Genomic DNA, 71,887 nt, shown 5'->3' with positions numbered 1-71,887 from the left:
AATGTGGATAAGTTTGAGGTTATCCACTTTGGTGGAAAGAACAGGAAGGCAGATTACTATTTGAATGGTGTCAAGTTAGGAAAAGGGGAAGTACAACGAGATCTAGGTGTCCTTGTTCATCAGTCACTGAAAGTAAGCATGTAGGTACAGCAGGCAGTGAAGAAAGCTAATGGCATGTTGGCCTTCATAACAAGGGGAGTTGAGTATAGGAGCAACGAGGTCCTTCTGCAGTTGTACAGGGCCCTGGTGAAACCACACCTGGAGTATTGTGTACAGTTCTGTTCTCCAAATATGAGGAGGGACATTCTTGCTATTGAGGGAGTGCAGCATAGGTTCACGAGGTTAATTCCCGGGATGGCGGACTGTCATATGTTGTAAGATTGGAGCAACTGGACTTGTATACACTGGAATTCAGAAGGATGAGAGAGAATCTGACTGAAACATATAAGATTATTAAGGGATAGTACACGTTAGAGGCAGAAAACATGTTCCTGATGTTGCGGGAGTCCAGAACCAGAGGCCAGAATTTGAGAATAAGGGGTAGGCCATTTAGAGCGGAGTTGAGGAAAAACTTTTTCACCCAGAGATTTGTGGATCTGTGGAACGCTCTGCCTCAGAAGGCAGTGGAGGCCAATTCTCTGGATGCTTTCAAGAAAGAGTTAGATAGAGCTCTTAATGATAGCGGAGTCAAGGGATATGAGGAGAAGGCAGGAACGGGGTACTGATTGTGGATGATCAGCCATGATCACAGTGAATGGCGGTGCTGGATCGAAGAGCCGAATGGCCTACTCCTGCACCTACTGTTTATTGCCTATTGTCTATTGACATAACGTCCTGACTCAGAGAGGGGAATGTCAGAGAGGATGTGAAGACCTGGCAAGGATGAGAGCTGGTATCAGAGACGGGAAGAAGGTTGGTCTTGTCTGAAGGCAGGGGAGGTTTGGGGTGTTCAGGGACGGTCGGGTGAGAGGAAGATGTATTTCTGAGGACCCAAGAGAAGGCAGTGGTAGCTGAGAGGCACAGGACTACAGAGTGGTGGGGGAAGAGTAGACTGGGGTTCCAGAGGCAGCACGCAAAGACCCAGCCTGCAGGTGCCATCGGTCAAGATCCAGGCAGGGGTCGATGTTAGAGGATGTGCAGTCAGCACTTTGGTATCCGGGGTCGTTGGAACCTGCATTAATGGCGGTGGAGTCCTGGTTCTGAATCAACTCGGGATTGTTATAACCGTTGAGGTTGGCAGCAGGGATCGCTGTCTGGGGACATCCGTGGCTGCGGCGTTGGAGATTGCAGGTTCTGTAGTCTGCAGACAGATCATCTTCCGATCCACCGAGCACCAGAAAAAGCGGGATCTCTCGATGATCACCTATTTCAATTCAACTTCCCATTCCAATTCCGACAAATCAGTCTACTACCGCGATGAGGCCAGACTCAGATTGGAGGAGCAACGCCTTAAATTATGTCTGGGTAGCCTCCAAACTGATAGAATAGACATCGATTTCTTGAACTACGGACAATGCCCCCCTTCCACATTCCCATTTCCCTCTCTCACGTTATCTGCCTACCTGCCCATCACCTCCCTTTGGTGCTCCCCCACCCCCACTTCTTTTTCTTCCATGGCCTTCTTTCCTCTCCTATCAGATTTCCTGCTTATCCAGCCTCTTATCTCTTTCACCAATCAACTTTTAAGCTCCTTACTTCACCTCTCCCCCTCACCCGATTTAACCAATCACCTTGGACTTCCTCCTCCCCTCCTCCCACTTTCTTACTCTGACTTCTAATCTTTTTTTCCTCCAGCCCTGATGAAGGTCTTGGCCCGAAACGTCAGCTGCATACTCTTTTTCATAAATGCTGCCTGGCTTGCTGAGTTCCTCCAGCATCTTATCTGTATTGCTTGGAGTTCCAGCGTCTGCAGACGTTCTCTTGTTATAAATTTAGCTGAAGTTACCTTGTTGTGTTTATATGATGATTACTAAAGCTCCTGGACACTCAGATTGTCTGGGTCTGGTCAACGTAGCCCATTACAGCTGTTGACATATCAGAAATCTGTCCTGCGACCAGTGCATAAGCACAAAGAAATTTGCTCAGAGTTAGCATGTCACCAAAAATATTGACACACCTCTGTAGATGTGCAGAGTTGAGTAGCATCACGGCATGGTATGTAATCAGCAATGCCCAGGAATGCAGCGAAAATCTATAGGAGTTGATTGATACAGCCCAGTCCATCACAGACAAATTTACATCATGTGCTGCTATAAGAAAGCAGTATCCATCTGCAAAGATCTCCCCTGAACTTTTATCATAGAACAGGAGGCAAAAGTGCCTTAGGTCCCACACTATTAGGTTCAGGAAAATATATTACCCTACAGCAATCAGACTCCTGATACAGAAAGTAAAAATGTTGAAATCAATTTACCTCCTAGTGTTTTTGAGGAAATTGGAAATCTATGCTTTTTACTTCTGGAAACAAATAATTTAGATTGTATCTGGAGGCAACGGCGAAGGGAGGGTTTGATAGGAAGCTGCTCCCAGTGGAGGTTGGTTGTAGGGGATTCATAGCCCGTTCCTTAGTTAGAGCCTTCAGCATTTTGGGCATCGAGGGAGAGAAGAAGAGGAGAGCCTTCTGCAGTTCCACCGATGCGGCAGAGAGGGCCTCAAGATGGCAGTGGCTCAAAAGAGGGGAGCCATGGAGTCATAAGTAGCTAGCCATCTGGACACAAGCTGGGGTCTGATCAGCCCCGGCTGGGTCACCTGGAGGAGGTTGTATGATGTTGAAGGACCTGAAGCACCCGATGATTCCAGGAACATCACTGAAGATGTGTCCAGAAACATCAATGGATATATGTACACAGCTGCAATTTTTGTTTTGCAACTGGATAAAACACCTCAGGCGTAAGTGCCACTATCAAATATATCGTATAGTAACTAGGGCCATAGAATATAAAAAAGAATATTACTTATAACAAGTTATCACATAGTATTTTTGAGGAAAGTGGCAATATATGTACAATACATTCATTTAGTTTACAGAATGAGCAGTTTTGTTATACAACTGGATGGAATTGCCAAGATTTAAGATGCACATTCAAATAACTGATTCTAAAACACTCTACAGCATGTGATACATAAATTAAAACTAATTAAAGCAAATTACCACTTCATGTTTTGAGGACATTGGAAATATATGCTTATTTGCTTTGAACACAATATATTAGATTCTGTGCACTTTTTGTTATGCAACTACATATACCTTCTCAGAAGTGAGTGCCACTATCTAATATATAGCTGTGGAATAATCAAAACCATGGAATACACAAAATTGTTTATAATAAGATCTTTGAGAAAAGTGGCAATATACAGCATCTGTTTTGCTCTGGAAACACTAAATGTGAAATTGTGTGATACCATGAGACCATATGGAGCAGAATTAAGCCATTCAGCCCATCAAGTCTTCTCCGCCATTCCAGCAAGGCTAATCCTCGATCTCACTCAACTCCATACACCTGCCTTCTCGCCATATCCTTTGTTGCACTGACCAATCAACTTCCACTTTAAATATACCCACGGGCTTGGCTTTCACCGCAGTCTGTGGCAGAACATTCCACAGGTTCACTACTCTCTGACTAAAAGTATTCCTCCTTACTTTTTTTCTAAAAGGTTATCCCTCAATGTTGAGGCAGTGCCCTCTAGATCTGGATACCCCCACCATTGAAAACATCCTCTCTACATCCACCAGATCTAGTCCTTTCAACATTGGGTAGGCTTTAGTGAGATCTCCATGCATTCTTCTAAATTCCAGTGAGTATAGGCCCAAATGTGCCAAATGCTTCTCATACATTAACACTTCCATTCCCAGAATCATCCTCGTGGACCTCCTCTGGAACCTCTCCAAAGCCAACACATCCTTTCTGAGACATGGGGCCTAAAACTGTCAACAATACTTCAAGAGCAGCCTGACTACAGTCCTAGAAAGGCTCAGCATTATCTCCTTGCATTTATATTTTATTCCCCTTGAAATAAATCCCAACATTGCAGTTGCCTTCTTTACCACAGACTCAACCGGCAAATTAACCTTCTGGGAGTCTTGCATAAGGACTCCAAAGTCTCTCTGCTCCTTTGATGTACAAACCTTCTCCCCATTTACATAATAGTCCACACTACTGTTCCATTTACCAAAACGCAATATCGTACATTTCCCAACACTGTATTTCATCTGCCACTTTTTTGCCCATTCTTCAAACTTGTCTAAGTCCTGCAACAATTGCATTGGTTCCTCAGCACTTGCTACCCCTCTGCCTATTTTTGTATCATCCACAAACTTTGCCACAGAGCCATGAATCCAATGATCCAAATCATTCACAAACTATGTGAATAGTAGCTGTCCCAATACTGACCCCCGAGGAACACCACGATTCACTGGCAGCCAACCAGAAATGGCCCTTTTTATTTCCACTCACAGACTGCTGCCTGTCAGCTGTTCCAAGTAAATGACATCCTCTGCATTTCCCTGGTCCCCCCTGCTTGTTACTTCCTCGAAGAACTCTAACAGATATGCAGGCCAGCTTTCCCCTGACAGAAACCATGCTGACTTTGACTTACTCTATCATTAGTCTCCAGTTATCGAGGCACGACTGCGAAAGCGCGTGGACCTCAGCAAGTTTGATTAGCAAGAAGAGGCTAAAAAGAAACATGCGTCAGAGTAGAAGTAGACAGAGTAGGAGGGCTTTTCCTCAACATGGCTTCGGCAGTAGCGGATCGAGGCGAAGTAGATCGCCTGTGTAGAATAGAGACAGGAGTTATGTGTGTGAGGTCGGTGTTCTGTGCTGCGAGTCAGATGTTGGAAGTCCTGGATACTCCCAGCCTCCCGGACGGCCACATCTGCGCCAGGTGAGTTGAGCTGCAGCTCCTTAGGGACCACGTTAGGGAACTGGAGATGTAGTTTGATGACTTTGGTATGGTCAGGAAGAGTGAGGAGGTGAGAGATAGGAGCTATAGGCAAGTAGTCACATCGGGGCCTCGGGAGACAGGTAAGTGGGTAACAGTCAGGAGAGGGAGAGGGAAGGGCAAGAGTCAGATACTAGAGAATACACCAGTGGCTATCCCCCTTAACAATAAGTACTCCTGTTTGAGTACTGTTGGGGCCGACAGTCTACCTGAGGGAAGAAACAGTGTCTGCGCCTCTGACACAGAGTCTGGCCCTGTGGCTCAGAAGGGTAGAGAGAGGAAGAGGATGACAGCAGTGATATGCGACTCTATAGTTAGAGGGTGAGATAGGCGATTCTGTGGACACTGGAAAGACACACAGATGGTAGTTTGGCTCCCAGGTGACAGGGTCCAGGATGTTTCTGATCGCGTCCATAATACCCTGAAGTGGGAAGGAGAACAGCCAGAGGTCGTGGAACATATTGGTCCCAACGACATAGGTAGGAGAAAGGAGGAGGTCCTGAAAACAGTCTACAAAGAGTTAGGGAGGAAGTTGAGAAGCAGAACCTCAACTGCCTGTGCCACGTGACACTGAGTATAGGAATAGAATGAGGTGGGAGATAAATGTGTGGCTGAGGGATTGGAGCAAGGGGCTGAGATTCAGTTTTCTGGATCATTGGGAACTCTTTTGGGGCAGGCGTGACCTGTACAAAAAGGACGGGTTGCACGTGGATCCAAGGGGGACCAATACCTGGCAGGAAAGTTTGCTAAGGCTATTCGGGAGAGTTTCAACTAGAATGGTTGGGAGGTGGGAAATGAACTGAAGAGACGGAGGAAGGGGCAGTTGGATCACAAATAGAGAAAGCTTGTAGACAGCATGAAAGAGAGAATAGGCAGATGATAGAGAATGGATGCACTCAGACCAATGGTTTGAGATGTGTCTATTTTAATGCATGGAGTATTGTGAACAAAACGGATGAGCTTAGAGCATGGATCAGTACTTTTAGAGCTGTGATGTTGTGGCCATTACAGAGACTTGGATGGTCCAAGGCAGGAGTGGTTACTTAGAATGCTAGGCTTTAGATGTTTCAGGAAGGACAGGGAGGGAGGTAAAAGAGCTGGGGGCGTGGCACTTCTGACCAGAGATAGTGTCACAGCTGCAGAAAAGGAGGAAGTCATGCAGGGATGTCTACGGAATCTCTGTGGGTGGAAGATAGGAAGAGGAAGGGGTCAATAATTGTGCTGGGTGTCTTTAATAGAGCACCCAACAGTAACAGGAACATAGTGGAGCAGATAGGGAGACAGATTCAGGAAAGGTGTAATAATAACAGGGTTGTCGTGGTGGGAGATTTTAATTTCCCAAATATCGATTGGCATCTCTGTAGAGCAAGGAGTTTAGATGGGTTGGAGTTTGTTAGGTGTGTTCAGGAAGGTTTCCTGACACAATATGTAGATAAACGTAGAACAGGGGAGGCTGTACTTGATCTGGTATTGGGAGATGAAGCTGGTCAGGTATCCAATCTCTTAGTGGGAGACCCTTTTAGAGGTAATACTAACAATTCTATCTCCTTTACCATAGCCTTGGGGAGGGATAGGAACAGACAAGTTAGGAAAGCATTTACTTGGATTAAGGGGAAATCTGAGGCTATCAAGCAGGAAATTGGAAGCATAAATTGGGAACAGATTTTCTCAGGGAAATGTACGGCAGAAATGTGGCAAATGTTCAGGGGATATTTGCAAGGAGTTCTGCATAGGTAGGTTCCAATGAGACAGGGAAAGGATGGTAGGGTAGAGGAACCATGGCGTACAAAGGCTGCTGTAAAGCTAGTCAAGAAGAAAAGACTATCATACGAAAGCTTCAAAAACTAGGTAATGACAGAGATCTGGAAGATTATAAGGCTAGCAGGAAGGAGTTTAAGAATAAAATTAGGAAAGCCAGAAGGGGCCATGAGAAGGCCTTGGCAGAGAGGAATAAGGAAAACCACAAGTCATTCCACAAGTATGTGAAGAGCAAGAAGATAAGATGTGAGAGAATAGGACCAATCAAGTGTGACAGTGGAAACGTGTGTATGGAACTGGAGGAGATAACAGAGGTACTTAATGAATACCTTGTTTCAGTATTTACAACGGAAAAGGATCTTGGCAATTGTAGGGATGACTTGCAGCACACTGAAAAGCTTGAGCATATAGATATTAAGAAAGAGGATGTGCTGGAGCTTTTGGAAAGTTGTATAAGTCACCGGGACTGGACAAGATGTACCCCAGGCTACTGTGGGAGGTGAAGGAGGAGAGTGCTGAAACTCTGGTGATTATCTTTGCATCTTCAATGGGGACAGAAGAATTTCCAGAGGATTGGAGGGTTGAGGATGTTGTTCCCTTATTCAAGAAAGTGAGTAGAGATAGCCCAGGAAATTATAGACCACTGAGTCTTACTTCAGTGGTTGGTAAGTTATGGAGAACATCTTGAGAGGCAGGATTTATGAAAATTTGGAGAGGCATAATATGATTAGGAATAGTCAGCATGGCTTTGTCAAAGGCACGTTGTGCCTTACGAGCCTGATTGAATTTTTTGAGCATGTGACTAAACACATTGATGAAGATAGAGTCGTAGATGTGGTGTATATGGATTTGAGTAAGGCATTTGATAAGGTACCCCATGCCAGGCTTATTGAAAAAATAAGGATGTCTGGGATCCAAGGGTACATTGCTTTGTGGATCCAGAATTGACTTGCCCACAGAAGGCAAAGTGTGGTTGGTGACGGGTCATATTCTGCATGGAGGTTGGTAACCAGTGGTGTGCCTCAGGGATTGTTCTGGGACCCCTTCCTTTTGTGATTTTATAAATGACCTGAATGAGGAAGTGGAGGGATGGGTTAGCAAATTTGCTCAAAGGTTGGGAGTGTTGTGGATAGTGTGGAGGGCTGTCAGAGGTTACAACGGGACATTGGTAGGATGCAAAACTGGGCTGAGAAGTGGCAGATGGAGTTCAACCCAGATAAGTATGAGGTGGCTCATTTTGGTCGGTCAAATATGATGGCAGAATATAGTATTAATGGTAAGACTCTTGGCAGTGCAGAGGATCAGGTGTCTGAGTCCATAGGACGCTCAAAGCTGCTATGCAGGTTGACTCTGTGGTTAAGGCATATGATGCACTGGCCTTCATAAACTGTGGAATTGAGTTTAGGAGCTGAGAGGTAATGTTACAGCTATACAGGACCCTGGTTAGACCCCACTTGGAGTACTATGCCTACTTCTGGTTGCCTCACTACAGAAAGGATGTGGAAACCATAGAAAGGGTGCAGAAGAGCGTTATGAGAATAGGGTGACTGAACTCGGCCTTTTTGCCTTGGCGCGACAAAGGTTGAGAGGTGACCTGATAGAGGTGTATATGATGATGAGAGGCTTGATCATGTGAATAGTCAGAGGCTTTTTCCCAGGGCTGAAGTGGCTACCACGAGAGGGCACAGTTCTAAGACGCTTGGAAGTAGGTACAGAGAAGATGTCAGGGGTAAGTTTTTTTTTATGCAGAGAGTGGTCAGTACGTAGAATGGGCTCCCAGCATCTCTGGCAGAGGCGGATACGATAGGGTCTTTTAAAAGTCTCCTGGATAGGTACATGGAGATTAGAAAAATAGGGGGCTATGTGGAACCCTGGGTAATTCCTAAAGGAAGGACATGTTTGTCACAACTTTGTAGGCCGAAGGGCCTGTATTGTGCTGTAGGCTTTCTATGTTCGATGTTCTATATTGGATCGAGCAGGCCTCTCCTTAGAAGTGTGTCTGAATATGAAGCCCATTGTATGTTTTTGCTGAATGAATTTCTTCTATACCCACTAGCCACGACTTCAGTGTCTCTTGAGCAACTGTTCACACTACAGCCTTTGGAGGCTATTCAGGATACGTCCGTAACCCATCTTGTGGCCAGCAATTTCAGCAGTCTAAGTGAGTGAGTATTTTTAAAGTTCGCACTAACTGGGATCTGTTTGAGTCGGTCACCAGGGTGTCACAAAGTATCACAAACATGGCAGAGAATTGAGCTGGTTCTCATTGTAGTGTGAGTGTTTGTTGGTCAAATATCTGGAACAATCTCTGCTTAGAGTTTTCTAGGTAGCCATTAGGGATGATAGTGAAGATGTTGATCCGGAATAGGGAAATGATAGGGAAAGGGTTCCAAAGCACAGGGCAATTCTGCTGCGCAATTTGATTAGACCCTCCTTAAGGTTTGGCCTTTCCTGGAACAAATTTCTTAGAAGGGAATGTAAGAACCTTTTCTCGAGAATTGTCCTACTATTATCTTTGATCTTTAGTATATAAAAACTTTATGCATTATTGGATCAAGCAGTCCTCTTCTTCCAAGAGTGTTTTCATAAACATCCCCGAACCCACTCCAATGTCAGCACATTTTTTTTAAACAAGGGCCCCAAAACTGCACACAATATTTCAAGTCAGGCCTCACCAATGCCTTGTACAGCCTCAGCATTACTTCTTTGCTTTTATATTTCAGTCTCCTTAAAATGAATGCTAACTTTAAATTCCTCACCAGCATATCAATCTGTAAATTAACGTTTAGGGGATCTTAACCTATGGACCCATCCCATTTGTCTCCATATCTATTCAAACATAAAAACTGATTGAGTAAAGGTCCCCATCGCAAAATGTTCCCAAATGACACTTCAGTTACTTGTCCCATCTCATTCCCTAAGAGGGGTCCAGTGTTGCACCCTCTCTGCAAATTGTTTAAAATTTCTGAGATATGTTTCACATACTCCACCCCGTCCAAGCTCGTTGCACTTTGAGTGCTCTATTCCATGTGACGCCTGCCCTCTTAATTCTTTCTGATACAAACCTCACTTTTTTTTAATGAATCATTCAACGCCTGCCTGTCTTTCCCCAAACATCTAATGCACTTGGAATTGAAAAATCCATCAGTCTCAACATTAGAAAAGTTCACCTGGGTCTCAGAGCTCTGGAAGGGGTAACATATGAGGAGTTTTTGTTGCCTTTGAGCCTGCACTCAATGGGAGAGTGGAGGCTTGAGAGCGGTGGGGTCTCAGTAAAACATACAAGATACTGAAAGGCTGGACACCAAGAGGTTTTTTTTCTTCAGCAGGAGTGTTTAGGATCTGAGAATTTAAAGGAACTTCCTCTTAGATCTGAGATTAGGAGGAATCTGATATCAAAGATGGCCATGGAGGTCAAATTATTGGGTGTATTTTTCAGTGGTCCCCAACCACCAGGCCGCAAGGCGAGCGCTACCGGGCGCAAGGAAACGATATGATTTGGCGATATGAGTCAGCTGCACCTTTCCTCATTCCCTGTCACGCCCACTGTTGAGTTTGAACGCAGGCGAGGTCATTACCTGCGCGTCATCCATGTCAGCGCGGGAAGGAGATCAACTCCTTGAGCTTGCAAATGACGGCGGGCTGAAAAGCATGTTTGACGTAACATCTCTGCCGGCATTCCGGATCAAAGTCAAGGCTGACTATCTTGAGATAGCCACGAAAGCACTGAAAACGTTGCTTCCATTTCCAACATATCTCTGCAATGAATGCAACGAAAACTAAATTGTGGAAAAGACTGGGCATAAGGAACCCCCTTCGAGTATCGCTGTCTCCCATCACCCCTCGATAGGACCGTCTTGTTGCGGGAAACAAGCCCAGGGCTCCCACTGATTCAGCGATATTGGTGTGTTGCGATGATTTTATATGTTCACACGGGGAAAATATGTGCTGTGTGTTTAATATCCAAACGTTACTTAAAATGTTATGATGCTATTGACTTATATAACCATATAACAATTACAGCACGGAGACAGGCGATCTCGGCCCTTCTAGTCCGTGCCGAATGTTACACTCACCTAGTCCCACCGACCTGCACTCAGCCCATAACCCACCATTCCTTTCCTGTCCATATACCTGTCCAATTTTTCATTAAATGATAATATCGAACCTGCCTCTACCACTTCTACTGGAAGTTCGGTCAACACTTACTTCAAGCTCCCCTCTCCTCCCCTGATAATTGACTTATCGCTATATTCATGCGAGAAAAAATATGCGCTGTGTGTTCAGTATTAAATTCGGTAGATAAACCCTTTGAGAAACGACATTGAGTGTATTGGTCACTTATCACCTATATTGCGGTCGTGATTAACACCACCCCCACCCCCGAACGGAATCGCCAAAAACAATCTGCAGAAAAGAAATCGGCACGAACCCGGATGCGCAAATCACGCATGCGTACTGATGCCCGCGCAAGGCTTCATGGTCATTGTAGTCTTTCACGGGGTAACCCCAACTTTTTGACTGCTACTCTTGTTCGTTGGCAACCCTACCCCCCACCCCCCATTCCCCCCCCCCCGGTCGGCCGGTCCGCAAGAATATTGTCAATATGAAACCAGTCCGCAGTGTAAAATAGGTTGGTGACCCCTGATTTAATGCATTAATTTATAGGTCATTGATTGGTTAAGGGCTGCAGAGAGTAGCAGAAGAATTGGGATGCGACAAAAAATCAGCCATAGTAGAATGGTGGAGAAGACATGATGTCCTCTGCCTGTTTCTATTGTCATGGTCCGGTCTGTGAAGTCCGCGTTCCGTTGCACTGTCTGGTCCGTGGACTCCAGACTCTGGGCCTTCTGGCTGTCCCTTGTTTCATCTGGGCTTAATCATAGGCACCTGATGCTCGTCTTGGGGCTGGGAATATAAGTGGCCCTGGGTTCGGGTGTAGTTGCTGGTTCATCTCGTCAGTATCCCGTCCTTGCATCCGTGGGGTAAGTTAGGCCATCTTTGCCATTACCCTGAGGCTGGACTGTTCCCTTCCCTTCCCCTTTCTGCTGGAGCCTTGCCCTGCAACCTCGTCAAGTTCTACCACTGGAGCGAGACTGGAGCCTTGCTGTGTCAAGATAAATAACTGTCTATTGCTGAGTTGGAACAGTCTCTGTGTCCACGCCTGCGCTAGGTAGGTCCGGCCATTTGCCACTCCCAAGACCACGTCATGTCTTCGCCTAGTTCCGGAGTCCAAGCCAGAGTCAAAACCCAGGTTCTTGGTCCTTGTCCAGTCTCTGACTCGGAGTCCAAGCCTAGGCTCCTAGTTCCCAGTTCCTTGTCCTGGTCCCACTTTCCTAGCCAATGTCCTAGCCCAAGTCTGTGTTCTTGTCCCAGCTCTCTAGACAAGTCCTGTTCCTAGTACTTCAGTGTCTGTGTCTTGCATTTGGGTCCGCTCCCAGCGCCCCGCTCATGACATCTATATCGCATTGCCCCTTCTAATGAGAATTCTAAGATCCACAGAAAAAATTCTTATTTGTCTCTCTCTGAGCTGAGCTGACCCTCATACCAAGATGATACCCACGGTTCTGGATCTTTCTCCTACCATGGAAAACATCCTATCAAGACTGAAGAAATCATTGTAGTTTGAAAAGCTTTGTCCCTAAAATGGCGTCAGAGTACAAAGGCGACTATACTCCTTTTGAATTACTTTCACTGTAAACTGAAACATGTAAATTTGCTCCTAATAATGGACTGCGAAACTCTATCAATGATATTCAGATCTCACATTCGATGGGTAAATGTGCAGCCGTTAGAAGCGGCGCCTTTAAGGGCCAACGCTATGGTCACGACCGAAAAGGCGGCATGAGAGGTGGGATTCAAATCAGGCTGATGCGCAGGGGGATTGAAAGCTTTTGCAATTAAGTTTGAAATCTCATAGGATACAAGTAAACCTTTTGTCATTAAATGTTTGCTTTACTGTCTACCTTGAATGAAAATTATCACGTAGTTTTTTTTTAAGTAATCCAGTGACTTGTCCCCTTTTGCGCGCCTCCAAATGTTTCCTCGGCTCAAATGGTCGCATACTTTCAGTTGACAGTGTAGTCATACAAATTAGCCCCAGTGGTATCTCTTTGTCCTGTGCGGATGGAATAAAACCATGGGTAAGATAATACAATATTGCTGATTTTATTAAAATTTCCTACAGTAGCCATTGGTTATCTGATGTCAAAAATTTTAAAAGTAATAATAGAGGTGGAGAGGGGACGAACCACCACATACTGTGATTTTAGGCTTGTAGTAATTAAACTAATATCTTATAAAAGGTATTAAAACAACAGTATTGAATATACATGCAGAATAAAACTAGCCTTTTAGTCAGTTCTTGGATACATTTTTAAAAATGCTATTATATATGCAGATTTCTGGTGGGAATAAAGAACAGTGCATTGAACTTCCTTTCAAAACAGGGACTTAATGGAAGTTGCAGTGGTAGATAGTGATGCAATGGTAGACTTCATGCGTTCTCGCCTCACTGCAGGTTAGCCGTTTCTCGTAGAATACCCGAGTACACTAATTGCAGCCTTTCTGTAACGTTTTATAAGTATTATAATACACCCGGTTAGAGGAAGGCATCCATGCCGGTGGTGCATTCCCTTGTTGGGAAAGCCTCTACCCACCAGATGAAGTGATCCGTGATCATCAGCCAGTAGTTTTTTCTCCCTGCTTTTTGACGAGAGCCCCATGAAGTCCATCTGGATGTTTTGTCGGTGTCCTCTCGGCAGTAGCTGGTTTGCCAGCCTCACTTTTATGCCCTTCCTAGGGTGATGCTGGGCACAAGTATACAACGGTGACTGAATATCTCAACATGACCCATCCCTGGCCAACACCAGTCCTGCCTCGGGGTGTGATCCTGCTCTGCCTTCCCTGATGCATCACCCAATGATATGACTTCAGTAGTATCTGCTTAATACATGGTGGGGCCATGCCGACTCCTGCTTCTCCATGGGTCCAGCTCCCATCTGGACCCTCCTTTGCCCCCTTTCTCCTCTCCTCCACCTCTCAGTAGTTTCTTCCTGCACACTTGCAATTCTAACTGCCTCTTGTTCATCTGCTGCCCCCTTTGCACTGATGTCTGCTCACTCATTTCCTTCCTGCTCCTTACTCTCCCCTTTCTTGTGAGCCTTTACTTCAATCAGTTCAAACTCTGCCGGCAGCCTCAAGGCTTCCAGCAACTCTTGTATTAGGTGCCCGTACTGAATCCCTGCCCCTGTTGATGTTACAAATCCTCGTCGTGCCCACACCATCAGATAATCATGCACCACCCTGAAGGAATACCTGCTATCTGTATATATATTTACTTGTCTGTCCTTACAGTAGTGCAGTGATTCCATCAGGGACATCAGTTCCATCTCCAGCTGAAAAATCTCCTGGCAATTTTCCTACAGCTAAATCCTCATTTTAACTTCACCACAGTCCATCCAGCCCGTGGCCTCCCGTCAACAGTGTGTACCCCTGAGACCCACCTATAAAAAATCCTCTATTTCCCCTTCCACGGACAGTTCTCTTTCACCACTACCTTCCTCCTGTTCTATTTCCATTCATGTGCCTTCCCTTCTGTTTGGATGGTTCTTGTGGGATTCATTCTGGCATCCATTACTATTCTCACTGACCAACACTCACAACACGCTGGAGGAACTCAGCAGGTCGGGCAGCATCCGTGGAAAAGATCAGTCGATGTTTCGGGCCGAAACCCTTCATCAGGACTGAAGAGGGAAGGGGCAGAGGCCCTATAAAGAAGGTGGGGGGAGGGTGGGAAGGAGAAGGCTGGTAGGTTCTAGGTGAAAAACCAGTAAGGGGAAAGACAAAGGTGTGGGGGAGGGGAAGCAGGGAGGTGATAGGCAGGAAAGGTGAAGAAGGAATAGGGGAAAGCGCAGTGGGTAGTAGAAGGAGGCGGAACCAAGAGGGAGGTCATAGGCAGCTGGGGGAGGGGGCAGAGTTAAATAGTTTGAACAGTCCTCAGCTCACTGAAGCATAAGCCCTCCTCGTTCAATTGCAACCCGTCCCATCAGTACAGGTTCCATCTGCCTCAAATGGTGCCCCAATATCCCATAAACCTATGGCCCTCTAACCTACACCATGATTTGTGCCACATATTAAATCTTCTAATATCCTCCATTTTACCTGGACTAGTGTGTTGCACAGGAAGAACTTCTGAGGAGACCACCTTGTCAGTTCTGTCCCTAAGCTTCCCATCTAACTCCTTTAATTTGTCTTGCAGAACTGACAGACTGCCCTTACCTATGTCATTTGTTCCAAAGTGGACAATGACGACTGGACCCACCCCAGCTCTTGCCAGGAGCTTATTTACTTATCCAGAGAAGTTTCTTACTTGTGCTCCAGGTAGGCAACACATCATACGAGACTCCTTGTCAGTACACATCTGATTCTCAACCCTGCTGACAATTGAGTCCCCCTTACTATCACCACTTCCTTCTTACGAGGGTTTGGTTGAGGATTAGGGGCCCTGTGGGGCTCCTTTGCCCTGCCTGCCACCTCAGAGGCTTCATATTCATTGTGGAGCATTGCTAGATGTTCAAAATGATTGGACACTTTCAACTCTGTAGTTGATGCCCCAGCACAGTGTGCATCTTACCCAGCGGTCACCTACCTGGCTCTTTCTGGTCTGGAGTCTCAACCCATGGTGCTCTTGGGGTGCACACTATCTCACTAAAGGACATCTGGAGCACATCTGCCAATTCTCTACAACAAGGCAGGTCAGCTACCTCCTCGCCTTCAGTAGCCTTGTTCCAGAATTGAATTGACTTTATTTCTTCTGTCCTTCACAAACATGAGGAGTAAAAATCTTTACGATACGTCTCTGTCTATATCTGCAATCACAGTAATTTATAATAAATAGAAGTCTCAAATTACTCAGATCAGCATGAGTTAATCAGTCTGATGGCCTGGTGGTAGAAGCTGTCCCGGAGACTGTTGGTCCTGGCTTTTATGTTGCAGTGCCATTTCCTGGATGGTAGCAGCTGGAATAGATTGTAGTTCGGTTGACTCGATTCCCCAGTGATCCTTCGGGCCCTTTTCAGGTGTTGGATGAGCTGACATTTCTCGCATATGAACACTCCAGGGAGCAAGCATCCATGAATCCGAAAATTGCAGAGACTGACATTGCAGATGCTGCATTGTTATACTTTTGTGGGGAGGAATAAATACAGAAGATTAAGTGATTGTATTTATATAAATTCTTAAAAGTAAACTACTGCTTATACTACTATTCCTACTTTGCTCCCGATGTGCTAGAGAACGCCGAGCGTGTGCTTGGACCTTCCAGATTTGCGTTCCCTGATCGATTCACTTTCTCTGCCAGTAAACTATACCGCGGAGCTACTCCTGGTTCCGCCTTGTTAGGCCAACAACAACTTCACCATCTAAATATTGGCAACACACATCAAAGTTGCTGGTGAACACAGCAGGCCAGGCAGCATCTCTAGGAAGAGGTGCAGTCGACGTTTCAGGCCAAGACCTTTCGTCAGGAGTAACTGAAGGAAGAGTGAGTAAGGGATTTGAAAGTTGGAGGGGGAGGTGGAGATCCAAAATGATAGGAGAAGGCAGGAGGGGGAGGGATGGAGCCAAGAGCTGGACAGGTGATTGGCAGAGGGGATACGAGAGGATCATGGGACAGGAGGTCCGGGAAGAAAGACAATCACCTGTCCAGCTCTTGGCTCTATCCCTCCCCCTCCTGTCTTCTCCTATCATTTTGGATCTCCATCCCCTCCTCCAACTTTCAAATCCCTTACTCACTCTTCCTTCAGTTAGTCCTGACGAAGGGTCTCAGCCTGAAACGTCGACTGCACCTCTTCCTAGAGATGCTGCCTGGCCTGCCGCGTTCACCAGCAACTTGTATGTGTGTTGCTTGAATTTCCAGCATCTGCAGAATTCCTGTTGTTTGCGTTATCTAAATATCGGCTCGCTTTTTCGTTGAAAACCTGCGAAACGCCTCTATTACTAGCGCTAGCGAACTGCTTATGCAAAGGCCAAAAAAAAAAACGGTCGCCCAAAACGAGGGATAGACCGAAAACAATTCTCTGCGGCTCCTGTCAGGCAACCAAACTCAAGTTATATAAAGCGCCGCGTCTAAAATTTAAAACAGAATAAAAGAACTCAACGCACCAAACCTTTTTCTCACACTCCCAGACAGCGCCAATAGTGGTCTGGAGTCCGCGGCAACAGCTCCGGAAAACCCGGAAGTGTCGGCATACTTAGTCGATTAAGTTTATCGTTTGCAAGTTCTCCTTCCAGTTGACTCTCGACGGAGAGAAGCTGTCGGCAAGAAAGCACATTGTCTCAAAGTTTACCGAGAGATTCAGGTGAGAGAAACACGCAAAATTCTGTAAGTCCAACCGCACCTATACGGGTTACCGGCAATCTAAACGACATAGGCAGGAAGAGGGATGAGGTCCTCAAGTGTGAGCTTCGGGAACTAAGCAGAAGGCTGAAGAACAGGACTTCAAGGGTGGTGTTCTCAGGATTGCTGCCAGTGCTACGTGATAGTGATGGTAAGAATTGGAGGAGATGGCAGTTGAATGTGTGGCTGAGGAGTTGGTGCAGGGGGCAGGGTTTTAGATTTTTGGATAGTTGGGATCTCTTCTGGGGAAGGTGGGACCTGTACAGATTGGATGGATTGCACTTGAACTCGAGGGGGAGCAACACCCTTGCAGGTAGGTTTGTGAGTATGGTTCGGAAGGGTTTAAACTAATTTGCAAGGGTGATGGGACCCAGAGTGATAGAGCAGTGAAAGAAATGCATGGAGTAAAGCCAGATCTAACATATAGAGAGGCTTTGAGGAAATAGAAGCAGAATAAATGGTGTAAAGGTAGTAAGCTAGAAGGGCCAAAGTGTGTGTACTTCAATGCAGAAGCATCAGGAACAAAGGTGATGAACTGAGAGCTTGAATACATACATGGAATTATGATGTAGTGGCCATTACAGAGGCTTGGCTGGCACCAGAGCAGGAATGGATTCTCAATATTCCTGGATTTCAGTGCTTTAAAAGGGATAGAGGGGAGGGGTGGCATTACTGGTCAGGGATACTATTACAGCTACGGAAAGGGTGGGTAATGTAGCAGGATCCTCTTTTGAGTCAGTATAGGTGGGAGTCAGGAACAGGAAGGGAGCAGTTACTCTATTAGGAGTATTCTATAGGACCCCTGGTAGCAGCAGAGATACCGAGGAGCAGATTTTGGAAAGTTGCAAAAATAACAGGGATGTTATCATGGGTGACTTTAAGTTCCCTAATATTGATTGGCACCTGATTAGTTCCAAGGATTTATATGGGGCAGAGTTTGTTAAGTGTGTCCAGGATGGACTCTTGTCACAATATGTTGACAGGACGACTAGGGGGAATGCCATACTAGATCCAGTATTAGCTAAAGAACAAGGTCAGGTCACAGATCTCTCAGTGGGTGAGCATCTGAGGGACAGTGACCACCACTCCCAGGCGTTTAGCATTATCATAGAAAAAGACAGAATCAGAGAGGACAGGAAAATTTTTAATTGGGGAAGGGCAAATTATGAGGCTATAAGGCTAGAACTTGCGGGTGTGAACTGGGATGATGTTTTTGCAGGGAAATGTACTATGGACATGTGGTCGATGTTTAGGGATCTCTTGCAGGATGTTAGGGATAAATATGTCCCAGTGAGGAAGATAAAGAATGGTAGGGTGAAGGAAGCATGGGTGACAAGTGAGGTGGAAAATCTAGTCAGGTGGAAGAAGGCAGCATACATGAGGTTTAGGAAGCAAGGATCAGATGGGTCTATTGAGGAGTATAGGGTAGCAAGAAAGGAGCTTAAGAAGGGGCTGAGAAGAGCAAGAAGGGGGCATGAGAAGGCCTTGGCGAGTAGGGTAAAGGAAAACCCCAAGACATTCTTCAATTATGTGAAGAACAAAAGCATGACAGGAGTGAAGGTAGGACTGATTAGAGATAAAGGTGGGAAGATGTGCCTGGAGGCTGTGGAAGTGAGTGAGATCCTCAATGAATACTTTTTTTTGGTATTTACCAAAGACAGGGAACCTGATGACGGTGAGTACAATATGAGTGAGGTTGATGTTCTGGAGCATGTAGATATTAAGGGAGAGGTGGTGCTGAAGTTGTTAAAATACTTTAGGACGAATTAGACCCCGGGGCCTGATGGAATATTCCCCAGGCTGCTCCATGAGGTGAGGGAAGAAATTGCTGAGCCTCTGGCTATGATCTTTATGTCCTCGTTGTCCACGGGAATGGTACCGGAGGATTGGAGGGAGGCGAATGTTGTCCCCTTGTTCAAAAAAGGTAGTAGGGATAGTCCGGGTAATTATAGACCAGTGAGCCTTACGTCTGTGGTGGGAAAGCTGTTGGAAAAGATTCTTAGAGATAGGATCTATGGGCATTTAGAGAATCATGGTCTGATCAGGGACAGTCACCATGGCCTTGGGAAGGGCAGATCGTGTCTAACAAGCCTGATAGAGTTCTTTGAGGAGGTGACCAGGCATATAGATGAGGGTAGTGCAGTGGATGTGATCTATATGGATTTTAGTAAGGCATTTGGCAAGGTTGCACATGGTAGGCTTATTCAGAAAGTCAGAAGGCATGGGATCCAGGGATGTTTGGCCAGGTGGATTCAGAATTGGCTTGCGTGCAGAAGGCAGAGGGTCCTGGTGGAGGGATACATTCAGATTGGAGGATTGTGACTGGTGGTGTCCCACAAGGTTCTGTTCTGGGACCTCTACTCTTTGTGATTTTGATTAACGACCTGGATGTGGGGGGTAGAAGGGTGGGTTGGCAAGTTTGCAGACGACACAAAGGTTGGTGGTGTTGTAGATAGTTTAGAGGATTGTCGAAGATTGCAGAGAGACATTGATAGGATGCAGAAGTGGTCTGAGAAATGACAGATAGAGTTCAACACGGAGAAGTGTGAGGTGGTACACTTTGGAAGGACAAACTCCAAGGCAGGGTACAAAGTAAATGGCAGAGTACTTGGTAGTGTGGAGGAGCAGAAGGATCTGGGGGTACATGTCCACAGATCACTGAAAGTTGCCTCACAGGTAGATAGGGTAGTTAAGAATGCTTATGGAGTGTTAGCTTTCATAAGTCGAGGGACAGAGTTTAAGAGTCACGATGTAATGATGCAGCTCTATAAAACTCTGGTTAAGCCACACTTGCAGTACTGTGTCCAGTTCTGGTCGCCTCACTATAGGAAGGATGTGGAAGCATTGGAAGGGGTACAGAGGAGATTTACCAGGATGCTGCCTGGTTTACAGAGTATGGATTATGATCAGAATTTAAGGGAGCTAGGGCTTTACTCTTTGGAGGGAAGGAGGATGAGAGGAAACATGACAGAGGTGTACAGGATATTAAGAGGAATAGATAGAGTCGATACCCAGGACTTCTTCCCCAGGGCACCACTTCTCAATACAAGAGGATATGGCTTTAAGATAAGTGGTGGGAAGTTCAAGGGGGATATTGGAGGAAGGTTTTTCACTCAGAGTGGTTGGTGCGTGGAATGCACTGCCTGAGTCACTGGTACAGGCAAATACACTAGTGAAGGTTAAGAGACAATTAGACAGTTATATGGAGGAATTTAAGGTGGGAGTTATATGGGAGGCAGGGTTTGAGGGTTGGCAAAACATTGTGGGCCGAAGGGCCTGTAATGTGCAGTACTATTCTATATTCAATTTTCTATGTTCTAAAGGCTAACCATGTCTGGAGGACCACAGTTATAAAGAAAAGTCGGGTAATCCTCTCACCGGGGGGTCGTATACTAACTTGGCTTGTTTGCTAACTCTGCTAACAGCCGCGTCACTTAGCGGTGAGAAAGTCCCTTTTCATAAACAAGCAACACACATAAAAACAACATGGAGGGATAGTTGGAGAAGATTTTGTGGAACCCTGGGCCCTGGGACACCTATAAAGCAGCTATGGACGATCATTCGAAGAATGTCAGGGATATATAGGAAACCATCTATCCCAGCTTTGCTGGAAGGAGATATTGTCATAGGGCGGTGGCTGGGAACGGACCCAAGTGCAAGACACAGACACTGAAGTACTAGGGACAGGACTAGGATTCAGGCTGATGGCAAGGACATGGACAGGAAAACCAGGAACCTGGAGCAGGACTGGACAAGAGAGCTAGGACCCCAGGCTTAGCCCCCAAGCAGAGACTGGACAAGGACCCAGTACCTGGGTCTTGCCTCTAGTTCGGACCCCCAAACCAGGCAAGGACGAGGTTTGGCTGGCAGGCAGAAAAAGGCTGGAGTCTTTAGGCTTGAGGCTAGAGGCGAGGCTTGGCAGGAGGCAGGAGGCTGGGTTCTTCAGGCTTGAGGCTAGAGGCTAGAGACTTGGCTTGGCTTGGCAAGAGGCTAGAGGCTAGAGACCTGAGATTTGGCTTGGCTTGCCAAGAGGCCAGAGGCTAGAGACTTGGCTTGTCTTGGCAAGAGGTTAGAGGCTAGAGACTTGGCTTAGCTTGGCAAGAGGCTAGAGGCTAGAGACTTGGCTTGGCTTGGCAAGAGGCTAGAGGTTAGGCTGGAGGCTGGAGTCTTCAGGCTTGAGGCTAGGCAGGAGGCTGGAGTCTTCAGGCTTGAGGCTAGGCAGGAGGCTGGAGAGTTCAGCCTTGAGGCTAGGCTGGAGACTGGAGTCCTCAGCCTTGAGGCTAGGCCGGAGGCTGGAGTCCTCAGCCTTGAGGCTAGGCCGGAGGCTGGAGTCCTCAGCCTTGAGGCTAGGCCGGAGGCTGGAGTCCTCAGCCTTGAGGCTAGGCCGGAGGCTGGAGTCCTCAGCCTTGAGGCTAGGCCGGAGGCTGGAGTCCTCAGCCTTGAGGCTAGGCTGGAGGCTGGAGTCCTCAGCCTTGAGGCTAGGCCGGAGGCTATCATCTTCAGCCTTGAGGCTAGGCAGGAGGCTATCATCTTCAGCCTTGAGGCTAGGCAGGAGGCTGTCGTCTTCAGCCTTGAGGCTAGGCAGGAGGCTGTCGTCTTCAGCCTTGAGGCTAGGCAGGCAGCTGGAGTCTTCACGCTTGAGGCTAGGCAGAAGTCTGGAGTCTTCAGGCTTGAGGCTAGGCAGGAGTCTGGAGGCTTCTGGCTTGAGGCGAGGCAGGAGGCTGCAGTCTCCAGGCTTGAGACTAGTCAGGAGGCTGGAGTCTTCAGGCTTGAGGCTAGGCAGGAGGCTGGAGTCTTCAGGCTTGAGGCTAGGAGACTGGAGTCTTCAGGCTTGAGGCTAGGCAGGAGGATAGAGTCTTCAGGCTTGAGGCTAGGCAGAAGGCTGGAGTCTTCAGGCTTGTGGCTAGGCAGAAGGCTGGAGTCTTCAGGCTTGTGGCTAGGCAGAAGGCTGGAGTCTTCAGGCTTGAGGCTAGGCAGGAGGCTGGACTCTACAGGCTTGAGGCTAGGCAGGAGGCTGGAGTCTTCGGGCTTCAGCTTGGCAGGAGGCTGGAGTCTTCAGGCTTGAAGCTAGGCAGGCACCTTCCAGGGCAGGACACTGTTCACCTAGGTAGGGCGCGGATCACCTGGGCAGGGCGTGGTGCACCACCCGACGGAGGCATTGGACAGGAAGGGACAGAACCAACCGCAGGTAATGGCGAGATGGCCTGCCTTACCTGACGGAGGGAAGGGACAGGAAGAGACAGAACCCATCGCAGGTAATGGCGAGACGGCCTGGCTTACCTGACAGAGGCAAGGGACAGGAAGGGAGCTAGGTACAGGGTGGCTCCAGGACAAGACTGCAAGCGAGACGAGGCGAGAGTTACCAGCAAGACAAGGCAAGGCTTCTGGCAAAGCAAGGCGAGACGAGGACTACAGGTGAGGCGAGAGTTACCGGCAAGACAAGGCAGGGCTTCAGGCGAGGAAACAGAAGGCACAGGAAGGGATACAAGGAGTAAAAGACAAGAACAATCCAGCAACCACGCCCTGGTCTCTGAAGGTATTTATGCAGCCAGCCCCAACGAGCATCCGCTGCCTCAATTAGCTCAACAAGAACAGAAACAGGGTAGATAGGAAAACCTGGAGCAAAGGTCGATGGACCGGACCGTGAACCGGAATACGGACTTCACGGACCGGACCATGATAGTAACCCTACCCCTCTACGGGCGCCTCCTGGTGACCAAACAGGGTATCCAGACTATGGACGACCTGGGCGGGTTGGAGGGTACTTAACAGAAAGGAACCCCGGGTGGCAAGAGGAAAACGACAGTGTTTGTGTTGCTGGGTCCATGGTTGGCTGGATCATTCTGTCATAGGGCGGTGGCTGGGAACGGACCCAAGTGCAAGACATAGACACTGAAATACAAGGGACAGGACTAGGATTCAGGCTGATGGCAAGGACATGGACAGGAAAACCAGGAACCTGGAGCAGCACTGGACAAGAGAGCTAGGACCCCAGGCTTGGACTACGAGCAGAGACTGGACAAGGGCCCAGTACCTGGGCCTTGCTTCTGGCTCGGACCCCAGAACCAGACAAGGACGAGGCTTGGCAGGCAGGCAGGACGAGGCTGGAGTCTACAGGCTTGAGGCCAGAGGCAAGACTTGGCAGGAAGCAGGAGGCTGGAGTCTTCAGGCTTGAGGCTAGAGGTGAGGCTTGGCAGGAGGCAGGAGGATGGAGTCTTCAGACTTGAGGCTAGAGGCTGGAGACTTGGCTTCGCTTGGCAAGAGGCTATAGGCTAGAGACTTGGCTTGGCATGGCTAGAGGCTAGAGGCTTGGCTTGGCAAGAGGCTAGATGCTAGAGGAAGGAGTCTTCAGACTTGAGGCTAAGCAGGAGGCAGGAGTCTTCAGGCTTGAGGCTAGGCAGGAGGCAGGAGTCTTCAAGCTTGAGGCCAGGCAGGAGGCTGGAGACTTCAGGCTTGAGGCTTGGCAGGAGGCTGCAGTCTTCAGGCTTGAGGCTCGGCAGGAGGCTGGAGTCTTCAGGCTTGAGGCTAGGCAGGAGGCTGGAGTCCTCAGCCTTGAGGCTAGGCCGGAGGCTGGAGTCCTCAGCCTTGAGGCTAGGCCGGAGACTGGAGTCCTCAGCCTTGAGGCTAGGCCGGAGGGCTGTGATCTTCAGCCTTGAGGCTAGGCAGGAGGCTGTGGTCTTCAGCCTTGAAGCTAGGCAGGAGGCTATCATCTTCAGCCTTGAGGCTAGGCAGGAGGCTGTCGTCTTCAGCCTTGAGGCTAGGCAGGAGGCTGTCGTCTTCAGCCTTGAGGCTCTGCAGGAGGCTGGAATCTTCAGCCTTGAGGCTCGGCAGGAGGCTGGAGTCTTCAGGCTTGAGGCTAGGCAGAAGTCTGGAGTCTTCAGGCTTGAGGCTAGGCAGGAGTCTGGAGGCTTCTGGCTTGAGGCGAGGCAGGAGTCTGGAGTCTTCAGGCTTGAGGCTAGGAGACTGGAGTCTTCAGGTTTGAGGCTAGGCAGGAGGATAGAGTCTTCAGGCTTGAGGCTAGGCAGGAGGATAGAGTCTTCAGGCTTGAGGCTAGGCAGGAGTCTGGAGTCTTCAGGCTTGAGGCTAGGAGACTGGAGTCTTCAGGCTTGAGGCTAGGCAGGAGGATAGAGTCTTCAGGCTTGAGGCTAGGCAGGAGGATAGAGTCTTCAGGCTTGAGGCTAGGCAGGAGGCTGTCGTCTTCAGCCTTGAGGCTAGGCAGGAGGCTGTCGTCTTCAGCCTTGAGGCTCTGCAGGAGGCTGGAATCTTCAGCCTTGAGGCTCGGCAGGAGGCTGGAGTCTTCAGGCTTGAGGCTAGGCAGAAGTCTGGAGTCTTCAGGCTTGAGGCTAGGCAGGAGTCTGGAGGCTTCTGGCTTGAGGCTAGGCAGGAGTCTGGAGTCTTCAGGCTTGAGGCTAGGAGACTGGAGTCTTCAGGTTTGAGGCTAGGCAGGAGGATAGAGTCTTCAGGCTTGAGGCTAGGCAGGAGGATAGAGTCTTCAGGCTTGAGGCTAGGCAGGAGGATAGAGTCTTCAGGCTTGAGGCTAGGCAGGAGTCTGGAGTCTTCAGGCTTGAGGCTAGGAGACTGGAGTCTTCAGGCTTGAGGCTAGGCAGGAGGATAGAGTCTTCAGGCTTGAGGCTAGGCAGGAGGATAGAGTCTTCAGGCTTGAGGCTAGGTAGAAGGCTGGAGTCTTCAGGCTTGTGGCTAGGCAGAAGGCTGGAGTCTTCAGGCTTGTGGCTAGGCAGGAGGCTGGAGTCTTCCGGCTTGAGGCTAGGCAGGAGGCTGGAGTCTTCCGGCTTGAGGCTAGGCAGGATGCTGGAGTCTTCAGGCTTGAGGCTAGGCGGAGTCTGGAGTCTTCAGGCTTGAGTCTAGGCAGGAGGCTGGAGTCTTCAGCCTTGAGGCTAGGCAGGAGGCTGGAGTCTTCAGGCTTGAGGCTAGGCAGGAGGCTGGAGTCTTCAGGCTTGAGGCTAGGCTGGAGCCTGGAGTCTCCATGCTTGAGGCTAGGCTGGAGCCTGGAGTCTCCATGCTTCAGGCTAGGCTGGAGGCTGGAGTCTTCAGGCTTGAGGCTAGGTAGGAGGCTGGAGCTTCAGGCATCAGGCTAGGCAGAAGGATGTAGTCTTCATGCGACGTGATGCTGGAGGCTGGAGTCTTGCGATGAGGCGAGGCTGGAGGCTGGAGACGAGGCGAGGTGAGGCTGGAGTCTTCAGGCTTGAGGCTAGGCAGGAGGCTGGAGTCCTCAGCCTTGAGGCTAGGTAGGAGGCTGGAGTCCTCAGGCTCGAGGCTAGGCAGGAGGCTAGAGTCTTCAGGCTTGAGGCTAGGCAGGTCGCTAGAGTCTGCAGGCTTGAGGCTAGGCAGGAGGCTGGAGGATCCATCCTTCAGGCTGGGCAGGAGGCTGGGCAGGAGGTGACACAATGCTGGAGGCTGGAGTCTTGAGGTGAGGCAAGGCTGGAGGCTGGAGGATGGAGGCAGGAGACGAGGTGAGGCGAAGCTGGAGGCAGGAGACTTGAGGCGAGGTGAGGCTCGAGTCTTCAGGCTGCAGGCTAGGCAGGAGGCTGGAGTCTTCAGCCTTGAGGCCAGGCAGGAGGCTGGAGTCCTCAGCCTTGAGGCCAGGCAGGAGGCTGGCGTCCTCAGCCTTGAGGCCAGGCAGGAGGCTGGCGTCCTCAGCCTTGAGGCCAGGCAGGAGGCTGGCGTCCTCAGCCTTGAGGCCAGGCAGGAGGCTGGAGTCCTCAGCCTTGAGGCCAGGCAGGAGGCTGGAGTCCTCAGCCTTGAGGCCAGGCAGGAGGCTGGAGTCCTCAGCCTTGAGGCCAGGCAGGAGGCTGGAGTCCTCAGCCTTGAGGCCAGGCAGGAGGCTGGAGTCTTCAGGCTTGAGGCCAGGCAGGAGGCTGGAGTCTTCAGGCTTGAGGCCAGGCAGGAGGCTGGAGTCTTCAGGCTTGAGGCCAGGCAGGAGGCTGGAGTCTTCAGGCTTGAGGCCAGGCAGGAGGCTGCAGTCTTCAGCCTTGAGGCCAGGCAGGAGGCTGGAGTCTTCTGGCTTGTGGCTAGGCAGGAGGCTGGAGTCTTCCGGCTTGAGGCTAGGCGGAGTCTGGATTCTTCAGGCTTAAGGCTAGGCAGAAGGATGTAGTCTTCATGCGACGTGATGGTGGAGGCTGGAGTCTTGAGATGAGGCGAGGCTGGAGGCTGGAGACTTGAGGCGAGGTGAGGCTGGAGTCTTCAGGCTGGAGGCTAGGCAGCAGGCTGGAGTCTTCAGCCTTGAGGCTAGGCAGGAGGCTGGAGTCCTCAGCCTTGAGGCTAGGCAGGAGGCTGGAGTCCTCAGCCTTGAGGCTAGGCAGGAGGCTGGAGTATACAGGCTTGTGGCTTGCCAGGAGGCTGGAGTCTTCGGGCTTGAGGCTAGGCTGGAGGCTGGAGTCTTCAGGCTTGAGGCTAGGCTGGAGGCTGGAGTCTTCAGCCGTGAGGCTAGGCAGGAGGCTGGAGTCTTCAGCCATGAGGCTAGGCAGGAGGCTGGAGTCCTCAGCCTTGAGTCTAGGCAGGAGGCTGGAGTATACAGGCTTGTGGCTCGCCAGGAGGCTGGAGTCTTCAGGCTTGAGGCTATGCTGCAGGCTGGAGTCTTCAGGCTTGAGGCAAGGCTGGAGGCTGGAGTCTTCAGCCGTGAGGCTAGGCAGGAGGCTGGAGTCTTCAGCCATGAGGCTAGGCAGGAGGCTGGAGTCTTCAGCCATGAGGCTAGGCAGGAGGCTGGAGTCCTCAGCCTTGAGTCTAGGCAGGAGGCTGGAGTCCTCAGCCTTGAGGCTAGGCAGGAGGCTGGAGTCTTCAGCCTCGAGGCTAGGCAGGAGGCTGGAGTCTTCAGCCTCGAGGCTAGGCAGGAGGCTGGAGTCTTCAGCCTCGAGGCTAGGCAGGAGGCTGGAGTCTTCAGCCTCGAGGCTAGGCAGGAGGCTGGAGTCTTCAGCCTTGAGGCTAGGCAGGAGGCTATCGTTCTCAGGCTTGAGGCTAGGCGGGAGGCTGGAGTCTTCAGGCTTGAGGCTAGGCTGGAGGCTGGAGTCTTCAGGCTTGAAGCTAGGCTGGAGGCTGGAGTCTTCAGGCTTGAGGCCAGGCAGGAGGCTGGAGTCTTCAGCCTTGAGGCCAGGCAAGAGGCTGGAGTCTTCCGGCTTGAGACTAGGCAGGATGCTGGAGTCTTCAGGCTTGAGGCTAGGCGGAGTCTGGATTCTTCAGGCTTGAGTCTAGGCAGGAGGCTGGAGTCTTCAGCATTGTGGCTTGGCAGGAGGCTGGAGTCTTCAGCCTTGAGGCTAGGTAGGAGGCTGGAGCTTCAGGCTTCAGTCTAGGCAGGAGGGTGGATTCTTCAGGCTTAAGGCTAGGCAGAAGGATGTAGTCTTCATGCGACGTGATGGTGGAGGCTGGAGTCTTGAGATGAGGCGAGGCTGGAGGCTGGAGACTTGAGGCGAGGTGAGGCTGGAGTCTTCAGCCTTGAGGCTAGGCAGGAGGCTATCGTTCTCAGTCTTGAGGCCAGGTGGGAGGATGGAGTCTTCAGGCTTGTGGCTAGGCAGGAGGCTGGAGTCTTCAGGCTTGAGGCTAGGCGGAGTTTGGAGTCTTCAGGCTTGAGGCTAGGTGGAGTTTGGAGTCTTCAGGCTTGAGTCTAGGCAGGAGTCTTCAGCCTGTAGGCTAGGCAGGAGGCTGGAGTCTTCAGCCTTGAGGCTAGGCAGGAGGCTATCGTCTTCAGCCTTGAGGCTAGACAGGAGGCTATCGTCTTCAGTCTTGAGGCTAGGCGGGAGGCTGGAGTCTTCAGGCTTGAGACTAAACAGGAGGCTATCGTCTTCAGTCTTGAGGCTAGGTGGGAGGCTGGAGTCTTCAGGCTTGAGGCTAGGCGGGAGGCTGGAGTCTTCAGGCTTGAGGCTAGGCAGGAGGCTGGAGTCTTCAGGCTTGAAGCTAGGCTGGAGGCTGGAGTCTTCAGGCTTGAGGCGAGGCTGGAGGCTTGCGTCTTCAGCCTTGAGGCTAGCAAGAGGCTGGAGTCTTCAGCCTTGAGGCTAGGCAGGAGGCTGGAGTCTTCAGGCTTGAGGCTAGGCAGGAGGCTGGAGTCTTCAGGCTTGAGGCTAGGCAGGAGGCTGGAGTCTTCAGGCTTGAGGCTAGGCAGGAGGCTGGAGTCTTTAGGCTTGAGGCTAGGCAGGACGCTGTAGTCTTGAGGCGACATGACGCTGCAGGCTGTAGTCTTGAGGTGAGGCGAGGCTGGAGACTTGAGGTCAGGTGAGGCTGGAGTTTTCAGGCTTGAGGCTAGGCAGACTCCTCCAAGGCAGTGCACGGTACTCCTAGGCAGGGTGCGGTTCACCACCCGACAGATGCATGGGACAGGAAGTGACAGAACCACCCGCAGGTAACGGCAAGACGGCCTGGCTTTCCCGATGGAGGTAAGGGACAGGAAGGGACGGAACCACCCGCAGGTAACAGCGAGACAGCCTGGCTTACCCGAAGGAGGCAAGGGACAGGAAGGGACAGAACCAAGCCCAGGTAATGGCGAGATGGCTAGGCTTACCCGACGGAGGCAATGGACAGGAAGGGAGCTAGGTGCAGGCTGGCTCCAGGACAAGACTGCATGCGAGACAAGGTGAGAGTTACCAGCAAGACAAGGCAAGGCTTCAGGCAAGGCGAGACGAGAACTTCAGGAGAGGCGAGAGTTATTAGCATGGCAAGACAAGACAAGACAAGGCAGGGTTCAGGCTAGGAAACAGAAGGCAGAGGAAGGGATACAAGGAGTAAGGACAAGAACAATCCAGCAACCAAGCCCTGGTCTCTGGAGGTATTTATGCAGCCAGCCCCAACTAGCATCAGCTGTCTCAATTAGCTCAACGAGAACAGAAACAGGGTAGATAGGAAAACCTGGAGCAAGGGTCGATGGACGGGACCGTGAACTGGAATACGGATTTCACGGACTGGACCATGACAGATATTGAAGCTGTAACCAATAACGAAAAGGCTGATAGGTTTGTTAAGGTGTTCCAAGCGTTACACAGGTCTGGAGAATTAGGTGATTTGAGAAAGGAAATTATGTTAAGGGTAAGTTGGACAGGAGTTTGGATGATAATAGCTCCATAAATTTGTTTTTCTCCCTTCAGGAATTGCAGGAAGCTGTCCAATCAGGTTCAAACACTTCTCCTGGTAGGGATGGACTGTGTTATGAAATGCTTAAGCATTTAGATGACTCTGTATTAATAGAAATACTAGCTTTGTTTAATTCAGTGTGGAAAGAAGGAAAATTACCAGTAGAATGGAAGCATGCGGTTGTAGTTCCAGTTTTAAATCCAGGTAAGGACACGTCTAGTCCTAGTTCGTATCGGCCTATAGCTTTAATGTCAGTGTTTTGTAAAACTATGGAATGAATGGTCACCAACAGACTTGTTTATTTTTTGGAAAATCAGGGACATTTTGCTGCCTATCAAAATGGTTTTAGAACTGGAAGATCAACAATGGAATCTGTTGCCCTTTTAGGTCATGATATTAAAAAAGTGTTTCAAAATAGAGAAGTAATGGTAACTGTATTTCTAGATATTGAAAGAGTGTATGACTCACATTGGAAGGATGGTTTATTAATTAAACTCTATGATGCGGGAATTCGAGGTAGAATGTTTATTTCAATCAAAGATTTCCTTAAGGAAAGGGTAATTTAGTGAGAATAGGCAGAACAAGCTCCAAGTCAGTTACCTAAAAATAGGTAAAGGTACCCCTCAAGGTAGTGTCATTAGTCCAGTTCTTTTTAATATCATGATAAATGATATCTTTGATCAGGTTGGGACAGGATTTGGCAAAACATTGTTTGCAGACGATGGTGCAATCTGGAAAAGAGGAAGAAGCGGCAAGTATATATTAAGTCAAGTACAGAAGGCTTTAAGGTCAATTGAAAACTGGGCTAATAAATGGGATTTCAGGATTTCTGCTTCTAAGTCCAAATATATGATTTTTGGCTTTAGAAGAAATATTCCTGGTTGTGAATTGTGTCTATATGATTCTTGACTAGAAAAAGGTCAAAGTATTCAAGTTTTTAGATGTCTGGTTTGATGAAAGACATACTTGGAGGGTTCATGTAGATGAAACAATTGGAAAGTGTGAGAAAGTTTTAAATGTTATGATAAGCATTGCTGGATGTGACTGGGGAGCAGGACGGGAAACTATGTACTTAATATATCTAGCTCTGATTAGATCAGTTATTGATTATGGTTGTATTGTTTATGGTTCCACTGCTACGGTAGTGCTTGGAAAACTAGACACCGTGCAGTCCAAAGCACTTAGACTCTGTTGTGGAGCTTTCAGAACAACATCAGTCCCGGAGATGGGAGAAGTGCCTCTACATTTAAGACGAATTCAGTTGGGCCTGCAGTATTGGGCAAATCTAAATGGCTTCAATCACAGCTGTCCGCCAAACTGTCTTTTGCAGGGGAAGTCAGAGTGCCAAAGTAAAATTAAAAGATATCCATTTTTGGATTTGGTTAATAACTGGGATGCGAAATTGAAACTGACTGAGGAAGACATAGTTGACCAAATATGCTTGCCACCCATCCATTTTTGGCTCTTGCCTGAACCAGAAGTAAACCTATTCCTCCTTTTTCAGCTTCAAGGAAGCAGACCAAATTCGTCAGTGTTGATCACAAATGAATATTTAAATAATAAATGGGGATCTTATCTGAAGATTTTTACTGATGGCTCAGAGGACCCAGAGAGCAGTGGGGCAGGATTTGGGATGTATGTGTCTCAACTTGGAGTTAAGATTGGTCACCGGGTTTCAGATGGTGTTTCTGTCTTTGCATCAGAATTACTAGCAATCCTCTGGGCCTTATGGTGGATAGAAGACTCTCAATCATGTAGGATTATCATCTGTTCGGATTCTGCTGCTGCCTTAGAGGCTATAAAAGGGAATAAATCAAAAGCTCATCCTGACATAGCTATTGAGATTCTCTTAGTGTTGTTCAGAGTAGGGAAGATGGGTTGTGCAGTCAGATTTTCATGGATACCTGGGCATGCTGGGGTGGAGGGTAATGAAATTGTGGATGGCATTGCAAAGTCTTCCTTACAGAGCAGGCAAGTAGAAATTAGAGTTCCCCCAGGCAGAGCAGAATTGAGAAGTAGGATTTAAAAAGGTATAGAGAAGAAGTGGCAGGAGGATTGGAAAAGTGAATTAAAGGGCAGGCATTATTTTTCTAGTCACTCACTAATTAAAAAGGTCTCAGACTGTTACCTTTTAAATCGTAGAGATATGGTGAAATTAACAAGACTTAGGTTGGGACATTGTGGGCTGAACTATTATTTAAAGGTAATAGGAAAACATCCTACTGGATTATGTGACTCTGGTAGTCCAGAGACAGTCCAGCATGTTTTGCTGAGCTGTAACTGATATAAAATTGAAAGAAGCATGTTGTTCAAGAGGCTATCTGGCTTAAATGTATTTTGGTTTTCTACTAAATCCTTGTTTGGCCATCAAGAGAACCAACATCTGATTAAAGAGATTATTATTCAGTTTATACGTGAGTCTAGGTTATATTCAAGAATTTGAGTTCCTTGAAGTACTATAATTAATTATACATCCTGCGGAGGGCAGTAATATGCCTAGATGCATCTAAACTGCCGGAAATAGAAGAAGAAGAAGAAAAGCAAAATTCTGTTGAATGCAGCAGGCCAGGCAGCATCTGTAGGAAGAGTAATAATAAAAAATAAATAAATATTGGATGGGGTACCTCTTCGTACCCCATCCGTTATTTATTTATTATTATTATTAATTTTTTTTTCTCTCTCTCCTTTTTCTCCCTCTGTCCCTCTCACTATACTCCTTGCCCATCTGCTGGGCTTTCCCCCTCCCCCTTTCCTTCTCCCTGGGCCTCCCGTCCCATGATCGTCTCATATCCCTTTTGCCAATCAGCTTTCCAGCTCTTGGCTCCCCCCCCCCCCCCACTCTTCTCCTATCATTTCAGATCTCCCCCTCCCCCTCCCACTTCCAAATCTCTTCCTATCTCTTCTTTCAGTTAGTACTGACGGAGGGTCTCGGCCCGAAACGTTGACTGTACCTCTTCCTATAGATGCTGCCTGGGCTGCTGCATTTACCAGCATTTTTTTTTTAATGTGTGTTGCTTAAAATTCCAGCATCTACAGATTTCCTCGTGTTTGCGTTTCATAAACAATATATGTCTTGGATCGGTAATGATTTGGGGTTCAACCTAACAGGAAAGTTGGGACGTTCCGGGGCGGAATATTAATTGTAGCGAATGCTATTTATATTCTGCTCCACGCAAAGTTATCTTTCACCAAAATATTAACAGAACATAAAGTGGCGTAAAATTATAAACGAAATATATTCACAAAATTTTCAACTTTAACAAACAGTTACAGAAATTGAAATAAAATTAAAGGTGCTCATTACAGTTAAACCAGTCCAATGTGCACATAATCGTTGAGCTCATTTCTGGAGAAGTTGGGGTTATCGCTTTACTAACGCTCTGAACTCACATTCTATGTGAAGGAAACCGGCCACAGTTCAGACTTCCCTCGAAGACCATCTCAAATGAATTGTCTCTCTCATGAGTATTGGCACTTCCACCAGGGAGCCACTCATCTGCACAAAACACTTATTACAACAGGGTCTCTCCTGCGAACGGCGTTCTGCGGCCTCTTCCCTTGTGCCCCACTCAAGAGACCTCAAACCAGACAACTGTCCTTTTAAATCCTATCCTGTTCAGCTCTACCGAATCTTCCACTGGGTGGGAAGTTACCACATGTATCGAGCCAATCCTGATTGGCTGACACAACATACCCAATTTGGACAACATGGCTCTTTACTTTTAGACAAATTCAAAGCACTATTACTAACAGGACACATTGCTTTTGCATGGAAATGCTTAAATAAACATACCTCACAGCATAGCAGTAGAAATCTTAACCAGGGCATTACAGTTGAATAAGGTTGGACTGTATTTTTTAGAATGTAGAAGACTGAGAGGAGATTTGATAATGGTTTACAAAATTATGAGTGGTATCGATAGGGTAAATACAAGCAGGCTTATTCCACTGAGGTTGGGTGGGACTACAAGGTGAGGTTTAAGGGAAACATGAGGGGAAAGTTCTTCACTCAGAGGGTTGTGAGAGTGTAGAATGGGCTGCTAACACAAGTGGTGCATGTGAGCTCAATTTCAACGTTTAAGAGAAGTTTGGATAGGTACATGGATAGCAGGGATATGGTCCTGGTGCAGGTCGATGGGAGTAAGCAATTTATATGGTTTTTGCATGGACTAGAAGGGTCTGTTTCTGTGCAGTACCTCCTGATGACTCTATAACTGGAAATGGTTCAAACAGCAATTCCATATATATTTAGCAGTGAGTAGAGCCAGAGGGGTGGAGGAAAATTGGAAAGTGTCTATCATTCTACACTTAATTGGTGAAGACATTTTGGACATCTGCAACAGCTTTCAAATTGATGACATAGGCTTTACATTGGACACTCTGATGACAGCATTTGAGGAGCATTTTGTTCGAGTTATAAAAGTCATGTTTGAGAGATGCAAGTTCTTCTGCGACCAGAAACAAGATGATAGCTTTGACCAATACTTAGCTGAGCTTCACACACCGAGTAAGTCCTGTGAGCCTGGACATTTCCGAGGCTTACCAGTCAGAGACAAAATACTTTATGGAATCCTAAATAATGGGCTCAGAGAAAGCTTGCTGTGTGAAAAAGATTTGATGCTAGAAAAGGCTGTGAATATGTGTAGGGCAGTGGAGACCACACAAGCACAAGCTAAGGAGCTGCACAGAGCAGAAGCAACAATGCATGCTGTGAAAACAGAGGGGCAGACCATAACGTGTTTCCTTTAACATCTGCCGGACGATGCTGAGGATGTTCTACGAGTCTGTGGTGGCCAGTGCTATCATGTTTGCTGTTGTGTGCCGGGGCAGCAGGCTGAGGGTCGCAGACACGAACAGAATCAACGAACTCATTCGTAAGGCCAGTGATGTTGTGGGGATGGAACTGGAGTCTCTCACGGTGGTGTCTGTAAAGAGGATGCTGTCTAAGTTGCATGCCATCTTGGTCAATGTCTCCCATCTACCACATAATGTACTGGGTAGGCACAGGAGTACATTCAGCCAGAGACTCATTCCACCGAGATGCAGCACTGAGCATCATAGGAAGTCATTCCTGCCTGTGGCCATCAAACTTTACAACTCCTCCCTTGGAGGGTCAGATACCCTGAGCCAATAGGCTGGTCCTGGACTTATTTCATAATTTACTGGCATAATTTACATATTACTATTTAACTATTTATGGTTCTATTACTATTTATTATTTATGGGGCAACTGTAACGAAAACCAATTTCCCCCGGGATCAATAAAGTATGACTATGACTCTGACTATGACCATGACTAAAGCAACAGCATAGAAAAGAGTTAAGCTGAAACAGCAAATGCCGCAGATATGGAGGAAGGCACATCCCAAAGACATGTCCTGCTTATAGAAAGTCCTGCAATAATTGTGGGAAGAAGAATCATTTTGCAATGTGCTGCAAAGTTGGGGCTACCAAGAGGAAGGTGTACACTGTTGATGAGGAAATTGAGAAACTATTTGTAGATTCTCTGCAGACTGATGGTGCTGGTAAGACAGAATGGATAGTTCCAATAACTGTGAATGAGACAGTAATTCCATTCAAGCTTGATACTTGAACCCAAGTGAATCTGTTGTCTATGTGTGATTACAAGACACAAAACATTCTAAGGTTCATTTTATTGTCAGAGTATCCATGTACAATGGAATTCTGATATTTATCTTCTCCAGGTAGCCTTGAAATTCAGAAAGACCATGTGTGTTGAAAGAAAAGACATTAATTCCACTGATATGAAAAAGAATAGAAGCAAAACTTGAAAACCCCAAAATTTCCCACCCCCTGGTCCACAGAAAAGAAAAACCAGGGACAATGGCAACAAAACCCCAACCCCTCCCCTGCCGGAAAAACTGGACAATACCATCAGATCCCAAAACCCTTCCCTGCAAAAAAAAATCAGCAAGAATAGCAGCAAATCCCCAACCCCACCCTTCTGAGAAAAATATCAGAGACAGTAACAATCACTGGACTCTTCATTCGCATTAAAGAACAATGACAATAGCATCAAAACCCCCACACCTCATGCAAAAAATTAACAGATCACCCATCCCCAATTAGCCACAAGAAAGAAAACACTGAAAAACTAAAGGAGACCAATATGAAGTACAGTGCAATAATCACAATCTCAGAATATTGAAAACATCTTTCTGTCAGCATACGAGGAGAGTGGACGAATGAACTCAGTCCTTCTGTGAAGAGTGATCACCGAACCCGATCCAAATGCCAGCGATCCCCAGTGATCCCCGGAGTTCTTCATTGGGAGCAATCAATGACCCTTTTCATATTCACCTCAATGCTTCAATCTTCCTCGCTGCTTTGAGATGGATTTGTCTGTAACCCCACGACCTATCTCAGGTCTTTTTTTTGCCGAGTCAGCTTGTGCTCTTAGTCCTTTATCAAGGCCCTGTCTCTAATCTCCATGAGACAGCTCTCTGGACACAGCAAAGCGCCAGTTCATTGGATTGATTTCCAAGCCGTATGTCACAGGCTGCAACAGTTTCTGTAAGACAAACTAACAAAAAGAGCAAGCAGAAGGTATAGGAAAAGTGAAATAATTGAAGACATTTGCTATCTAAAAGATGTCGCCCATTGAATCATTGTTAGCTGGCACCGTCTTGACTGGAATACTCTCAAAGTAAAGGGCAAGATCTACTCAGTGAAGTTAAAAGTGGCAGGTTATACTGGAGAGAATGGTTCAGAAGAATCGGGCCGTCTAGTGACCTTCAAGAACAAGGGGCAGCACCGAAAGGCACAGCTGCTAATTGCTGAAAAACAAGTACAGCCAATATTTGGACTGACTGCACATGAAAGGCTCAATCTGCTGGAAAGAATTTTTGCAGCACCTTCACAGACCAAAGGTGACCAGACAGCTGAGACAAACAGATGGGATCTTGGCAGAAGGATGTGAAGGAAATGAACATGTAGATCAGAGTTCTCAAAAGGCCACTGGTATTAATGCAGCAAGTGAAAGCAAGGCATCTGCAGAGACAAACACATTCAGAAGATTCTGACTAAGTTTACAACCTTCTGCAGCTTCTTTCGGTCATGTACAGTAGCCAACACCCCCCCCCCCCACCCCCATACCAGACAGTGACACATCCTGTCAGAATGCTCTCCACAGTACATCTACAGAGGTTTTGGAGTGTATTTGTTGACATACCAAAACTCTTCAAACTCCTAATAAAGTATAGCTGCTGTCTTGCCTTCTTTTATAACTGCATCGATATGTAGCAGGTAGATCCTTAGAGATCTTTACACCCAGGAACTTGAAACTGCTCACTCTCTCCACTTCTGATCTCTCTGAGGATTGGTATGTGTTTCTTCATCTTCCCTTCAGGAAGTACACAATCAGCTCTTTTGTCTTATTGACGTTTAGTGCCAGGTTGTTGCTGCGACACCACTCCATTAGTTGGCATATCATGCTCTGGTATGCCCTCTCATCACCACCTGAAATTCTACCAACAATGGTTGTATCATCAGCAAATTTATAGATGGTATTTGAGCTATGCTTAGCCAGACACTCATGGATACATAGAGAGTAGAGCAGTGGGCTAAGCACACACCCTTGAGGTGCACCAGTGTTGATCGTCACAGAGGAGGATACGTTATCACCAATCCGTACAGATTGTGGTCTTCTGGTTAGGAAGTCGAGGATCCAGTTGCAGAGGGAGGTACAAAGGCCCACATTCCGAAACTTCTCAATCAGGATTGTGGGAATGATGGTATTAAATGCTGAGCTATAGTCGATGAACAGCATCCTGACATATCCTGTGTTACCGGGTGGTCTAAGGCCATGTGAAGAGCCATTGAAATTGCATCTGCCGTTGACCTATTGTGGAGATAGGCAAATTGCAATGGGTCAGCAGACCAAAATGGGTCATTAAGCCACCTCAGAGACCGAATGCGTGTTGTTAAGTGAATATTTGCTCATTACAATTGAAATTAATGTAACTATCGTTGTTAGAAAGCATTACTGTTTCTTGCAGGCTTAGAGGACATAATATTGTGTTTGTTGGTTTAAAGGGGGAAGATATGTTGTTATGTGTGCACATAATAAAGGACCTCAGTTCCTGCTCTGGAATGCAGGCAGTTCACCCAGGATTGGAAGTGATATTGGTGAAATGGGGGCACAGGACAAAGTGGAGAGTTGGAGGCTATAAGCATCTCCTGTTGATAAATGTGTTAGTGTTTAAACCCAAAGTTTGTCTTTGTCAAAATAGAAAGATAACATGCAGTAGTTGAACGGATCCATTTCCCCCACCCCCTCCCTTACTCCCCTTTCGTTTACTGGATGGGCATGGAGCTGATTGCAGAACATCTGTCATCTGACGTGTCCTTCCTTCCCTAGGAAATTGTGTAGCCTTGGTAAGGATGGTTCATTTGTGAAGACTGATTTTAAATCCCTCATCTCACAGCATGTCCAAGACATTGGGTATCACTCCTAAATATCCTGCTTCACCTTCTGAAGTGTTTAGTAGATCATCTACATATTGTAACATGGTCGACTGGTAGGGTGTTAGATTGAGCTTTTCCAAAGTCTGTGTCATGATCTTATGAAAGATCTTATGAAAGCAAATCGGTCTTGGGACTAAAGGGTGCCCTGAAAAATCCATATCCAGGACTGAGAACATTTTATGTTCTGGAAACCGGCCATTCAGGATTGTGACAGGGTGGAATCTCGGAAAGGTCTTATTAGTGGTGATATAGACTATTGTTAACGAATATGATCCATCTGGCTTCTTTACTGGCCATATCGGTGAGTTAGTGGTTGACACAGTTTTTCTCAGTATATCCTGGTGTTTTAGTACCTTCCCTATACTCTGAACAGTTGTTAGGGATTCAGCTTTTGTAGGATACTGTTCCTGGGGTTTATGCAGGTCCCCCTCTATTTTAACTGGTTTATCTTCACTTGACCACAATCTTGCCTATGTCTAGCCCACACTGCTGGAAACTGCTGACAAAATAACCCAGAGGTACCATCCTGGCTCCAGTCCCTGATGATCGGAGTGGATGCAGCTCTGCAGGCTAGGTTGTGTATTCTATTGCTTGTATGTGTTCATTGCCCCTGACTTGTTCATATTATTTCTCCATTTCCAGAATCTATAATGGCCCCTGCCTCCCTTAGGCTGTCAATGCCAAGGATAGTACCTTCATTATTTGGATGGACTCAGAAATACTCCCAGAGGAGCTTTTGACAGCTTTCGGCCTATTCTCACTGGAATTTAGAAGAATGTGGGGGATCTCATTGAAACCTACCAAATGTTGAAAGGACTAGATAGGGTGGACGTGGAGAGAATGTTTCCTATGGTGAGGTATCCAGAACTAGAGGGCACAGTCTCAAAATTGAAGGGCAACCTTTCAGAACAGAGTTAAAAAGGAATTTTTTTAGCCAGAGTAGTGAACCTGTGGAATGCTCTGCCACAGACTGTGATGGAGGTCAAATCTGTGGGTATAGTTAAGGTGGAAGTTGATAGTTTCCTGATCGCTCAAGGCATCAAAGGATAAGGCAGGAGTATGGCGCTGAGTGGGATCCAGGGTCAGCCCTGATAGAATGGCAGAGCAGACTCGATGGGTTGAATGTCCTAATTCTGCTCCTACATCTTATGGTCTTGTACACTGGAAGCTGCACTCTGCTAATTTCGAGTATCTGTGACTCACTACTTTCTGCCTTCACTTCTGTCCGCCAGAGAAAGCAGCATCTCCCAGTGGCCACAGATTTTAATTCCACGTCCCATTCCCATTCTGATATATCTATGCATGGCCTCCTCTACTGTAAAGATGAAGCCACACTCAGGTTGGAGGAACAACACCGTATATTCCGTCAGGGTAGCCTCCAACCTGATGGCATGAACATTGACTTCTCCAACTTCCGTTAATGCCTCACCTCCCACTCGTAGCCCATTCATTATTTATTTATATATATGTGTGTATTCTTTTTCTCACTCTCCTTTTTCTCCCTCTGTCCCTCTCACTATACCCCTTGCCCATCCTCTGGGCTTCGCCCCTCCCTCTTTCTTTCTCCCTAGGCCTCCCGTCCCATGATCCTCTCATATCCCTTTTGCCAAGCAACTGTCCAGCTCTTGGCTCCATCCCTCCCCTCCTGTATTCTCCTATCATTTTGGATCTCCCCCTCCCCCTCCCACTTTCAAATCTCTTACTAGCTCTTCTTTCAGTTAGTCCTGACGAAGGGTCTTGGCCTGAAATGTCAACTGTAACTCTTCCTAGAGATGCTGCCTGGCCTGCTACGTTCACCAGCAACTTTTATGTGTGTTTCTTTCTGCCTTCATTGTCTTCACTCCTACACCTGTAATGTAAATAGCCTGTCCAGTCATTGGTAAGGGTAGGTCAGTTATTGCTACCGATGTCCCTGTGTCCATGAACGTATTGCACTGCGGGCACCCTAACAATACCATTGTGTACATCTGTAGGTCAATAGCTCTGGCAATGGAGGCTGCTATCAGCTGTTTGTCTGACCTCACCTGCTCTATAATCTGGCCACCAAATCAGAAAGAAAGGCCGGTACTGTGGATTCTCACAATTGCTTTCTTTTCAGAACACTGCCTAAAACCGTGGCTCCCGACCTGACATTTCCTGACCTAACAGTGCCATTCTGACAGATATATCCGGATATTATCTCTCCCTCAAATATCTCCACACTAATTCCCACATCACACAAAATATAAATGGCAGGTTTAAATTAAACAATACATTATCTAACTTTGCACCTAACTGTTGCAGCAAGGCTTCAGACTTATTCTTAAAGCACAAACACTCATAAATGAGTCGGCTGCTATACAGTTCCCCAAATGGTATACACGCACCACATCGCTCTGGCATCTCGAACGGTCAGTAAGCACCCTTCACAATTGATGGTACTGTCTCACCAAATTATTGTATTCTCTGCAAATATTGCCACAAAGCCATCTATTCCCTCATGCAAGCCATTGACATATAATGCCCTGGTTAAAATTGTATTTTCACTGCTCGGCTGTTGGGCACTTCACGTTAGCAGTTTTCTGCAAACACAGTGTGTTCTGTTAGTTAAGCTTCATAGACTAGTGTTTTAACTGTAGCTGAAATAAGGAGTGTCTGCTCAGCCTAGGAATATTGTGCCAGCCATTTGGTGGGGGGTGGTGGGGGGAGGAGGTGGGAGAGGTGGGAGAGGTGGGAGATGACTTGGAACGTTCGAGAGAGCTGAGTAGGATTATATTTCTGAAGGACAGCATACTGGTTTGGGTTTTTTTTTGTTCGAAGGTGTGGAGAAGAGCACAAAGGATGATTGTTTAAGGAAGAAGTACCAATATTTCTGAGGTAGCCAGTTTGTTCATGTCCGCATGCGCCAGTCCTGCATGCAGCCTGTTATAGTTGCTCCGTCAAGATTCTTACTTTTTAAACTTCTTAACTTAGGTTATTTGTTGTATTTTTTTCTCACGGTAACACATTGAAGCTGCACCCTCTCTAACATGCTGGTGGAGAGAGTTTTATTTGTTTTTTTAGCGCTGAAAATAGTTACTTTCGGACACGGCTCATTAGCAGGGCAGCAGGATGGCCGCATTGTTTATTCCAGGGACCAGCTGATTGCGCTTATGCTGGCCGGTTTAGTGAACAGAGCAGCGGACACCCCAGCTGAAATCTGGAGGAAAACACACAGAGGATGCAGAGGGGGATCAAAAAGGCGTGGGAAGAGGACCGGGTCGAGACAACAGAGGCTTATGGAGAAAAGAAGTTATAAGCCGTGTCGCCCCTCTCTCATCATGGGCAATGTGAGATCGCTGGGTAATAAAATGGACGAATTGACGGCGCTTGTCAGGAGTCAGAGAACATTTCGGGAGAGCAATGTCATGTGTTTTACTGAAACGTGGCTATACGAGGACATACCCGATCAAAGCGTTTCCATAGAGGGCTTCCAGACCGTTCGAGCTGACCGGAATTGCACGGAGAGCGGTAAGCGTAAAGGAGGGGTCTTGCAGTTCTGGTAAACAACAGATGGTGCAATCCTGTTCATATTACGATCAAGGAACGTGTCTGTAGCCCGGATATTGAACTTTTTGCTGTTGGACTCCGGCCATATTATTTGCCAAGGGAAATCGCGCACGCAGTTGTGGTTGTTGTGTACACCCCTCCCTCTGCCAACCCGACGTCAGCGTGTAACATCATTTACACCATCATAGCCAGATTACAAACCCAGCACCCGAGTGCCCTCATTACCATCTCGGGTGACTTCAACCAGGTTACCATGGCCAGAACACTGCCCAACTTCACTCAGTACGTGAGCTGTACAACCAGAGGGGAGAGGACTCTGGATTTGATGTATGCTAACGTTAAGGATGCATACAGCTCCACTCCCCTCCCCCCACTGGGAAGGTCAGATCACAACCTGGTGCATCTAAACCGCTGCCACGTGCCTCTGGTGAAGAGTAAACCTGCAACCTGGGGGACAGTGAGGAAATGGTCGGAGGAGGCTTATGAGGCGCTCCAGGGTTGTTTTGAGGTGACAGACTGGCAGGCACTCTGTGAGCCACATGGAGAGGATATTGATGGGCTCACAGAGTGCATCACTGATTACATCAACTTCTGTGTGGACTGCAATGTTCCGACAAGAACTGTCCTTTGTTATTCAAATAACAAGCCATGGGTAACAAAGGACATTAAGGACATCCTGAACGCTAAAAAGAGGGTGTTTAGAGATGGAAATAGGGAAGAGCTGAGGGCAATACAGAGGGACCTGAAAGCCAGGATCAAGGAGGCTAAAGACAGGTACAGGAGGAAGCTTGAGTGGAAACTCCAGCAGAACAACATGAGAGAGGTCTGGAGGGGGATGAGGACCATCACTGGGTTCCGGCAAACTAGCAACAGAGGAGCTGAAGGCAGTGTGGACAGGGCCAACGAACTTAACCTGTTCTTTAACAGATTTGACATTGTGGCCCCTGCCCATCCCCCACACGAGTCAGCTGTTGTCGACCCCCAACCAACACATATTCCACTCTCCCCTCCTATCCCTCTTCACAGTCCCCCACCCTGCTCTCGTGACTCTACCCCTTCCCCACACCAAACCACCACGGTGGGCTTCACAGCTGAACAGGTGAGAAGACAGCTGAAACGTCTCAACCCAAGCAAGGCTGCAGGACCAGATGGTGTCAGTACCAGGGTGCTCAAAGCCTGTGCCCCTCAGCTACGTGGAGTACTTCGCCATGTCTTCAACCTGAGCCTGAGGCCCTGGAGGGCTCCTGTGCTGTGGAAGACATCCTGCCTCGTCCCTGTGCCAAAGACGCTGCGCCCCAGTGGCCTCAATGACTACAGACCGGTGGCATTGACCTCCCACAGCATGAAGACCCTGGAGAGACTTGTTATGGAGCTGCTTCGGCCTATGGTCAGGCCACACTTAGATCGCCTCCAGTTCGCCTACCATCCCCAACTAGGAGTGGATGATGCCATCGTCTACCTGCTGAACCGTGTCTACGCCCACCTGGACAAGCCAGCGAGCACTGAGAGGGTCATGTTTTTTGACTTCTCCAGTGCGTTCAACACCATCCGCCCTGCTCTGCTGGGGGAGAAACTGACAGCAATGCAGGTGGATGCTTCCCTGGTGTCATGGATTCTTGATTACCTGACTGGCAGACCACAGTACGTGTGCTTGCAACACTATGTGTCCGACAGAGTGAGCACTGGGGCTCCACAGGGGACTGTCTTGTCTCCCTTTCTCTTCACCATTTACACCTCAGACTTCAACTACTGCACAGAGTCTTGTCATCCTCAGAAGTTTTCTGATGACTCTGCCATAGTTGAATGCATCAGCAAGGAAGATGAGGCTGAGTACAGGGCTATGGTAGGAAACTTTGTCACATGGTGTGAGCAGAATTATCTGCAGCTTAATGTGAAAATGACTAAGGAGCTGGTGGTAGACCTGAGGAGAGCTAAGGCACCAGTGACCCCTATTTCCATCCAGGGTATCAGTGTGGACATGGTGGAAGATTACAAATACCTGGGGATACGAATTGACAATATACTGGACTGGTCAAGGAACACTGAGGCTGTTTACAAGAAGGGTCAGCCCCATCTCTATTTCCTGAGGAGACTGAGGTCCTTTAACATTTGCCGGACGATGCTGAGGATGTTCTACGAGTCTGTGGTGGCCAGTGCGATCATGTTTGCTGTTGTGTGTTGGGGCAGCAGGCTGAGGGTAGCAGACACCAACAGAATCAACAAACTCATTCGTAAGGCCAGTGATGTTGTGGGGATGGAACTGGACCCTCTGACGGTGGTGTCTGAAAAGAGGATCTGTCCAAGTTGCATGCCATCTTGGACAATGTCTCCCATCCACTACATAACGTACTGGGTGGGCACAGGAGTACATTCAGCCAGAGACTCATTCCATCGAGATGCAACACAGAGCGTCATAGGAAGTCATTCCTGCCTGTGGCCATCAAACTTTACAACTCCTCCCTTGGAGGGTCAGACACCCTGAGCCTACAGGCTGGTCCTGGACTTATTTCCTGGCATAATTTACATATCACTATTTAACTATTTATGGTTTTATTACTATTTAATTATTTATGGTGCAACTGTAACAAAAACCAATTTCCCCCGGGATCAATAAAGTATGACTATGACTATGACTATTTGTTCATGACATTCTTTGAGGGACATTTGACCTATGGCTAGTGATGGGAATTCAGCACTATGAATAAAGCAATACACCCAGCTACTGCAGAAACAAGCTTCAACGTTTATGTACACATTTAGACTGGTTTAACAGTAATGGGCCTTTTTCTTTTCTTATTCCAAGTTGAAATATTAGTGAATATACTCCCACTGTAATTTCATTCCAGTGTACCATCTGCTATTTCCTGGTGAATGATAACCTTGCATGGGGCAGTATTTGCAGAGCTTTCATCACAATTCTCGTTGCCTCACCAGAACATTCCAACTCTCCTTGGTTGAACCCAAATCATATCGACTCTAAAAGTTGCTTATTGAAGGTGGCCTTCTCATCGTTACCCATGCTATGATGAGTCACGTGGTCGTTAGCCAGAGTTAGCTCACAAGTGAGTTTGTTACCAGCTCAGTGAGATAGTTACAGGCATATAACGTAAAAAGAAGAGGTTCTAAAACTTTGTTGTGGAACACCAGGCATCGTCATAATCATAGTCATACTTTACTGATTGGTTACAGTTGCACCATAAATTATTAAATAGTAATATGTAAATTATGCCAGGAAATAAGTCCAGGACCAGCCTATTGGCTCAGGGTGTCTGACCATTCAACCAGAAAAGGCTCCCTTTATTCCCACTCTTTATCTCCTGCCAATCAGCTACTAATTTAACCATGCTAGACTTTTTCCTGTAATGCCATGCGCTCATAACCTGCTATGGAGACTCACATGTGGCACTTTGCCAAGGACTTTCTGAAAATCCAAATACACAACATCCACCAATTGTCGTTATCTGTCCTACTTGTTACTACTTCAAAGAATTCCAACAGTTTTGTCAGGCAAGATTTTCCCTTGAGGAAACCATGCTGACCAAGGCCTATTTTATTATGTGCCTTCAAATATCCCAAAAGCACATCCTTAACAATCAACTCCAATTCCTTCACAACCAATGATGCCAGACCTACTGGCCTATACTTCTCTTCCTTCAGCCTCACTCTCTTCGTGAAGAGTGGAGTGACATTTGCATTTTTCCATTCCACAGAAACCATGCCAGAATCAATTGTTTCTTGAAAGATCATTACTAATGCCTGCAGGATCTCTTTAGCCACCTCTTTCAGAATTCTGGGGTGCATCTCTGGTCTAGGTAACTTATCTACGTTCAGTTTCCAAAGTACCTATCTCTAGTAATGCTAATATCACAAACTCCTGTCTGCTGGCATTCACGAACTTCTAGCATACTACTAGTGGCTTCTACAGCAAAGACTGATGCGAGATACTTATTCAGTTCGTTCACCATTTCTTTGTCCCCCATTACTACCTCTCCAGCATCGTTTTTCAGCAGTCTGTTATCCACTCTTGCCTCTCTTTTGCACTTTATGTACTGTATCTGAAGAAACTTTTGATATCGTCTTTAATATTATTGGCTAGCTTACTTCATATTCCATCTTTTCCTTCTTTATGGCTTTTCTATTTGCCTTTTGTTGGTTTTTAAAAGCTTCCCAATCCACTAGCTTTTGACTAATTGTTGCTATATTCTATGCCCTCTCTTTGGCTTTTATGTTGTCTTTGACTTCTCTTGTTGGCCACAGTTGTGTCATCTTGCCTTTAGAATATTTCTTCCTCCTTGTGATGTACAGTATATAGAACATAGAACATTGAAATTTACAGCACATTACAGGCCCACAATGTTGTTTCAACCGTGTTACCTACTCCAGGAACTGCCTAGAATTACCCTACCGCAAAGCCCTCTATTTTTCTAAGTTCCATATGCCGATCTAAGAGTCTCTTAAAGCTTGCTGGCAGTGCATTCCACGAACTCACCACTTTCTGTGTGAAAAACTTAACTCTAACATCCCCCTTGTACCTACTTCCAAGCACATTAAAGCTACGCCCACTTGCGATAGCCATTTCAGCCCTGGGAAAAAGGACTCTGGCTATCCACATAGTCAATGCCTCTCCAAATCTTGTACACTTCTATCAAGTCATTTCTCATCCTCTGTCTCTCCAAGGAGCAGTGGCCAAGTTCACTCAACCTATTCTCATAAGGTACGCTATCCAATCCAGACAGAATCCTCGCAAATCTCCTCTGTATTCTTTCTTTAGTATCCACATCCTTCCTGTAGTAAGGTAACCAGAACTAAACACGATACTCCAAGTAACAACACTGTCAACCTGCGTGACAGCTTTGAGTGTCCTATGGACATGGACCCCAAGACCTCTCTGATCCTCCAGACTGCCAAGAGTCTTACCATTGATACTATATTCGGCCTTTAAGTTTGGCCGACTAAAATGAACCACTTCACACTTATCTGGGTTGAACTCCATCTGCCATTTCTCAGCCCAGTTCTGCATCCTATGGATGCCCCACATGCTCTTAATCTTCTGGATCAGCCTTCCATAAGGAACTTTGTCAAATGTCTTAATAAAATCCATGAAGGCAACATCCACTGCCCTACCCTCATCAATCTCTCTCAGCACCTTGTCAAAAGATCATTCCAGTTAGTGAGACACAACCTGCCCTGCACAAAGCCATGCTGGCTCTCTCTAATTAGGCCATGAGTTTCCAAATGCTCATTTGTCCTATCCCTAAGAATTTTCCCCAGCAATTTCTCTACATCTGACTTGAGACTCACCGGTCCACAGTTCCCAGGATTTTCCTTTGTTCCCTTCTGAAATAGAGGTACAGCATTAATTACTCGTCAGTCCTCTGGGATCTCACCTCTGGCTAAAGAGGACATGTAGATATTAGTCAAGGCCCCAAAAATCTCACCTCTTGCCTCCTTCAATATCCTGTGGTAAATTCCTTTAGATTCCGGGGACTTGTCTACTTTAATACTCATTAGTAGACCCAACACTTCCTCATCCTTGACCTCTAAACGCCCTAACCCATTTGTACACTCAGCACTGATCTCCTGGTCCTCCATATCCTTTTCCTTAGTAAATACTGAAGCAAAGTACTCATTAAGTACCAACTCACATTCTCCACATCCAAACAAATGTTCCCCCCTTTACCTTGAGTGCTCCCACCCACTCCCTTCTTATCTTCTTGCTCTTGATGTATGTATAGAATGCCTAATCCTACTTGCCAAGGACTTTTCCTGGCCTGTCCTGGCTTTTCTAATTCCCTTCTGTGGTTCTTTTCTGGCTTCTTTTTAATCCTTATTTGATCCTGACTTTGGAAGCTTTACTTACCTTTTTCTTCATGACTAAATTCATCACCTCTTTGGGCATCCAAGGTTCTCTTCTCTTTCCATCCCCATCTTTCCTTCTAACAGGAACATATCTTTCCTCCTCTCTGTGCAATTGATCTTTAAACACCTTCCACATGTCTGATGTGGATTTGCCAGAGAAAAGGTGTTTCTAATTATCTCTTCTTAGTTCCTGCCTAACGCCCTTGTAATTTGCTTTACTCCATTTTAAAACTCTATCGCAAGTAACATTCATATCCTTATTTATAGCTATTCTGAAAGTTAAGGAGCTGTGGTTGCTCTTCCGTAATGACTCATCCACTGACAGGTCAGTCACCAGGTCCAGTACAGCCCCTCTTCTCATTGGACCATCCACATATTGACTTAAGAAACCATCCTGAATACACTTAACAAATTCTGCCCCATCTAAACCCCTTACGTTAAGGTGGTCCCTGTTTACGTTAGGGAAGTTGAAATTTCCTATGACGACAATCCTATTATTTTTACATGTTTCATTAATGTGATTACTTATCTGTTCCTCAATGTCCTGGTGGCAATTAGAGTGTCTATCGTACAATCCCATCAGTGTGATCGCACCCCTCCTTTTCCAGAGTTCTACCCAAATGGACTCAGTGTCTGATCCCTCCTTTATGTCTGCTCTGAGTGCAGCTGTGATATTGTCCCTGATTAGTAGTACAACTCCACCCCCTTCCCTCCTGCTGTATCTCTTCTAAAACTTGGTACATTAATCACCCATTCCTGCCCCTCTGTAATGGCTACAAAATTGTAGTGCCAAGTACTGATCCATGATCTAAGTTCATCACCCTTACCCATAATACTGCTAGCATTAAAATATATATAAACCACTTAAAAAACTATCTGACCATCATACCTATTATGTTGTTTTTGCCTTTGAATAATTTCCCTGACATCTACCTTCTGGTCTGATCCTTCCCTTCCTGACCTGCTGCTCCTGTTCCAGCAGCATTAGCAAGCCAACTGGCTAGGACGTTGGTTCCCCTGCAGTTCAGATGCAACCCATCATCTTGTATAGGTCAATTCTTCCCTTTATAATGTTCCAATGATCCAATAATGTAAAAATCCTTCCCCCTATACCATCTCCTCAGCCACTCATTTATCTGTGCTATCACCCCATTCCTACCTGCACTAGACATGACACTACTAGTAATCTGGAGATTACTACCTTGGAGATCCTTCTCTTCAGCCTCTTTCCTAACTCTATATACATACTAAGCATGACAACTTTCCATTTTCTATCACTGATGCCAATATGCACCATGAACTCTGGCTCTTCACCCTCCCCCTTGAGAATATTGAGAATGTCCTGCAGCCGGTCAGATACAACCTGGACCCGAGCAACCGGGAGGCAACACATAATCCTGTTGTCTCTTTTGCAGCCACAGAATCTCTTTTCTGACTCCTAACTAATGAATCCCCTATCACTACTTCACTGAATGAGTTTACTGTCAACTGTTTACTCTTTTGCATAAATGCTGCCTGGCCTGCTGAGTTCCTCCAGCATTTTGTGTGTGTTGCTTTGATGACTAGCATCTGCTGATATTTTTTCTTGCCTGTAAAGATAAAGCCTTCCCACTCTATCTCTGGCACACTCCAATATTAGCCACTCTGCTTGACCCTGTTTTCATTTTTCTGCAGCTGAGTTTAGGCCTCTGATGTTGACATTTACCATGACTCTGATACCAAAAAAGACCAGCCTTACCCAAATCTGCTCCTTCTATACTGTCCCTCTCCCAATTTCTGTAGGGCTCCGACAGCGACACTCACCATGCCTGAGCCACTGAAAGAGTATAGTTGAGAAACAGTAGGTTTATAAAAGATGTTGGTTATCAGTTTCTCTCCAGAGATGGAGACAGAGAGAGCAAGAGAGTGAAGAGAGAAGTCAGAGATGGACCAAGTGAAATTAAATGCAGGGGGGAAGATAGAAGCAATATTGACAAAATTGCTGAGCTCAGCATGGGTGTACAAAGCAACACCAACAGCTATCAATGTAGTTGAGAAAGAGTTGGGGAGTTAAACTGGGAAAGGTTTTGAACATAAACTTCTGCATAACTGACAAAGAGACAGGCATAGCTTGAGCCCATGCAAGTACCCATAGCTATCCCTTGGGTTTAGAGAAAGTGGGCATTCAAAGTTCAAAGTAAATGTATTATCAGTGTACATAGATGTCACCACATACAACCCTGAGATTATTTTCCTGTGGGCATACTAACAAATCTATAGAACAGTAACTGTAAACATCAGGAACTGCAAACTGGAACAGCTGAAGGGAAAAATTTTCAGGTGAGGACCAGTTCTGTCAGACCGAGGAGGGTGGTGGTGGAGGAAAATTGGTTGGTTCTTGTGTCAAGAAAGAAGCAGGGGGCTTTAAGGCCTTAGTTATTGGGGATGGACGATTATTGAGAGTCTCCAGTTTGAACATGCCTGGAACAGGCAGCCACTCTGGCCGAACTTGGATCCTGCCGACTGGAGTATGAGAGTTTCTGCAGAGTGGTGAGGAGTTTCTGAAGCACGTTGTCAGGTCTGCCTACAGTTGCTCCCTGGTAGGCCGGTGTGGTTTGCAGACATTCGTACTCTGCTGTGTTCATGATGGTTCAATCGTGCTGTAACGAGAGACCTATGGATGGTGGTTAATCCAAGTGCAGAGCAAGGTACAGAATTAATTCAGACCCAAAATAAACAAAATGATACATATAAAATCCAAAGGCAAAATCACAAACAGTAGTACTGGAAATAGAACTCCTATGATTAAGCACTTAGTGCTCGGCAGGAGAGCTTTAAGTACAGACGTTCCATGAAGGAATGTGCCAGCAATAATTGGCCGGATGAGTCTCTAAGGGACAGTGGCAGCTAACCATACTCCGGGGAATTGGATGCCTGCCACTGTTCAGTCAGGACCATGACAATATCACAACTGATCCCTTGGAGTGAGTAACAGCAGGGTTCTTTGTGGTGTTATGTTATACAACAGTAGAGTCCCAGGAGTGAGCTACAGACTGAGTTTTGGAGATTTCTATATAGAAAATAGACAGTTCACTGGGAGTGCTTTCGAGGCAGGGATTTGGGGAGATTATGTGTTGAAATACAGGTACCTAGGAGTGAGTTATAGGCCATAATCTATTCTAGGTGTTCAGAGGGAGTATATATAAAATAACAGATCCTGGCAGTGATGTAGAAGCTGGGTTAAAATCCATGATATCAGGGATTGGTATATACTGTACGTAACAGATCCCAGTGAGTAAATTAAAGTTTGGCATATATTCTAGGGGCTCAGGTTTGAGATACAGGTGTTTTGCTGATGTGCTCTGTGTTTGTCTGTTCCACTTACTCTGATTAAAGCAGTGTGAGATTCCCTTGCTCTGATTTTGCAGATATTTTGGGAAAGGACTGTCGGATGTCGGGAACTAGGGTCCATGATGCCTCCAAACAGAAGATGGAGAAACCCTTGCAACTGGTTTATAATGAGGATGGGAACCTAGGGCTTAATCCAGAGGCTCTGAAGGTCCTCAAGTCCATCGAGGATCCAATGGTTGTTGTGGCTGTGGTTGGTGCTGCTCGTACAGGGAAGTCCTACCTCATGAACTGTCTCGCGGGAGACAAGACGGGTAAGGGCAGTGGCTGTAACTTCCACGTCTAACCTTTTACCTCTGTTTACTATCTGTCTTGCAGAAATTATCCTGAGACCTGGTACACAGAGAGTACATTTGCATTGTCAAGCTGTCAGAAGTGGGAGATGTACTGAAGACATCTGTTGGTGTCACGTTGGTGTTCCCATCACTGTTTTGGACAATGGATCTAGAGAGACCTATGGAATTTAAACTGCATTTTTGCTTCATATGTTGGATGCAGAGAGCACACTGGTCTGGTTAATGGCGACCAGAGTCACTTGCTGAAAAACCAACTCTGTGCTGACCATCAATTGTTCTTTTTCACAAATTCTACAACAATCTCATCTTATTCTTCCCTTGTTCCCAACAATTTGTCCCAAACCCTCACTCACAAACTAAGGATAGGGTACTCAGAACCTGCACGTCTTTGGACTATGGAACACAACAGATCCACTTTGGTTCTTGCAAAGTTTACCTCTCTGTCTCTCTCAATTTCTCTCCCGATTCAGGATTCTCAATGGATTCAACCACGCAGGCTCACACCAAAGGAATATGGATGTGGTTTCGATCCCTCCCTCAGAGACCTAATGAGGTCCTCCTGTTGTTGGACACCGAGGGTCTGGGAGATCCTGAGAAGGTCAGGCCTTCCCTCACAACTATCCTCCTCCTCAGAACAGTGGTTTCATTACCAAAGGAGTAACCCACAGACCAGAGTTGAAATCCTACCACAGGCAGTTTAAATGGTTAAATGCTGTTTACAATGTAGATTTATAGTAAAGCATAATTAAGTTGTTTATTTATTAACTAACATTGTCATCACAGGTTCATGCTGAGCTTCAGGCAGGAATTCTGCTGTCTTTTTTATTGGAACTAAATTGATTAAAGACCATTACCCACTTCAAATTTCCCGTCCCACGCACACCAATTCCCATCCCCATCCTCCCAAATGAAAAGGATGTTAAGGTACCATGACAGTGTGCTCTCCCCCTGCACTATATTGGTGAATACTGGTGGAGATTCTGTCTGTAAGGCTTCCCTTGGCCATACACCTGTCACTGGTGGAATTAACTGTGGTGGAATTAACTGTAGATGCTGTGGAGGGAAGCGTCACCCACCAACGTCTGTAAACACTGAGCAAGAAATGTCCAGAAATTGGATCATTATCTGTCAGACTGATCTCTGAGCAAGAGCTCTCACTAACTAGTTGTCTATCCTACCTGCAGGGAGACATCAACAATGATAATTCTATCTATTTACTGGCTATCCTTCTGAGCAGCATCCTCATTTACAATGGTCAAAGAAACATAGACCAGCAATCCCTGCAAGACCTGCAGTATCCTTCACTGGTGTCTCGCAGTACTTCTCTTTCAGCGTGATATCTCTACAGTGACAAGTGACTCTCAGTTCCTCCCTCTTGGGAATACCTGCTGTGACTAATAAATCTCAGTCCTACTGTCTTAGAAAGAGATTGTACACTGACGGGTTTTTCTCAGCCCGTCTCTCTCATTGGGATAGCTACACAGATTCAGAATTCTCTCTCCCTTTCTTTTGGCATGTATCTGTTCACTGACCATTGTCTCTCAATCATACAGTCACTGAGCTATACAGTAGGGAAAGTATCCCTTGAGCCATGCTTGTCCATTCCAACTGAAATGTATTCTCAAGGTGATCCCGTTTTCCAGCAGGTTCCCCATATCCCTCTGAATTCTTGTCATCTTCGTACCTGTCCACATACTTCATATATGTGTCTTATTTACATGCCTCACCCACTTCCTCTGCTAGCTGGTTCAATATAATCACCACCCTCTATTTATAAATAATTACATCTCAGGTTCTTATTAATCTTTTCACACTAACAGTAATACTATATCCTGTAGTTTTCATTCCCCCAGCCTTGCAAACAAAGACCACTGACCCTATCAATGCCCATCATGATTTTGTTATTACACCTGTAAGATCAACTCTCAGTCTTCTATGTTCCAAAGAATTAAGGTCGCGGTGTCTAACCTCTCAGTTCCATGACTCCTGGCAACATCCTTCTAAATGTTTCTTTGGTCTCTTTCTGGTTTAATCACATATTTTCTATAACTACGTGATCAGAACTGTACACAGTATTCAAAGTGTGACCACACCAATGCTTTGTACAATCTGAGTGCAAACATCCACATCAAACAGTGCACTAACTGTTGAAGGCCAGCCTGTCAAAAACTTTTCACACCTCCGTTCTCTCTACTTGTAACTCCCATTTAAAGGAACTATGCACCTCTATTCTCAGGACCTTCTACTGTGCAAAGGTACCTGGAGCCCTTACATTTAATGTAAAAGTCCTACAATGACCAGTCCTTCCACAATATAACTCTATGTACTTACCTGAATTCCATTTGACATTCCTCAGCCCAGCTACCCAGCTGACCAAGATCCCACTGCACTTGCTGGTACTCCTCTTCTCTGTCCACTGTGACAGTGAAATAATGCTTGAGAACTCTGCCCGTCTCCAGCAGTTCCACAAATACATTTCCAACTTGGTCTTTTAGAGGCCCTCTTCACCCCATGTTACTCTTCTTTCATTAATATATTTGTTAAGTCACTTAGAATTCTCCTTAATTTTTTTTAGCTGAATTCACCTCACGCCCTTTTCTGCCCTGCAAATTTCTATTTTGAGTTTACTCTGGCATTCTCTATATATATTCAATGATTCACTTGATCCCAGATGCCTGTATGGGAATCAAGACATCTCCTCTTTTCGTGCCCAGAGTAACAATAATCCTTGAGATCCAGGATTCTCAACTACCAGCAGCTTTGCCTTTTACTCATCAAGACCCTGTCTCTCAGGGAGATATCTCCACAATGGCTGGAGTCTCGTAGTCGCACTTTCACTGAGAGGGAGATCTGTATACTGAATGGTCCCTCTCCCCCATTCCCCCTGACATTCCTCACTATTTTCCTGCCAACCCTTCATTCCTTTATCCTTGATGTTGCCCCCAGCTTTGTGACTGAACTGTCCAAGTGGATCCTGATGAAGTCCCAGCCTGATGGCTGCAATAGTTGGGACTTTGTCCGTTTCTTCCCTGAATTTCTCTGGGTGATTCGTGACTTGACACTGGACTTGAGCGTGGAAGGCAAAGATGCGACTCCGATTGAGTACCTGGAGCACATTCTGAAACTGAAGGGCAGTGAGTATGTGACAGTGCCAGTCTCTGAGGAGATAGGGTGAACTTGGAAAGGGGCCAGAGAAGGGAGGGAGCAGGGTTGAATTCAGTGTGTCAGGGGGTGGTGGAGACAGGGGCAACCTCTTACCTGATGATCTGTGCATACATTCTCCAGCCCCCCTCACATCTCTCATCCCCACTTTCTCTGCATTCCCCTGCCCTGACAGCCAGCAGACACCTCCTTCCCATCAGAGTCTCCCACACAGACAGCCCTCTCAATTAATATGACCCTCTATTACCCTTTCAATGTTACATCCTTCCCCTCCATGGCAAGTCACCCATGACCCAACTACAATACACTTGATGCCCCTCCCACACATCCTGTCACTCACTGTCACATCTCGCAAACTGCCTCCCCTCTGTTTCCTTCCCATCCTTCCCCTACTCCTCCTCACAGCCCTGTGGGTAACAGTCATCATGTTGGGAATGGGAGAACAGACTCAGTGAGGGTGATTCCTGCCTGATTCCTGGTTCTTTTTTACAGGTGAGATCAGTGAGCAGGACAGGAAATATAATGAACTCCGCAGGAGTATCCGTGATAATTTTCCCTCACGTTGTTGCTTTGCATTTCCCATTCCCGCATATGGGAAGAAACTCAAGCAGCTCCAGGAATTGGAGGACAAGGATCTGGATGAGGATTTTGTCAAGGAGCGGCAGAACCTCATCGATTACATTCACACCCACAAGAAAGTCAAGAGGGTTCTTGAAGGTCAGCTGCTCACGGGCAGGAGTGAGTAACCGGGCAAAACCTCATCACCTCTCTTCAGTATAACACACTAACCTGGCATGAGAAAATCTGAAGATGCTGGAAATCTAAAGCAACATACACAAAATGCTGGAGGAGCTCAGCATGCGAAGTAGCATCTATGGGAAAGAGTAAACAGTCGATGTTCCATGCCAAGCCCCTTCATCGGGACTTGAAAAGGGTTAGGAGATATCAGAATAAGAAGATGAAGGAGGGGGCAGGAGGAAGAAGTACAAAGTGGCAGGTGATAGGTGAAACTGGGAGAGGGGGCGGTGCTAAAGTAAGGAGCTGGGAGGTCGATTGGTGGAAGAGATAATGGTCTGGAGAATGGTGAATCTGATAGGAAAGGACTGAAGAACATGAAAGAAAGGGAAGGAGTTGGAGCACCAGATGGAGGTGATGGGCAGGTGAGAAGAGAAGGTATGAGAAGGAAGCAAGAATGGGGACTAGTGAAGGAAATGGGGAGGGGGAGGAATTACCAGTGGTCGAGAAATCGATGTTCATGCAATCATGTTGAGCACCTTCACTCTGTCTGCCACAAAAAGTGGGATTTCCTTATGGCCACCTATTTCAATTCTACTTCCCATTCCATTCCAGCATGTCAGTCCATGAACTCTTTTTTCTATGATGAAGCCAGGGTATATTCTGTCTGGGTAGTCTCCAACCTGATGGCATGAACATCAATTTTTCAAACTTGTTACCTGCCCATCATATCCCTCTGTTTCTCCTTCCCTTCCCTTTCTTCCATTATCTTCTACCATCTCCTATCAGATTCCCCTGATCCAACCCATTGTCTCTTTCACAAATCAACTTCTCATCTCTTCACTTCACGCCCTCCTCCTCTCCCGGTTTCGCCTACCACCTGCCACCTTGCACTCCTTCCTCCCCTCCCCTTCCTTTGCAGACCTGGTGAAGGATCTTGGCCTAAAACACTCACCTGGAATGGGAATATACTATCGGAGTACATGGCAATGTAGACAGTGGGATTGAATGGGCAGAGATTTGGATGCCATTGGAAATGTGTACAAGGGAAGTGAATGGGATGGAGCTGAGATCCCATTGCAAGTGTGGACAATGGAAGTGAATGGGAGGGGTTTGGGATCCCATTGGGAGTGAGTGGAGTGCTGTGAGATACCAGCATGTGTGTAGAGGGTAGGAGTGAATGGAAAGAGATGGAGTTCATTGCAAGTGAATGGGGAGGTGTGGGATTCCACTGTGAATATGAACTGTAGGATTGAATGGCAAGGGGCTGGGGTCCCATTGGGAATATGGACTGTGGGATTCAATGAGAAGGGAGGGTTCTATTGGGAGTGTTGACTCTGTTTTTGAATGGAAAAGGGCTGGGGTCCCATTGGGAGTATGAACGAGGGGAGGGAATTGGAGGAGGTGGGATCCCATTGGAAGTGAATGAGAATGGGTTTGGTACATTGGGATGTGGAGAGTGAGAATTAAGGGTGTGATCAGATCTTCAGGCACTGACCTCCAGCAACATCCCACACAGGATTTGTTGAATTGACTGAGACATACGTTGGCATGATGGTGGATGGGATCCTACCGTGTGTGGAGAGCTGTGTCGCCAAGTTAATGGAGAAGGAAAATCAAGCAGCAGTAGTTGAAGCCCTGAAATTCTTTGACACTGAAATTGAAAAATTCTCAGAATCTGGCTGCGTTACTGTGAACAAACTCATAGAGAATTACAATATGAACAGCATAGAGGCATTCAATATCTTCCACAAAAGATCTATGAATAACAACAGCGGCAAATACATCCAGCAGCTGGAGGTGAGCTTCTCATGTTCAGTGATTACCAACTGTTTCATGTCCAAACACCGGTCCCTGGATGCAACACTTAACACAGACTGAGAGACAGAGTGCATACGTATCATCTTGAAAGTGAGGGACTGAGAGCACTAGATAGTGCATGTCACTCCCTGAATGAGAGAGGCGGAGAGACACCAGTTTGAATACAGGTCACTCCTGATTAGTGTACAAATCTCCCCCTGACAGAGAGTGACTCAGAGATATAGTTAGTGTACAGATCTCTCACTGAGAGACAGTGACTCAGAGATATAGATGGTATGCAGATATACCACTGAGAGAGAGGGTCTGCAAGATACCGATCGGTGCACAATACTTTGTTTTCCAGTTTACTATGCATCTTTCCTTCACTTCCAGGAGAAGATGAGCTCTACTTACAAGTCTCTCGTGGTCAAAATTAAGGAAAAGTTAGAAGAGGAATGTGAGACACATCTAAAAGAAGTAATGTCATCAATTAAAGAAAACCTGACATCTGGACATTACCTGAGACCTGGTGGTTTCCAGGAGCTGAAGGAGAATCTTGATAAGGCCATCAAGGAGTATAAAGAAAGGACTAAGAATGAGATGGAGGTGTGTTCAATATTTTACAGCAAGGCATTTACTTTTCATTTCTCATAGCTTTTCCTTCCTCTGCCTTACATGGATTCAGAAAGCCCCACCACCACCCCCACCTCCTTCCATTCACCCAACAAAAGTGTATTTGATTTCCACTCTCCGTAACATCTGGAATAGCATTAACTGGGTACATTGAGTCTATGATCAAGGAATGAGGGTTGTGGATTGTGGGAGGCTTTACAGTGGCTGGGGTATGTGCCTGTGGGGCTGTGGGAGGGGATTCTGTGGGTAGGGAGAGCTTGTGATGGGAAGATGTTCATGGGATGTGAAAGGGGATGCAGTGGTTGGAGAGTCAGTAATGGGGCAAAGTATCCATGGGCTGTGGGAATTAGCTTTTAATGTTAGTTTTTAAGAGCCTTCCAATCTCTCCCTTAAAAATCCTTACTCTCTGCTTCAATGGAGAGAGTTCCAAAAACTAATCATGCATTGGGAGAAAAATGCTTGTTTAATATCTCCGTTGATCAATATATATTAATTTAATATTATTTAATATCTGTTTTTCTAACTCAGCTTTGCAACTCACGACCTTCCCTCATACACTAACTATCCAGTCCATGACTCCTAGTTCTGTGTTTTTCCAAATAAGTGTCTACTCCAAGCCTGTCCTACCTTCTCTAGTAAAGTAATCTGTCCTTCCAGATATCAGTCCAGGATCCCATCTCTGAACTGCTTCCAGTGTGTTAGTGTTAAAAGAGACCTATACTGACCATATTCCAGATTGTAATCTCATCAAAACCTGATATCACTGAAGTTTTCCCCCTTCTACTTTTGTGATACCCTATCTCTCCCACTTACTTGCACACAAACTTTTTGCGACACTTGCACCAGGACACGCAGATCCCTCTACATTTCAGAACTTCACAACCTCTCCCATTTGGATAATATGTTTTTATTTACCTTTCTGACCTAATGGATATTTTGCATTGTCCCACATTGTGCTCGATTTGCCTGATCCTTATCCATTCACACAACCAATTCTCTACTCTTTGTGTCATTCTTACAATTTATCCTTGTGTCATTTTAAAAAAAGACATTCTGCCTTCGTTCAAAGCCACAATATAAATTGCGCATAGTCTCCAGTTGTGGTTTTACCAATTTCCTGTAGATTGGTAAGAGGAGTTCCTTAATTGTGAATCAATCCGTAGCACTAGATATTTGATAGTGAGAGCCTGCCTCTGGTCCCTTGTGGACTGGTGTAATGGGAGAGAGTTGGACGTGAATGATTGTATCTTCTGTTCTCTGTAGGGGTGGGCGGTCCTTACTCACTTCCTGGAAGAGGAAAAAGCTCGTCTAGACCATGTACAGGAAATGGACAGCAAGCTGACAGCAGAACAAATGCGTGTCTCTGGTGAGAAAATAAACAAAATGCTCAGAATATTCAGGTCAGGGTGTATTTGTAGATTTAAAATTAACTCTTCCAGATGAAAACTAAAAATTCAAGACACTCTTGCTGGGTACCTCACCTCAGTGTTCATCAGAAGGACCAAAATCATAGTGAGATCAGGGAGGGGTGTGCTGATATTCTTGGACGTGTTCCTGTTAAGAAGTTGGTGTTGGGTCTCCCAAAGAACATAAATAGAAGGCCAGAGTGGGGTGCCCAAGTGGAGGAGGTAGGAAGAGCAGGAGTAGGGGTCATCAGTTGGTTATCCTTATTGAAGAGATACAGGTACAGGGACAACAGAAGAGCTTGGCATATTGTGTAATTGGAACGCGAGCATAAATACCAATTCAATAATCCTTTATTGTGCACTGCTCATGTATTTTTGAAATGTATAGACAATATGTCTTTGCCCTATACCGTACTGCTGCCACATAACAACCAATTCACATCATATGTTGGTGATAATAAACCTGATACTGATTTCTGAACTCATTAAGGTGTCAGCACATGGAGGATAAGGGAAGGTCCTGGCTAAGGACAGAACTCTCCACTTCAGAGAGAGGAAGATCAGACAGGGTATTGAAGACATGGCAGGAGGTGGAGTTGGGGGTCAGGGGTGGGTAGAGGGTCGGAGAGATTATAGGAAGTGGTGGGATAAAAAGAGAAGGTCTCAGAGGGGTGAAGGGGCTGAGATACTGAGAGGCATGGGATACCAGGAGTGAGAGGGGAAAGATAGAAGAAGACGAGGAGGCAGTAGGGCGCAGTGGTGGCATGAAATAATAACATTACAGTGGCAGAGGCAATAAACAAATGTATCCGATGCATGATAGAATAGATAGCAGGGGTGGTGGGAACTTTCACATTGTATGGACAAATCAAATTGGTCCAGACAGTCTTGAGGAGGAGTTTATAGCTTTCCAAAACAATGTGTTACTGAACCTACAAGGGAATGTATCTTTTTGTCATCCTGGGTAATGAAAGATGGTAATGATCTTCTATTTGGAGATTATATTGGAAAGGGTGATCAGGGTGTAAGTGAATATCTCATATAAATGGAGGGTGCAATAATTTGATCCAAACCCCATTGTATTATGCTGAAACAAGGGAGAATACAGTGGGATGAGAAAGGAGTTGGATAGTGTCAATTAGAACACAGGCTATATGGTGGGATGATGGCTGCAGGAGTGGGACCCCAGCATTTACACCGATTGTGGCCGTGGGTGATGGGAATGGAAAACAACCGTGGGGCACTGGCCCCTCTCGTGGGCAGAGTAATGGTGCTCCAGTGGTGTGGGACCCCCAGTATTATTGCTGAGACAATGAACTGGGTAATAAGGAGGGTGAAGACCATAAAGATGGTGTTTTATGTTCAGACTCCAGGGGAGGCCAAGAGCTGCCCAATTCTTAATGAGGAATGTTTTCCTTCGACTTGTTTACCAGGGTTCAGAGACTGTGCAAAGGGTTGTGATGAGGTGACTTGCTCATGTCTACCTCAAGACATGGATCTGGATGGACTTCCAGAGCCAGGAACAATCAGGTCATCCTTCAGTCTGATACCTGATGTGGAGAGGGTCCCTCCCCTGTGTCTACCAACAGGCCCAGATTCCCCTGAGATGTCTGAGGATTTCTCCACCACTGATATTGGGGTTAGGAAATGGAACAAGCTGGTAGGCCTGGCAGACTTGCTGCAGAGAGAGGAATGCACGTGTCAGCTATAAGTGGCTTCTGCCTAGAGGGGTCAGGTATGAGTGGTAGTTTCAGGTGTTGATGTCCATTGACAGTGAGAAGGTGGACTGCCGTGTAGCCTGTAGGATGATTCTTCTCATCCTAGTCCCTGGGAAAAAACACCACTGACTACTGACTTCGAGGTTGGAAATGGCACAATTCATGGGGAGTGCTGTATCATTCTCCAATGCACCTGGTGCTATGCTCGGACCACCACCTGCTGTGGGCGGAGCTCATTCTATCACACGTGGACAAGGTCCATGTACCGGGACTTCAAGAACTAGCACTTTGATCGGCTGGAGGACAGCCCATTTTCAAGATTTGTTCTTACTGTTATGAGAGATGTTGAGGGGGAGCAGGTGAGTTTCCCATCCCATAGGGTCATGGGCAAAGGTCACGTTTATCTCTTCTATCAGGAGTATTTCTGGGAGCTGAAAAAGGAGTGGAGGAGATTGAGGAGGACACACATGAGTGTTTAAATATGTTGTTTTTGATTGCATGCATATTTGTGAAGAATAATCTGAGAAATACCTAAAAATGATATTTTGGAAACAAACCAGTTGAACAGTGATGTCCTTCTTTAAACAATGGGACTTCCCTCTCTCCATTACTGATGATGACATCACCCATATCTCTTCTATTTATGGAATATATGTACTTACCCCATTTTCCCACAACCTTAACAGTGCTAGAGTTCCTTTGTCCTTACCCACCACCCCGTGAGACTCTGCATACAACACATCATCTTCTCCAAGATCTGCCATCTCCAAAAAGATTCTACCAATAAATGTATCTTTACTGCCCCTCCCTCTGCTTTCCGCAGAGATCGTTCCCTCCATGATTCACTTATCCATTTTTCTCCACCCGCCCCCGCCAAATATCTCCCTCGCAGCACTTAACCCTGCAAGCAGGTTAAATGCTATACCTGCTCATACACTGCCTCCATCATCTCCATTCCGAGCCCTAAACAGTCCTACCAGGTGAAACAACACTGCACCTGCAAATCTGCTGGAGTCTTGTTTCTAATGCTCCCGATGTGGCCTCTACATTGGTGAGACCCATTCTAAGTTCGGTGACTGCTTTTTCGAGCTCCCCTGCACCATCCTCCACAAACGGGAATGCCCAGTGGCCAAACATTTTAATTACAAATCCCATTCCTGTTCTGACATATCGGTGGCTGGCCTCCTCTTGTGCCAAGAAGATGCCATGCTCAGAGTAGTAGAACACCACCTCATATTCCACATGAACAGCCTCCCACCTGATGGCATGAGTATTGATGTTTCCTTCTGGTAAACCAATTTCCCACCACTCCTTCCTCTCTTCCCCACTCTGACCTTTTACTACTTCTTAACTGCGTATTACTACCCCGAGTTCTCTCCTCCTCCCCTTTCTCAGATAGTTCACTCTCCTCTTCTATCAGATTGCTTCCTCTCCAGACCTTGACTTTTCCCACCCACCTGGATTCACCTGTCACCTTCCAGCTAGTGTCTTTCCCCTTACCTTACCTTTTTATTCTGGCATTTTCCTCCTTCCCTCTCAGTCCTGAAACCGAGATGCAGCTGAAACATAGAAACATAGAAAATAGGTGCAGGAGTAGGCTATTTGGCCCTTCGAGCCTGCACCACCATTCAGTATGATCATGGCTGATCATCCAACTCAGAACCCTGTACCAGCCTTCCCTCCATACCCCCTGATCCCTGTAGCCACAAGGGCCACATCTAACTCCCTCTTAAATATAGCCAATGAACTGGCCTCAACTGTTTCCTGTGGCAGAGAATTCCACAGATTCACCACTCTCTGTGTGAAGAAGTTTTTCCTAATCTCGGTCCTAAAAGGCTTCCCCTTTATCCTCAAACTGTGACCCCTCGTTCTGGACTTCCCCAACATCAAGAACAATCTTCCTGCATCTAGCCTGTCCAATCCCTTTAGGATTTTATACGTTTCAATAAGATCCCCCCTCAATCTTCTAAATTCCAATGAATATAAGCCTAGTTTATCCAGTCTTTCATCATATGAAAGTCCTGCCATCCCAGAAATCAATCTGGTGAACCTTCTTTGTACTCCCTCTATGGCAAGGATGTCTTTCCTCAGGTTAGGGGACCAAAACTGCACACAAAACTCTGGGTGTAGTCTCACCAAGGCCTTGTACAACTGCAGTATTACCTCCCTGCTCCTGTACTCGAATGCTCTTGCTATGAATGCCAGCATACCATTCGCCTTTTTCACCACCTGCTGTACCTGCATGCCCACTTTCAGTGACTGGTGTATAATGACACCCAGGTCTCGTTGCACCTCCCCTTTTCCTAATCAGCCACCATTCAGATAATAATCTGTTTTCCTGTTCTTGCCACCAAAGTGGATAACCTCACATTTATCCACATTAAATTGCATCTGTCATGAATTTGCCCACTCATCAATTTGCCCAAGTCACACTGCATCCTCTTAGCAACCTCCTCACAGCTAACACTGCCACCCAGCTTCGTGTCATCCGCAAACTTGGAGATGCTGCATTTAATTCCCTCATCTAAGTCATATATTGTAAACAACTGGGGTCCCGTTCTGAGCCTTGCGGTACCCCACCAGTCACTGCCTGCCATTCTGAAAAGGTCCCGTTTATTCCCACTCTTTGTTTCCTGTCTGCCAACCAATTCTCTATCCACATCGATACCTTACCCCCAATACCATGTGCTTTAAGTTTGCACACTAATCTCCTGTGTGGGACCTTGTCAAAAGCCTTTTGAAAATCCAAATATATCACATCCACTGTTTCTCCCCTATCCACTCTACTAGTTACATCCTCAAAAATTTCCATGAGTTTCGATAGACATGATTTTCCTTTCACAAATCCATGCTGACTTTGTCCAATGATTTCACCGCTTTCCAAATGTGCTGTTATCACATCTTTGATAACTGACTCTAGCATTTTCTCCACCACGGATGTTAGGCTAACCGGTCTATAATTCCCCGGTTTCTCTCTCCCTCCTTTTTTAAAAAGTGGGGTTACATTAGCCACCCTCCAATCCTCAGGAACTAGTCCAGAATCTAAAGAGTTTTGAAAAATTATCACTAATGCATCCACTATTTCTTGGGCTACTTCCTTAAGCACTCCGGGATGCAGACTATCTGGCCCTGGGGATTTATCTGCCTTTAATCCCTTCAATTTACCTAACGCCACTTCCCTACTAACATTTATTTCCCTCAGTTCCTCCATCTCACTGGACCCTCTGTCCCCTACTATTTCCGGAAGATTATTTATGTCCTCCTTAGTGAAGACAGACCCAAAGTAGTTATTCAATTGGTCTGCCATGTCCTTGCTCCCCATAATCAATTCACCTGTTTCTGTCTGTAGGGGACCCCCATTTGTCTTAACCAATCTTTTTCTTTTCACATACCTATAAAAGCTTTTACAGTCAGATTTATGTTCTCTGCTATTTTCTCTCATAATCTTTTTTCCCCTTCCTAATTAAGCCCTTTGTCCTCCTCTGCTGGATTCTGAATTTCTCCCAGTCCTCAGGTGAGTCATTTTTTCTGGCTAATTTGTATGCTTCTTCTTTGGAATTAAAACTATCCCTAATTTCCCTTGTCATCCACGGGTGCACTACCTTCCCTGATTTATTCTTTTGCCAAACTGGGATGAACAATTGTTGTAGATCATCCATGCGATCTTTAAATGCTTGCCATTGCATATCCACCGTCAACCCTTTAAGTGTCATTTGCCAATCTATCTTAGCTAATTCACGTCTCATACTTTCAAAGTTACCCTCCTTTAAGTTCAGAACCTTTGTTTCTGAATTAACTATGTCACTCTCCATCTTAATGAAGAATTCCACTATGTTATGGTCACTCTTACCCAAGGGGCCTCTCACCACAATATTGCTAATTAACCCTTCCTCATTACTCAATACCCAGTCTAGAATAGCCTGCTCTCTAGTTGGTTCCTCGACATATTGGTTCAAAAAACCATTCCGCATACATTCCAAGAAATCCTCTTCCTCAGCACCCTTACCAATTTGGCTCACCCAATCTATATGTAGATTGAAGTCACCTATTATAACTGCTGTTCCTTTATTGCACACATTTCTAATTTCCTGTTTAATACTATCCCCAACCTCAACACTACTGTTAATTGGCCTGTACACAACTCCCACCAGCGTTTTCTGCCCCTTAATGTTATGCAGCTCTACCCATATCGATTCCACATCCTCCTGGCTAATGTCCTTCCTCTCTATTGCGTTAATCTCCTCTAACCAGCAATGCTAACCCACCTCCTTTTCTTTCATGTCTATCCCTCCTGAATATTGAATATCCCTGAATATTGTGCTCCCATCATGGGTCACCCTGGAGCCATGTCTCTGTGATCCCAACAATATCATATTCATTAATAACAATCTGCACTTTTAATTCATCCACCTTGTTACGAATGCTCCTTGCATTGACACACAAAGCCTTCAGGCTCTCTTTTACAACACTCTTAGCCCTTATACAATTATATTGAAAAGTGGCCCTTTCTGATTTTTGCCCTGGATTTGCCGGCCTGCCACTTTTACTTTTCACCTTACTACTTTTTGCTTCTACCCTCATCTTACACCCCTCTGTCTCCCTGCTCTGGTTCCCATCCCCCTGTTGTGAACTAACCTCCTCTCTGCTAGTCTGTTTAATTTGATTCCCACCCCACAACCATTCTAGTTTAAAGTCACCTCAGTAGCCCTCGCAAATCTCCCGGACAGGATACTGGTCCCCCTAGGATTCAAGTGTAACCCGTCCTTTTTGTACAGATCACACCTGCGCCAAAAGAGGTCCCAATGATCAAAAAACTTGAATCTCTGCCCCCTGCTCCAATCCCTCAGCCACGCATTTATCCTCCACCTCATTACATTCCTACTCTCACTGTCGCGTGGCACAGGCAGTAATCCTGAGATTACTTCCTTTGCGGTCCTTTTTCTCAACTCCCTTCCTAACTCCCTGTATTCTCCTTTCAGGACATCTTCCCTTTTCCGACCTATGTCATTGACTGTCTATTCATTTAAATTGATGCTGCCTGACCTGCTGAGTTCCTCCAGCATTTTATGTGTTTCTTAGACTGAACAGTGAGTGAAGCTCCCTCTCAATGTCCTGTCACGGGCACCTAGGGAAGTGATCCCTTCAACACTCTCTGCACAGACTAACCAGTTCATCCTTTGCCCTTTTGTCAGCTTTGGAACAGGAGCTCTCGAGGGTGAAACAGGAGATGAAGATGATGGAGCAGAAGAGGAAAGTATTTGAGGAATGCAGGAATAAGGAAATCATGGAGCAGATCAGGAAAAGATTTGAGGAGGGTAAAACGTGCAGTGTGGAAGAGCTGAAGGAAGCCAAGGAGCATATGATGAGTGAGATGAAGAAATACGAGGTTGAAGGCAGGATGGAGGATGCGCAAAGGGCTCTGCAGAGGTACGAGTACCTGAAGAAGAAATATGAAGAGACAAAAAAGTGGAGTTTTACGGAATTTATAAGGGAGAATGCTGAGATTTTTGCTACACTGGTAACTGTGCTGGGCACTATAGCACAAGTTATTATATCCATAGCAAGAAAGTAGTCAAAAAAGATGTGTACATTTAAAGTGGGGTAGGGATTTTCTCCCAGTATATCCATAGATTCTAGCTGGTGAATCTCAGAACCACAAGGATGTGAATGAGATCATCATTTCCATATGACCCAGTGTAATATGTGCCACACATTAAATCCCCTTACACAGCCCACAGACACTCCCTCCCATCACCTGCATTTCCCCACCCACTGAATCCACTGAATCCTTTCCTGCAGCCTACAGTGCTCTCCCAAACCCATTGAGTTCCCTCCCACAGTCCATGGACATTTCCCCCAAAACTACCCCCAACCACCCACTGAATCCTCTATTTTGTAGTCAATGCAATGCGTGAGAAACACAACACTCAATAATTATGCCTGCTAACTTTTCTTGATTAATCATGGTTCGTTCAAACACATCAAAGCTTTAGCATGTAGTTTCAAACAATTCTGGTTACTTTTTAGTCTCACAACCTCTACTTGAGTTCATACATTACCTGCTCCAGGTGAATACGTCCAGATTTCAATGCAGTGAGTTCTCCTCCGAGACAGGGTTGTGGACATTTCTTCAGCATTTGTTGGACTCCAGAGTTACCACCAAATATCTCATACACATTTTATGCATTCCCGCATAAAGCTTCCAGACTCTGCCTAGTCATTGGTAGCTAATTATAAAAGCTACATGTCCAGTTCTTATCCATGTTTTTTCAATCCTCTCATATACCCTTCCACGCTGTACCACAATTACCTGAACTATCAGCTCTTTAATTATAAGGGGGTATGTTATCCTTAGACAATTCGTCAAACTCTCCCCTGTACAGAATGTCAGCTTCCACATCCTACTTATCTGCTGGTTCAGTGATCTGGGTTAGCGGTCATCTCTATTCAATACTGACCCTGTGTTGATAATGTGTCCTCCCTCCACTCTGCTCTGTGTTCTGTGGATCTCTCTCTCACCAGCAGAGTTCCCTCCCAGAGGCTGATGGGAACTTGTCATCTCTCTCTGGCTGTTACATTCCCACCATCAATCCACGATCAGTGTGATTACTGGATCACACTAATTATCCAAGCAATAAATCTGACCGCCAGCAATGAACAACTAGAAGCTGAAATGCGAGAACAGATGAACATTCAGCAGAGATACGCGAGAGTGCAGGTGCTGGAATCCGGAACAAAAACAGGGAGATGGAGGTATCTTCAGTGGGTCGAGCAGCATCTGTTGGTGGGGGTGGGGGAGAAGGGATTGGTGATGCTGGGTCAAGATCATGTATTAGAACTGATAAAGGTGTCCTCAGCAGAGGGACCTGACCCAAAATGTCGACAATTCCTTTCCTACCACAAATATTGCTTGATCCACAGAGTTCCTCCAGCAGGTTATTGCTTTATACAAGTTGAGTGAAAAATTTTGGCTAATAGATTTGTTAACTAACATAGATGCTACATTTAACCACAATATAACTTTATGAACAAATCAGTAATCTTTCCAATTTGCCAAATCAATGTAACGGTAATAATAAGAATCAGGATATATCTGTGTGGATAAACTTAGATATTGGATCCACATCCCAACACATGGAAGTGTGGATTTAAATACTAGCTGTTTGTATATGGTGTGAACTTTAATAAAGGACTGGTGTGAAGCAAAAAATTGTTCTCTATTGCATTTAGGACACTCCGGGCATAGAAGAATGTGATGGCCGTGTCTTTGTCGGCAAGATTAGAGATTATTGGTTCAAAGGTTCATTTATTATCAAAGTATGTATGCAGTATGGAACTCTGAGATCCTTATTCTCAAGCTAACCATGAAACAAACCAAACTGCATGACCATTCACTTCCCAACACTATATTCCATCTGCCAATACTTTCCCATTTCTCTCATCTAAGTCTTTCTGTTAACTCCGTGCTTCCTCATTTCAACCGGCCCTTCACCAATCCTTGTATTATCTGCCAACTCGCCACAAAACCAGCAATTCTGTCAATTCTGTCATTGGCACATAACTGGAAAAGAAGCGGTCCCAACATCGACCCCTGTAGAACACCACCAGTCAACGGATCATTACAAATATCTCCACAATCTCTTCAGTTACGTCTTTCAGAACACTGGACTGTCACCCATCCGGTCCAGTTGACTGATGCACCTTCAGACCTTTCAGCTTCTCAAGCAAATTCTACTTAGAAATACCAACTACATTCATGTCTGCCCCCAAACACTCTCTAATTTCTGACGCAATGAAGACTGACACAAAGTAATTCATGTTTGTCATATCTTTGACCCCATTACTGCATCCTCAGTGTTCTTTTCCAGCAGTCTGATATCCACTCTCAGTTTTCTTCAACTCTTCATATACCTGAAAAAAATGATATCCTCTTTTATATCATTGGTTAGTTTACCTTCATATTTTATCTTTACACTCCTTATGGCTTTTTCAGTCCCCTTCTATTGGTCTTTAAAAGCTTCCCAATCCTCTAGAAGCACATTAATTCTTGTCATATTATATGCCATCTCATTTATTTTATTCTGTCTTTGACTTCCCTTGTCAGCCTTGCATGTGTCATCCTCCCTTTAGGATACTTCTTCATCTTTGGTCTGCATCTATCTGCGCTTTTCCCCTTGTAATAATGATCAGAGAGGCACAGAGAGAATCTGTGATTACCAACAAGTACCTGTGTGTGCACACACACACACACACACACTTGCTTTCCCTGACTCTCCTGAATAGCCAAACAGTAGAAAGAATCTACGCTGGCCAGGTGTTCCTTGTAGTCCTGATCCACTCTTCGTGTGTTACACGTAGGGTCTCTCACCCTTGTTCTGTGATGGTTAATCTTCGAAGTTATTGCTATTTTGCCTTTGAAGGCCTCTGCTTTTATATTAAATCCTTATCAAATGTTGCATTTCAGTGTCATTGGCTATGGATCATCTGACTGACCTACAACATTTTCTTATTGGTTCTGGTCCAAGCCAGCATCCATTTAAAAAGATTGAAAAAGCATTTATGATCCAAGAATGTATAAATTATACACCTTGAGATTTGATTTCTTACAGGCAGCAGCCACAGAGCCAAAAAAAACTGAAGAACATTTTTTTTAAAAAAGACCATAACCACTGAGAAAGAGAAAATAAAACACACACATCATGCAAATAATCAGAACAAACGGTGGCATTCGGAGCTAGACTGAATCCTTAGATCCGCTCCCCGGGTCAGCAGGAGTAGGCTCAAGCCTCGATCTTAGTTCATCATATCTGCAGGGCAAAAATGCTGCAAAACTCTAAGACGAGCAGTTCACAGCCTCGGTGCTGCAGAGAGAGGAATGAACATCACAGGAGACCTAGCAAAATCATCCCAATCCTCGTCTCTGGTGCTGACCCTCGGACTTCCCAGTCTAAATGGACCATCGTTTAAATCTCCAAGCACTGGGTAGTACCTCGCTCTAGGACCCAGATCCCAGTGCAGTGACAAACTTGAGCTGCACAGGCCAAAGCTACTCTCAATCTAACCAAATTGGCTCGGCACTTGGATCGATTCAAACTCACACCCGGGTTAGGTGAACCGGCATTGAAACACTTCCACATAGACTCCTCTCAAAATTGTTCATTCCAACTCCAACAGCGATACCAAACTTCAGCTGCAACTTTGCCTTGAACAAGTTACACCTTAGATTTGAAATGCACCTGCACGGTCCTTCCTTTCAATCAGCATCACATTTTCTCCATTTTTAACTCACTAATTAAATCCAGTTCATTACATAGCACCCAATCCAGAATGGCTGATCCTCTAATGGGAAATGGGATCAACCACGAGCTGCTCTAGAAATTCATCTCGTAGATATTCTACAATTTCCCTAACTTGTGATCCAGGACCAGCCTGATATTCCCAGTCTACCTGCATATTGAAAACCATACCCCCAAGACCATCACCACATTGTCCTTTTGTCATCCCTGTTCTATCTCCCATTGTTATTTTTAGCGTATATCCTGGCTACTGTTCTGAGGCCTGTATACAACTCTCATCAGGTTCTTTCTACACTTGCACTTTCTTAACTCAAGCCACAAGGATTCTGCACCTTTAAAAAATGAAATTATATCTTTAGAAAGAGGTGACATAGGATCAGAAGACGGCTCCACGCTACCCATCTTCCTTACTGCCTGTCATTCCGATCCAATATGTATTCTCTGCAGTGGTAAGTGAATACCATGTAAAGGCCATGGATTGGTCACTTCATCGCTCATAATATGTCACATGACTGCACCTGTGTACGGGGTCTTTCTTTTGTTACATTTAAAATGGCGATTTTTGTTATGTTAATCTGTGGAATGCGGCTTTGTTGTGTTTTAACGCTGCAGAGAGTTTGCGCTAGCAGTTTATTGTGGTTTAGAGGGTGATAAGAGGGTGCTATTAGCCAATGGGTGGTTATGTATCGTTTTGTTTTCGGATGCCATGCTGTATGATATGACTGTGGACTGAGTTTTGGCGGGGAGTCGGGAGGAGAGACGAGGAGGACGGCGGACGTGCGGAGAGGCTCCGGTCGATCACTTCGGGTGGTCCCGAGCCGTGGGTCGACGGAATTCGGGTGGTCGTCTGACGTCGAACTTGAGCTCCAACGGTAGCGCGCGAAGAACTTGGACTTTGAATAAGTGTTGGCGCCTTTTTTTTTCATTACTTTCCTCTCTGTATCACATGTATATTAATGCCCTAGAATTAGTAATATCTATAAAGTGTATGTGTTAAAATTTACTGGGTGTGCTGGCTGATGATTGATGTTTGTGATTGAGTCGGGCGACGATTGACCCTGAGGGGACTGCTGAAGCAGGTGCTGGGCGGGATTTCCCCTAGACATACACGAGCCAAAATAACGGAACGTTACAAGTGGGGGCTCGTCCGGGATTTGAACCCGGGACCTCTCGCAATAATCCCGGCATCTTTCAACTGCCGCAAGTGCTGCCGCACATCCTCCACATCTGCTGGGGCCAACCGCCGCGACCTCTCCCTAAACGGGGTGTCATTTGTTACCCGAATGGTGTGCCGAGTGCTCTTGGAAAACCCTACATCAAACTCGCCCTGAGAAAAGACATCCCCTAACTTCAGCATCTTCTCCACCAGCCTGCTCTTATACGCCGGCGGTACAGGGGAGTTTTCAAAATTAAAGGCCTCCTCAGTCAGCCGCCCCCCGTCTCCCAATAGTTCTCTTCCAGTGGGCTTCACAGGGGCGCTGGACATCACCGTCACCGGGAACAAGTGCGCGAGGGGCATCCCGCGCTTAAAGGTGATCTCCCTCTCCGTTATGTTCCGTATCATCACCCCCATCCGCCGTGCCTGTACAGCTGAGGGCCTCTGCAATTCAGGTCTCACCAGCGCCCCAGCCGGGAACCAGAACTCCCTTTCCAGGTCGTCGGGGGCGTCTACTAGCAGGGCCTCTCCCGGCGGCAATCCGGGGAATCTGGGGGTTCCCATCACTAATGCCGCCTCCCCTGGCTGTATCACCTTAGGCCTCGCCTGAGTGCACCACACCGTCCCTCGTTTGCACTCCGGGTCCAGCCCCTGGGGGTCACTCACTCCTTCGTACACTCCTCGGAACACGGGGTGTACCGAGAGGGTCTCCAAAAAGTTCTCCCCCCCCTTCTTCTTACAGGCTCCCAAGAGCCGTCGCACCAGAGGGGAGTTAGTCCCCACCAACAGGGCAGCACCACCGGTCTCCACCGGATCCGGACAAACCAACACCAGCGTCTCAAAGGCTTCCGATACTCCCACATCTCCCTCTGAAAATTCCACTCTCACTGACAAGTATCCATCGTACGGGTAATCACCATCACTTATGCCCCAAATCTCCAATGCGTTAAACGGAGTTACTGCCAAATGCTTCAGATATTGGTTGTAGAACGACCGGTACAGTAAGGTAACCTGCGACCCGGTGTCAAGGATGGCTTTCGCAAAGATCCCCTCTATCCGTAGGGACACGCTGGAACGGGGTCCCACCAGCCCATCAGGAATTTGGGCTTGTTTGTTCCGGGGTTCCATAGGGGTTTTCTGGGAACGTGTTCCTCCCGAGACTCCAGTCCGTTCCCTCACTGAGCCTCTCTTAAGTTTCCCGACACCTCTCCCTTCTTGGTGGCCTGGGGGCCCTCCCCCCTCGGCGCATTTCGT

General features: G+C 46.4%; 1 protein-coding gene across 5 annotated transcripts; it reads left to right on the top strand.

Annotated features, from left to right (window-relative positions):
• The first annotated feature begins 16,365 nt into the window (after positions 1–16,365).
• LOC140204958 (guanylate-binding protein 1-like) lies at positions 16,366–67,380 on the top strand. 5 transcript variants are annotated; one of them, XM_072271978.1, is made up of 10 exons: positions 16,366–17,060; positions 50,452–50,685; positions 51,198–51,325; positions 51,912–52,021; positions 53,674–53,861; positions 54,382–54,627; positions 56,144–56,424; positions 56,818–57,030; positions 58,321–58,423; positions 65,374–67,380. In XM_072271978.1, the coding sequence occupies exons 2-10, from the start codon at positions 50,475–50,477 to the stop codon at positions 65,751–65,753; spliced, it is 1,860 nt and encodes a 619-aa protein (XP_072128079.1). In that variant the 5' UTR covers positions 16,366–17,060; positions 50,452–50,474; the 3' UTR covers positions 65,754–67,380. The 5 variants fall into 5 exon arrangements, with proteins under 5 accessions (XP_072128079.1, XP_072128080.1, XP_072128078.1 ...); XM_072271979.1 differs by lacking the exon at positions 16,366–17,060 and adding an exon at positions 17,187–17,249; XM_072271977.1 differs by lacking the exon at positions 16,366–17,060 and adding an exon at positions 29,222–29,374 and having other exon boundaries at positions 54,382–54,606.
• The last annotated feature ends 4,507 nt before the right edge of the window (positions 67,381–71,887 follow it).

The sequence above is a fragment of the Mobula birostris genome, chromosome 11 (assembly GCF_030028105.1).
Source record: "Mobula birostris isolate sMobBir1 chromosome 11, sMobBir1.hap1, whole genome shotgun sequence".
NCBI lineage: Eukaryota > Metazoa > Chordata > Chondrichthyes > Myliobatiformes > Myliobatidae > Mobula > Mobula birostris.
This window is presented reverse-complemented; position numbering and strand designations above follow the sequence as displayed.

What these genes read in the sequence shown, in the direction of transcription:
- LOC140204958 (XM_072271976.1), top strand. Translation starts at nt 29,251, where the DNA reads ATGCTTAAGCATTTAGATGACTCTGTATTAATAGAAATACTAGCTTTG. An exon ending in CATTCTGAAACTGAAGGGCA is followed by an intron (nt 53,862 to 54,381) that starts GTGAGTATGTGA and finishes TCTTTTTTACAG; the next exon opens with GTGAGATCAGTGAGCAGGAC. An exon ending in TCAGCTGCTCACGGGCAGGA is followed by an intron (nt 54,628 to 56,143) that starts GTGAGTAACCGG and finishes CATCCCACACAG; the next exon opens with GATTTGTTGAATTGACTGAG.